Here is a 72,089-nt window from a genome sequence, read left to right as displayed (position 1 = left end):
TGATGCCCTTCCTTGGTTGTGTTATAGTTTACTTGATCATGAAACCTTTTGTCCATAATGAAAATCTTTTTGATTACTACTCTCGAATCAACACCTTTAATCATGCCATGATTTATGCAATGCAAGCAGAAAAAATTAATATAAATGAATTAAAACCAAAATAAAGTGTATATACATAATAGATAAAAAAAATCCTATCTATATATACATCCTATGCTCATGCTTTCTAGTTTCATACTTTGTTTGGAAAAATAACCTAACCACATGATTTCTAGTTCGCATGCCTTTATTCAGAAAATAAGATAATACTAAATAAATCAAAAGACTCAACATGTTTTTCCTTGTGTGCTTAATCTTATGAGACTTAAGGTGGCTAAGTTCCACCTGGACTCCAGTTCTAGGTTTTATTATATGCTGGGTTTTGGCTCTAGAGTAAGAAGGGTCAACGAATTGTCCTTTGTTGGTGTCCCATTGGACTACCAAACCCTTAATCCTAGTACATTATAGACTTTCGGATTAAGTTCAATTAGAATGAACATACTTCCTTAAGTCCATACGGAGGTGAAAAACCACACGAGGAACATAAGGTGTGAGCTCAAAGAATGGTTCCCTATCCCATACGGAGGTCAAAACCACACGAGGGAATAGTTTCTCATTCACTTAAACTGGATAAGAGCGGTATTTTAGCTCATGTCATGAATATGGTGCACAGTGGGTGAAGAAAAGCATAAAATAAAAATAATATACGACCTATTATTCTATTTTATTGACCCAAAATTAAATATGTATACATAAAAACAAAAGGTTAGTAAAATAATAAAAAGTATTTTAAAAAACATTAAAATAAATTTATTATTTACCGCAAAGATGAATAATTAATAAATTGATGGCTAGACTCTCATTTTTTTATAAAAAAAAAATTCCCCAGCGGAGTCGCTAAGCTATCGAGACGTTTCTCTCCCCTGGCAACAGAGAGTGTAAATAGTACACCCCAGACGGTATAACTAGTCTCGAAAAAGTAAGTGTTTATCCTCCATGAATCAGATAAAACACTAAATTGTTGAGTCACTACCAATCTTTTTATATGGTGAGATTGGTCACCAAAATGTCATATTATTTTAATAAAAATTCCTAAGAATAATATTAAAATAATATAAATCGGGTCTATTTACCAGAAAAATGAGTTCGGGAGTCAGTTACGTATGGGAAAGAATTAACATCCCCACAACGCCCAAAATTGGTACCGGTATTTATTAATTAATGTCTTTGCAGTAAATGATAGATTTGTATTTAATCTTAATATAAATAATTACTAAATATTTAACATAAATATTACTAGTTTTATTAATTTATAAAATATTACAATTATATAGATTAGATTAATCTAATAAAAATATTATAATTAATCCTATAATTAATAAATAATGATTAAAATAAAAAATTAAAATTTGTTACCCTAATTCAAAATACTATTAGAATTATATATTAAATTATGTAATTTATCCTAATTATTAATACATGATTAAAATATAAACTTGTTAATATTTAAGGACTAAATGCATAATTAACCCAAATATATGTATATACATAATAGTGACTAAAATATAAATATTAAAAATACAATAAAAAATTAAAATATACAAAAAACCTGATTTTAGGACTAAAGTAGAATGTTTACAAAGCTGGAGGGACCGCAGGTGTGATTTACCCATTGCTTAATTACCCAGAAGCCCCTCCCCAAAACTTCATACCAGTATGTAGTTTTGGGGAGAGTATAAATATACTCTAACCGGCCCTTTAAGGCCATCTTTCTCCTATTTCTTCATTCCATTTCTCTCTCTAATAGAGAAAATAAAATTTCTCTCCTCCTCTCTATAAACCTTCATCGGAGGTCAGCCGCCTAGCACCGCCACTACCGGCCACCATGAGTGGTGGCCGAAATTTTACAAACTCTCCCAAAACGTAGATCGTAGCACCCCTACCCGAATCCAAGCCTCTTCTTTGCTAAAAGTTGGTAAATCAACCTAGATCTATAATTTTACCTTCGATTTTTCAACTTTCCGGCGACTTTGAGGACTCCTCGATAAGTTCTTCTTTTTTTCTTTTTTTGGTTTGTTGCTATTGTTGTGTTGGGTTCCTCTTTCTTTCCATCTGTCTTTGTTGCTTGCAGGAACGATCCTATTTATAGGACCTATCGAACCACCCTTCAGACTGGTTAAAGAGGAGTACCCCCGTGAGTCACCAAGGCTATAGCGGTGACTCACCTAGGGATGGTGAGGTGTACGTCTCTCGTTGATCTTCTAGAGTCTTCCATCATAGGCGGCAGCCTCGGATTGGAGACGTTGGAGGCTGCGGCCAAACATTGGCCCTAGGGTTATGATACCCTAGGGTTTTTGGAATCATATGAATCAACTTTGGCTGTTGGATCTATTATATATCCAACGACGATGGCTACTGATGGCTGATGGAGAAGATGCTGGAAACCCTAGCTGTTGATGGGCTCCTCGGGACGAACAGGTTCTGGGCCGAGTCATAGATCGGGCTCGGGTTTGGTTGTATTCCCGGGTCTGGATCAATCTGGGCCTCCGGGTTGCATTATTTGTAATATTAGGCCCCGACTTATTAATTTGGGCTTGTAATTATTATTAATAATAATATTAGTAGTAATAGTATTAATAATATAATAATAGTATAATATATATAATTATATATAATAATAATATATTAATAATAATAAGTAAGACCGGGCGAAAATGATTATTGACATTGTTGTTGTTATTTTGGGATTTTATTGTGTTTAGGTGCTGATTTTCAGTGTTCCTGATCAACTTTAGTCAAGGGGAAATTGTGCCATTGATTTAAGAGGATTAGATTATGGCAACAGTAAGATTTGTCGATCTTTCTGTTGATTTTCATAATGTTTTAGAAGCAGAATTTCCTTCTCTATTTTAGATGTTTTTGTGACATGTTAAATTACTTTTTAAGGTCCTAAGATGTTTATTATTGAGGGAAAATGGTGCATCAATTGTTGGTAGTCATTTGGTTAGCGTTTGGAGTCGAATCGTGTGGTTGCGCCATCGTCGTGAGTGAATGTCCGTTCACTTGTGATAAATGTGTTCAATGTTGAATGAAGTGTTAATTGTGTGTGAACTCTAAATATTATATACTAAAATAATGATACTTGTAGTTGATAATTGATCATGTTAGTTTATGATATTTGGATTAAATGATGTTGACAAAGTGAGCATATATCTTATGATAGAAGTTGTGGAACATTGGAATTGAATGATCATTGACAGCATGAGTAGGGAATTATGATGAATATAAGTTAATGTATTTTAAAATAATATGATTAATAGACATGTGAATCTTGATATGGCAACTATGATTTGTGATACATTAGAAACAAGTGATATTGCAAGCATGAGTATTTCAGTATGTTGTATGAGTTATGATGTAATGAAAGTATGTGATCATTGTTAGTTCATTTATGACATGGCATGGTGACTAAGGTTTATAATGTGTTGAAAGATTATGCTTCAAGGAATGTTAATTGGAAATGTGCAATTGATATGAAATATGATACGAGTTGTGGATGTGTTATGTGAATTATGCTAGCGTTGCAAATGATGCATAGTGATTTCAAAAGTATATTGAAAGTGAATATGTATATAAGTGAAAGTGTATATGGACGAGTTGACCATCTCGTTGTCCATAAAAGTGAACATGGATGAGTCGACCTTCTCGTTGTCCATATAAGTATAGTTGATTGTTGAAAACATTTTGATGTTTTGATATAACAAATTAAGTGTTATAGAATTTTAAGATTTTATTCAACTTTGAATTAGATATTCGAGTAAATTATTTGAAATATCAAAATATTACTCCAAGTTTTTCAAAGGTCAATTTTAATCCTTACTTAAGTGTAAAATTGTGTATGGTCTTAAAATATTTTTGAAACAATTTTTACAAAGTATTTTGAACCTTAATCGAGCCAAAAATGATTTTTACATAGGGAGTATCGATACACTGTTTAATGTATCGATACACACCAAACATCGAATGCATTTTGTGTGCCGATACACAGCTAATGCATCGATACACTCCTGGCTCTATAGAAACATCGAATGTAATTAGTGTACTGATACACATGGTGGGTACCGATACACTCCGTCTAATAACGGTCGAAATATTTGAATTTTACACGTAGTGTACCGATGCACCCTTGAGAGTGTACCGATACACCTACGCTCCCAACATATTTTTAAATGATAATTACACAATAACGACTCTATTGACTTCACCAATGATCCCCAATTAGAATCAATTGAAGGTATATTTAAATAAGCTCAGGATCCATTGATCAAAAACAAGAAACAAGAATTGAGAGAGAATCAAAGAGAAAGCCTTGAACTTATCGTTTGAGCATTTTCAAGCCTATTTTCATTCAATATTCATTTTGCTTTCAAGAACACCATTTGTGCTCAATTGTATTCATTCTTGAGTGTTCTTTCTTTGTTCTAAAATTGTGCAAACATCTTGACTTGTAAGGTTTTCTGTAAGTTTACGAAATTTGTAATTTTCTCTTTGTGAGAGAGTGTTCTCAAGAATTTGGGGTATAATTCTTGAGGGAGTTGTAAGGTTACTCTTTGTCCTCGGAAGAAACACAAATTAGTGAATTTGTGGAAAATCCTTAGTGTGGATAGCTAAGGTAGTGGATGTAGACTTTGGTTGAGAAAGTCGAACCACTCTAAATCGTTGTACAAATATTTTCAATTTTCTGCAAAAGCTTCCACCGAAATTTTTATTGCCAATTCAGCCCCCTATTGGCCTATTCGTAGATCAATTAACAAAATAATTGGTATCATATCTAAACTCATTTGAAGGTTTAACCACCTTTTGAGTAGATTCGGGAAGATTTATATTGATATTCAAGTCATCAATGGCCTCCACTTCAAATTTCGACTTCGGTCTTGATTCAATGCCCTTCAACAAGCCTCCTTTCTTCAATATAGCTAATTATGCTTATTGGAATAATATAATGAGGTGCTTCATTCAAGCAAGTGATATGAGAGCATGGAATATCGTGGAAGACGGATACACCATACCTTCCACTCATTAAAGATTGTGGAGTGAAGAAGAGACAAGAATGTTCCAGCTCAACTCAAAGGCTATCCATATTATTTTTGTTCTCTTGGACCAGATGAATATGGAAGAGTTTCATCTTGTCAAGGATATGCTCAAAAAGTTTGGATTGGAAGATGGAAAACCCCAAGCCACTCCAATGAGCTCATCTACAAAGCTTGACAAAGATGAAGGAGGTAAGAATGTAGATGTTAAACTTTATAGGTCTATGATTGGCTCTTTGCTTTATCTAACCGCAAGTAGACCGGACATTATGTTTAGTGTTTTCTTATGTGCTAGATTTCAATCGTGTCCTAAAGAATCACATCTAAAAGCCATTAAGAGAATCTTTAGATACCTTAAGGACACTCCTAGTTTAGGAATTTGGAATCCTAGAGACTCTAGCTTTAGCTTGCATGCTTTCTTCGATGCGGAATATGGAGGATGCAAAATAGATAGGAAAAGCACCTCCAGTACTTGTCAATTCCTACGAAATATGTTAATTTCTTGGTTTTCAAAGAAACAAAATTGTGTTGCATTATCTACCACTAAAGCGAAATACATTTCAGCCGGTAGTTGTTGTGCACAAGTTTTATGGATGAAACAACAACTTTTAGATTATGGAATTGAAGTAGGTATCATACCTATCAAGTGTGATGATACTACTGTTATTTGTCTCACTAAAAATCTCATCCAACACTCTAGAACTAAGCACATTGAAATTAGACATCATTTCATTAGAGATCATGTCATAAATAGTTCTAGAATATGTTGATACTTTGCACCAATTAGCGGATATTTTTACAAAACCTTTAGATAAAGAAAGATTTTGGACACTTAGGAGAGAATTAGGTTTAACAAACCTACCCTGACTTAGTGTTTAAAATGATTTTTAGCACTTTTAATTAGTTTTGAAAAATACTTATAAAAATAATATTTTTGATTGTATTCTTTGCTAATAGTTAGGGGGAGTTTATGATCTTTAGTGAAAATTAATAATATGTTCAAATAATTTTTAAGGATAGATTTGATTGATTGAACATTGTTAATTTTCGATATATGAGTTGCCAATACCACTAGAGTTAATTAATTTAGCATTTTGAGTGTTTAAATACAGATTTTAACATTTTTGTGCACTGAGTATCGATACAGCCTCACTATGTATCGATACACTATGATAGTATATTGATGCATTCCTTGAATGTGTATCGATACACTCGAGAGTGTACCGATACACTCATTGGGTTTTAGGTTTTAATTCCCAAATATCATCTTTATTTCAAAACCTAAAACAAAGCCTTTCACGTCGTGCGCTCCTATCTCTGTCACCCTAATCTCTCTTTTGCTTCAAATCAACGATTACAAGTCGGAATCTATTCGTTCTTCAATATATATTCCTGCTAGCAATCATTAAATCGTGCAAATAACATCCAATCTCTCTAAATCCGAATTTTCAAGGTAAATTTTTCTAAAACCACTATTTTATTGATTTTAAACTTAGGACTAATTTTAATTAGTTCTTAGATGAATTATATGTCAGACAATACTTACATTATGTTTCTAAACTAGATTCTACAACTAATTTCATCAAAAACACACAATTTTGTTAAAATCTTTTTAAATTTTGAAATTTAAAAAAAAAATATGTTTTGATTTTAAAATTACTGTTTTTGATTTAATTATGTTGTTTTCATAAAAACTATATCTATAATAATTTTTCAAACATTGTTTACAAAATTGTTTTCAAAAATTGTCCATTAGGATTCGGTTTAGAGAACCTTGAATATTGCAGACTCTTAATGAGTTTTGCGATTGATTATATTGCATACATGTGTTTCAAATTTGCAGGTAACCTTACCCATTCTGATCTTTAACCATGTCTAATCCAAAACACCCTAGGTCATCCTCGATTCCGTCGTCAAACTAACCTCAAAATCGGCATCCTATTTCTCATCCCAATCCAAATCCAAACCCGAACAAACCAAAAATGACCATTCTAAACTCCTGTTTTAATGAGCCTGGTCGTAGACAAGATCTCTACCATATGTTCCATAATCTATTTGAGTCATATAAAATATGGGAAGAGCGAATTCCCTCTATCCAAGCAATGGTTGATATGAAATTTGAATATGTTCCTACTCTTCGTTTTTGGAAATTTGATAAACTCTTTCACCTCAAACCTATTGTCAACACACCTTTTCGTTCTACTAGGATTCAAACTCCTAAAAATATGATAGAATTTTGCTAGGATTCAAACTCCTAAAAATAGGATAGAGTTCTACTATTATTTGAACTCCTAAAGATAGGATCCACAAGCATTATAAATAGTCATTGTAACTCACAATTATAACACATTCGGAGGAGGATATACGAAATACCAAGCAAAAAATTACAAGCAACTCGTATCCATTTTTCGAAGCATTTATATTTTGAAAGGTAAAGTTCATACCTTCGCATGTTATTTTTCCTTACCTTTGCTGTGTTTTGATTTCGAAAGAAAACAAAAAGAAGTGTTTTTGGCCGATGAACGGGGGCATTTTCGAGATCTATTTTTGTATATCTAGTCCCCGAGGCTTGTGTTTTTGAAAAACTATTCGGATTTTTATAAACGGGTCACGTGGATCCGCGTGTTTTATCGTTTTTTCTTCGATTGGCTTTTAATTTTGACCTCTAATTCATTTTTTATTTTAATTTAACCCTTATTATATATATATATATATATATATATATATATATATATATATATATATATATTTAATTATATTTTATTTATTTATTTATTATAAATTTTTTTCATTTTTGTTTGCGTTATATTATATTATTTTACTATTATTATATATATATATTATATTATTATTATTTTATCTATGTTTACTTATTTACTATGTTTTGTTACTATATTTTCCTAACGTTATATATATATATTCTTACTTTATTTTATTTTATATTTCTATGATTACTATTTTTTAGTTAATATTATATGTATATTTATTTTTCATTTATTTATTATTATTATTGCTATTTAGTATTTTATTATATTATACATACATTTTCATATTTTTATATATATTTTTTATTATTTTATTTATACTATTTATTTATTTTCATTATATTTTTAATTTCTTTGCTCTTATTATTATTTTTCTTTTTAAAAAAAACACTTTACCTTTTTTATTCTTTTTGTATATATATTTTATCCTCATTTATTTTATTTTATTCAATTTCATTTTTTTCATCCAATTATTTTATGTTTATTATTTTTTGTTTCATTTATTTCCTTGGTTTACTCTTTAGTTTTGTTACTTTCTTTTATTATTATTATTTTCTTTTAAAATCTTATTTTTAAGGGTATTTCCATAAACTCATTAAGGGTAAGTAATTCAGATCAAATTTTACCTTTTAATTTAACTTGCAATTTTCTTAATCAAAGACAACTGGAAATTACGTAGTACCGAAAGAACGGTTCAAGGGTGCTAATCCTTCCTTGACCGTAACCGACTCCTGAACCCGACACATCTTTGGAAAGACGCAGATCAGGTAAGAAATAGGGTATCCGATCAACCCATTTTTTTAAAATAAATGATCGGTGGCGACTCCAATCCACATTTTTCAAGACGAAGCCCAATTTCGGGGCCTAACCAAAAGACGGTTGCGACAGCTTGGCGACTCTGCTGGGGAGACAGGTAAGTGAGTCAGGCTAAGGTAATTTTCAGTTGTCTTTTTAATGAAAAGGGTAAGTTTAAATTTTAAGGTAACATTTCGATCCTTATTACTTACTTTTGATTATATTTTCGAGTAAATAGTTGTACTGACCATTTTTTAATGATTTTAGCCCTTAAAGATTTTTCATCTAAGGCTCTAAACCCGAGCTCCAAACCCTGCTTTAAGTAGGGGTGAAAGCGATGCCTTCGTGTGAATTTATTCACCATGCGGGCCTAGCAAGTAGCCTTTGGGATTTATATACCTTATGTCTTCGTGTGAATTTATTCACCGTGCGGGCATAAGGGAATATGTCCCCTCGAGTTTAACTTAGTCCACACAAGTCTGTGATGGGTTTAGAACTAAGGGTCTAGCAAGCCCAAGGGGGCACCATCAAGCCCAATGGGGCACCGGCAAGGAGAACTCGGGTACCGTTTTTAGAACCTAAACTAGGAGACCATGGAGAATTAGAGCCTACCCCAAAACCACATTTCCAAAACCTAGGATATTTTTACCTTAACCATGTCTTTTTTTTCCTTTCGTCATTTATTTATTTATTTATTTATTTATTTATTTTACTAACATTTTTACCTTTGTGTTTGTTTTTTTAGCATTTGCATCATAACAAGAGGCTAATGATCCTTAAAAAGCGTTTGTTACACACAAAATAATCTGAATTAATGGACAAAGGTGTTGTAATACAAGAGATTAAGAACGTCGAGGCACGACTATGGTCCGAGATGACTCAGAAAGAGAAGGGAGACAGTCTTCAGGGGAATTACGTGTCAGAGCTGGTTAGCTATGCCTCTGTCAGCCTGAAACAGAATGATGTCTAAGAGTTGCGAAATATTTGGGACAGTTGGAAGAATGACAGAAAGCAGAAGTTCAGCCAACGATATGGTGATATTGCCCTCTTACTTCATGTCAAGACTGATGAGCCCCTGCTCCGAGCACTGATTCAATTCTGGAACCCGAGATATAGTTGCTTCACCTTTAACCAGGAGGACATGGTGCCCACTATCGAAGAGTATACCACACTACTGCACTGAGAAAGCATCAGACTAGTGAAGGCATATATCAAACATATCAAGGGTCATCCTTTTAAGAACGAACTGGCCAAGATTACAGGGGTAGATGAAAAGTGGTGACTAATCGACTCCGACACAAAGGTAGCGGGGAAGGAATCGAGTGGATCCATATAAAGCAACTAATAAAGAACCATCCTGATGAATGGAAGACTATAGATCTTTTTGCACTGGGTTTGTACGGTTTGATTATCTTTCCGAAGACCTTGGGGTGCATCGACGCAGCCGTAGTAGAACTATTTGAACAACTTCCAAGGCGAGTCAACCCAGCACCGACCATCTTAGCCGAGACCTTTCGATCTCTTAATCATTACAGAAGAACTAGTGGAGGAAGGTTCATTGGATGTGTTCAGCTCCTTCAAGTCTGGATTCACAGCCATTTCTGGAAGACTAACGGGGTTGCCTACCGCCGATTCATCACTATCTATTCACCATTGGGAGAGTTCATCACTATGAAATGGCATGAAGGCACTTCGAAGGAAGAATGGATGAAGGTCTTCACTCATCTTCAGGACAGGGATATTACTTGGAGAGCCCCCTGGTTGTTTCTCAGTGAAGTTTTTTTTCGATTTGGGTATTCTGACACTATGACCTTACTTGGACTTTGAGGTGCAGCTGGGTATGCTCCGTTGTTGGCACTTAGACAGTATGGGGCACGTCAGTTTATCCCAACAACATACGTATTATCTACATCAGAGTTTGTGTATCACGGTGACAGTTATAAGAAGAGGATCAACGGGATGGATGTCGTGGTTGCCAGAGATATGCTTACTTCGGATTATATGGAGTGGCGAAGATTGAGAAAGAATGATAGCATCTCGAAGCCAGACTGTGAAGACACCCGGACCATGGAGGAACATCTCAGGCCTGTCCATTCTGAACTTTAGATAGTCAAGGCAGAGTTTGAAGCTGTGAATAATGAGCTGAAACAGAGAGTTAAGGAACTTGATGCTAAACGTTATCAATGGAAACTAGATGCCAATTGTCAGAAAGATAGAGCAGACAAACTGGAAAGGGAGCAGGAAAGAGTTTATTTTGATCTTGAATACTTGAGAAATGGGTACCAAGATAAAGTCAAGGATAACTCCTGAGAATCCAACGCCTGAGAATCCAAATGGCTGATCTGGAGAAACAATATGAGAAAGATGGTAAAACAATATCTTCAAAAAGCAAGCGAGTGAGCTTCAGATAGTGCCCTTCGACAGGGGTTTACAGTGGCGTTTCCATTGGGAGCAAGCACAACAAAGGGTGAAGGCCAGAGACGCAGTCATCCGAGATTTCCTGGATCAAGTACAGAAGGCAGCTCGCCATCTACACGGCCTGGCAAGGGAAGCTGGAGTGGTCCAACAATGCATACAACCAGTGACATATGAAAACAGAAGACTTGTCAACCTGTTGGAAGCTGTTCGGGGTCTAGAGGATTTAGTCCGAATGTACCTTTGATTGTTTTTATGTCTCTTACAAGATAAAACATTTTTGTCGAAATAATGATTATTTATAATAATGGGCACTTTTCTGGATCAATGCCTAGAACATTTCATGCATTTTTTTCATTTTGCGTTGTGCATCTACATTTCATTTTTAAGCATTTTCATAAACATGAAATTTCTTCATGGAGGATTCGATGAAGTGGTTTTAACCACTTGACACCACATGGAAGCAAGATTGTAACATCAAAAGAAAAAAACTAAAAATAATACAGTGGGAGCCTGATCAGCTGATTGTAGGACAAAGCCTGCCAGGATGATCTAAGAAAAGAATCCCCATATCCTAAGGGCTACGATGTTGAAGCTGTTAGCTGTTACCACATAAGAAGCCCCAAACATTCCTCTGAAAACTGTAAGGCGCTTACCGAAGAAGGGGTCATGGCATATACCATTTGCACTTAAAGGATTGTTTTGTTTGAACACGTCTTTGATCTTTCATGTTTGCTTAATCTTTTAAATGATTGAATTTATGCTGCTTTCTAAGGTGGAGCAATTGAACAAATTTTAATCTTTACTTCTTCGAATATTAAATGAATTAATGATTCTTTTAATTCTTCAAGAATTATAGATTTTTGACATATGGAAAGATTAGACCTTTCTTACCCTGTCTCAAACCCCAGAATAAAATACCTTGATTCTTTGCCCAAAATAACTCGTGGTCATTACCAAAAGACGAAATTTTGACACTACCTCCTTTTGAAATTCTTGAACATTGCCTTTATCTTTTTGATACACTCATACCTTTCTTTGAGTCAATAAGATCACACCACTATCTTTTATAGACTCAAAAATAACCTTTCTTACCATTAAAACCCAAGGCATTGAGTTGTTCATTTTAACATGAGCATTCTTCTAAAGAACCAACTTGGGGCATCTCGCGGGGAGCCCGAACTTTGAGACATCTGGGAAAAAAGAAGAAGAATTCATTCGAAATAATTCTATCATACATTAATTACACTGTTTTCATGTGAATAGAATTAATCTCGAAAATTTATCCCCCTGGGGATACCTCTTCTGTGAAGATTAACATGTATGAAATGATGAACGGCTTTCTTTCTTTATCCCTTCACAACAAGAGAAAAAATATATCCCTTGTGTCCCCTTTTGAGCATGTAGTATTTTTCTTCTGATTCAACCCTAATCAAGGATCACCCTCCACACTGGGGGGCAAGGTGGAAGAAATATGCTCACATGAGCGAAGACATTGATTCAGATGAGATACCAAAAGGTGAACCAAATGCCAAGTGCAAAGATTCAATTAGAACAAAAAGGGCAAAAACAAAAAAGAAAAGAAGCAAAAAAGAAGAAAACAAAAATCAAAAAGAAAAAGGGACAAAAAAGCACATGCAAAGATTCCCTAAAGACAAATGGTACATCAAGCTTCAAACTATGAGATTGATCAAGCACAATCATTCCTGAATCACTGAATCACTTCACTCGAAAGTCATAGAGCATCAAGAGAGAGAAACATTTTGAGCAAGATTGAAGGCATCAGAATGAATTGATCCTTGGTTCAACACCCTGAAACACTTGTTTGGGCCTATTTATCCTTTTCTTTCATAACCATGAACCCTGGCATACATTACGTGCCTTAAAAGTCCCTTCTAATCATACATGGATTTCTAAACAAAAGAGAATATCTTCAGATTTCATCCCGCCCATCAGGGTTAATCTTTGTTTGCAAAAAACAATGTAATTAATGCATGGTAGAGAAAAATAACAAAGGGGGGTTCAAGACGTAAATCCTGAATAACGTCTTGAAACCAAAGGAGGATTCGAGTTGAAAACCTGAAAAGGCAGCTCGAATATAAAATTTGTGCAACTGAGGTGATCACACAAATTCCTTGATAAGGCATCGCACAATCCAAATATGACTATGAAAGCTGGGAGTCGGAGAACACTTCCAGTAGAGGAGCATGCAAGCTACCCCATCAAACCTTTGAGCATCAAATGCCAAACCTTTGAGCATCAAATGCCAAACCTTTGACCAAACACAATAACCTGAGACCTTTTTATCCTTTCCTTACTTAACCATTTCCAAAAGATAGCTTTGATCTTGGCACGTGTCAAATAGATATAATTTATTGAAGGATTAACATTGTAATTAAACATTTGATATCCAATGAACTCTAGTTTTATGATTCGTCTCAATTGTAAAACCGTGAAAGAGACAATATTTTCAAAACTTTTGATTAAACATTTTTCGAAACTCTTTATTGATATTTTCAGAACTTTGAAAATAAAAGAGAAAGAAAAACATTTTTTTCAAACAAGACAGTCTCTCTAGAGTGGATCTTGGTAAATGACATGTGACTCTTAGACACAAAACTCATGCTCAGAATCAATGCTGAAGCAAGAAATGAGGAACATTTGGGGCATCTTTGGAGATTTAACATCAAATATTGGGGTATTTTTGGATATTGGGGCATCATTTGGGGATTCAACATCCTAATACAAATTATCAGACCTTTTTCAGGAGATAAAATATAACCAATTCATGTTACATGCATCTTATGCATACATTTTAGAGCATCATATTTATTATTTTCCACATACATAATTTTTTGCAGATTTTAGAGTCAAGTTTCAACTTCAAGACGAAGGATACTCGATTCAAAAGCACCTTTAAAGATTCATATTGGTTGCTTAACTCAGCAGCAAGAAGCTACACTTCGACCAACTCGACAGATTAAAAGTTTCTCTCGAAACAAGACAATTTGCTCGAGAGTGGATTTCAACTTCACGACGAAGGATATCTAGCTCGAAGCCAAACTTCACAATAAAGGGGTCTACACGGTTTTAACTTCACGGCGAAGGGAATTGTGTCCACCCGCAACATACAATACTTGGATTTCAACTTCACGATGAAGGATATTCAAGTCAAGGATCAACCTCACCACGATTTCAACTCCACGACGAAGGATATCGTGCCACTCGAGACAACACAAGTTCAACTTCACAACGAATGGACGATTGGTTGTCAACAAACAACTTCCCAAATTCAGAGCCAATTTCAACTTCACAGCGAAGGATATTGGACTCCAGATAACACAAGTTCAACTTCACGACGAAGGGACCGCTGGTTGTCAACAAACAACTTCTTAATTTCAGAGCCAATTTCAACTTCACAACGAATGATATTGGACTCCAGACAACGCAAGTTTAACTTCACGACGAAGGGACCGTTGGTTGTCAAAAAACAATTTCCCAATTTTAGAGCCAATTTCAACTTCACAACGAAATATATTGGACTCCAGATAACGCAAGTTCAATTTCACGACAAAGGGACCGCTGGTTGTCAACAAATAATTTCCCAATTTCGGAGCCAATTTCAACTTCACAGGGAAGGATATTGTACTCCAGACAACGCAAGTTCAACTTCACGACGAAGGGACCGCTGGTTGTCAACAAACAACTTCTCAATTTCAGAGCCAATTTCAACTTCACAACGAAGGATATTGGACTCCAGACAACGCAAGTTCAACTTCACGACGAAGGGACCGCTGGTTGTCAACAAACAACTTCCCAATTTCAGAGCCAATTTCAATTTCACAACGAAGGATATTGGGCTCCAGACAACGCAAGTTCAACTTCACGACGAAGGGACCGCTGGTTGTCAACAAACAACTTCCCAATTTCATAGCCAATTTCAACTTCACAGCGAAGGATATTGGACTCGAGACAATGCAAGTTCAACTTCGCGACGAAGGGACCGCTGGTTGTCAACTAACAATTTCCCAATTTCAGAGCCAATTTCAACTTCACAGCGAAAGATATTGGACTCCAGACAACGCAAGTTCAACTTCACGACGAAGGGACCGCTGGTTGTCAACAAACAATTTCCCAATGTCAGAGCCAATTTCAACTTCACTGTGAAGGATATTGGACTCCAGACAACGCATGTTCAACTTCACGACGAAGGGACCGCTGGTTGTCAACAAACAATTTCTCAATTTCAGAGCCAATTTCAACTTCACAATGAAGGATATTGGACTTCGGAAAACGCAAGTTTAACTTCACGACGAAGGGACCGCTGGTTGTCAACAAACAACTTCCCAATTTCAGAGCCAATTTCAACTTCACAATGAAGGATATTGGACTCGAGACAACGCAAGTTCAACTTCATGACGAAGGGACCGCTGGTTGTCAACAAACAATTTCCCAATTTCGGAGCCAATTTCAACTTCACAACAAAGGATATTGGACTCGAGACAACACAAGTTCAACTTCATAACGAAGGGACGGCTGGTTGTCAACAAACAATTTCTCGATTCCAGAGCCAATTTCAACTTCACGACGGAGGATATTGGACTCGGAACAATGCTACTTACTTGGATTTCAACTTCACGACGAAGGATATCCAATTCCAGGCTCAACTTCACGACGAAGGGGCCACCCGCGGTTTCAACTTCACGAAGAAGAGAATTGTGCACACAAGCATCATCCATCTTTAGATTGGATTTCAACTTCACGACGAAGGATATCCAACTCAAAGAAGGATTATCTGTCAATAAAGACCTTCGAGTTCGACTACACTCAGCTCCAAGACACATCATTTACAGCATAACTCAAGGCTAGAAGGGTTATCTGCCATCAAAATTGTCGAGTTCGATTCCATTCAGCTCGATGACACATCAATCGTACTATTTTCTGGTTGCAGTTGAGGTTTTCAAGTCGAGAAGAGGACCTGGGTTAGCCGCGCCTGTGTGACAAGCAACCATTTTCAAGCAGCATAGCTTAAGTCAAGAAAAAGCTATCTGTCAATGAAGATTTTTGAGTTCGATTCCGATCCAAGGTCTTTAAACCGAGAAGAAGACCGAAGGGCAACGGGAAGCCACATGCTGATTCAAATTCCGAACTACGGCTTCAATTTCATATCATTTCAAGATGAACTCGACTTCACGATGGAGGAGTCATCCGTAACTCAATTCGACAGGGAGATATTGAAACATCAGAGTCAATTTTCAACTTCACTGAACGAAAAGTGTGTCTTTTAATCTTTGCCCTATCCCCGTTACACGACTATGGGCAAAGAGGGGCAGTTGTCAACACACTTTTTCGTCCTACTAGGATTCAAACTCCTAAAAATAGGATAGAATTTTGCTAGGATTCAAACTCCTAAAAATAGGATAGAGTTCTACTATTATTTAAACTCCTAAAGATAGGATCCACAAGCATTATAAATAGTCATTGTAACTCACAATTGTAACACATTCGGAGGAGGATATACGAAATACCAAGCAAAAAATTACAAGCAAATCGTAGCCATTTTTCGAAGCATTTATATTTTGAAAGGTAAAGTTCATACCTTCGCATGTTATTTTTCCTTACCTTTGCTGTGTTTTGATTTCGAAAGAAAACTGAGAGAAGTGTTTTTGGTAGATGAACGGGGGCGTTTTCGAGATCTATTTTTGTAGATCTAGTCCCCGAGGCTTGTGTTTTTGAAAAACTATTCGGATTTTTATAAACGGGCCGCGTGGATCCGCTTGTTTTATCATTTTTTCTTCGATTGGCTTTTAATTTTGACCTCTAATTCATTTTTTATTTTAATTTAACCCTTATTATTTATATATATATATATATATGTATATATTTAATTATATTTTATTTATTTATTTATTATAATTTTTTTTCATTTTTCTTTGCGTTATATTATATTATTTTACTATTATTATATATATATATATATATATATATATATATATTATTATTTTTTTATCTATGTTTACTTATTTACTATGTTTTTTTACTATATTTTCCTAACGTTATATATATATATTCTTACTTTATTTTATTTTATATTTCTATGATTACTATTTTTTAGTTAATATTATATGTATATTTATTTTTCATTTATTTATTATTATTATTGCTATTTAGTATTTTATTATATTATACATACATTTTTATATTTTTATATATTTTTTTTATTATTTTATTTATACTATTTATTTATTTTCATTATATTTTTAGTTTCTTTGCTCTTATTATTATTTTTCTTTTTAAAAAAAACACTTTACCTTTTTTATTCTTTTTGTATATATATTTTATCTTCATTTATTTTATTTTATTCAATTTCATTTTTTTTCATCCAACTATTTTATGTTTATTATTTTTGGTTTCATTTATTTCCTTGGTTTACTCTTTAGTTTTGTTACTTTCTTTTATTATTATTATTTTCTTTTAAAATCTTAATTTTAAGGGTATTTCCGTTAACTCATTAAGGGTAAGTAATTCGGATCAAATTTTACCTTTTAATTTAACTTGCAATTTTCTTAATCAAAGACAACTGGAAATTACGTAGTACCGAAAGGACGGTTCAAGGGTGCTAATCCTTTCTTGACTGTAACCGACTCCCGAACCCGACACATCTTTGGAAAGACGCAGATCAGGTAAGAAATAGGGAATTCGATCAACCCATTTTTTTAAAATAAATGATCGGTGGTGACTCCAATCCACATTTTTCAAGTCGAAGCCCAATTTCGGGGCCCAACCGAAAGACGGTTGCGACACCTATCGTTTATCACCAACTAGTCCGCATTTTCTATTACAATGCATTTTGTGTCCAAAACGAGTCTCGTACCGAAACTATAGGAATTCAATCCTATCTTCTAGGTCAATTTGCTTTTATTGACTCTGACATTATCGCTAACACCTTTGGACTAAATAACGTAGGTTTAGATAATGAAAAAGAGATTGTGGTAACACCTTATAAAGCTAAGGCTAGTGCAAGTACCTTACGTACCTTTCACGAGTGTTTTCTTCACTTGTTCATCTCTTGGTGGTTTAGACCATTCGAAGGTAGATTTTCTACGATTAGAGTACTATATATTTGGTGGATACATTGTATCCAAAATAAAAAGAAAATAAATTTGCCACAAATCATTTTTGGTGAACTAGTAGAAACCGTGAACAATGTACCGTCTAAATATGTCGAAACTTTAGTTTACGATTGCCTCATTAGTAATCTGTTTATCAAAACCAATCTTATGGTCATGCTTGATGTTCCATCCTTCTCAAGAACACAATAAATTTCACATCCTTGAAGAAATCGGGATGGTCCGAGGACAAGGATCATTGGGTTTGATCCTCCGAGAAAACACTGGGAGCTAGCTCTTCACAAGCTCCACAACAACCGACAGTAGACGATGATCTAGAGTTTGAACAACTAATACGCGACATTGATGATCACGTACCCGAGGACGAGCTGGCATAGCAAGAGAGTCAGATGCTTCCATACTTTCGATCGTTTATGGAGAATCTTAACTTAAGGTTTGCATCCATCGAGTCCCATTTAACTTCTAACACCGAAGTGATGAATCATCGATTCGATGCTATGGACGAAAGGGTTGATGCACTTACACGTGATATGGCCAATATATGGGCATATTTACCACCTCCTGCTCTACCGATGGACGATTAAACATTGTCTTGCTTTGTTTTCTTAGGTTGAATTGAACTTAATTGTTAAAATATTTTGGATGTTTTTAATTGATTTGTTTTGGATGTTTGAACTTAAGTGTTTATTTATATATACTTGGTTTTGATAGTTTGAATTTGGTTTGATCAGTTTATATTGTTTTTATTAATTTTTGCATCATTAGTTAAATTTGACCAATTTACAATTTCACATTGATTATGAATATTATTTATGAACTAATGGGTAATCTTTCTCTTGATTGTGATCTTAGCAGCTTAAGCTTTTTCTAAATATCAATTCGCTAAATTATCAAAATCTTGTTTAAAAACGTTTTATAGAGTCTTTTTATTTAACAAAAAGGGGGAGAATAAAGTAATGGGAAGTAATTTTCATAATTTTCAAAATTGATTTCAAATATGATTTTCAAAGAAAATCTTAAAATTAGTTAAATGTTTTGTTATATCAAAAAGTTGGAGATTCTTGAAAACATTTTGATGTTTCGATATAACAAATTAAGTGTTATTGAATTTTAAGATTTTATTCAACTTTGAATTAGATATTCGAGTAAATTATTTGAAATATCAAAATATTACTCCAAGTTTTTCAAAGGTCAATTTTAATCCTTACTAAAGTGTAAAATTGTGTATGGGTCTTAAAATATTTTTGAAACAATTTTTACAAAGTATTTCGAACCTTAATCGAGCCAAAAATGATTTTTACATAGGGATGTACCGATACAATATTTAATGTATCGATACACACCAAACATCGAATGCATTTTATGTACCGATACATAGCTAATGCATCAATACACTCCTGGCTCTATAGAAATATCGAATGTAATTAATATACCGATAAACATGGTGTGTACCGATAAACATGGTGTGTACCGATACACTCCGTCTTATAACGGTTGAAATATATGAATTTTACATGCAGTGTACCGATGCACCCTTGAGAGTGTATCGATACATCTACGCTCCCAACAGATTTTTAAATGATAATTACACCATAACGGCTCTGTTGACTTTGCAAATGATCCCCAACGTTCAGAATCAATTGAAGGTATATTTTCAAAAACAAGAAATAAGAATTGAGAGAGAACCAAAGAGAAAGCCTTGAACTTATCGTTTGAGCATTTTTCAAGCCTATTTTCATTCAATATTCATTTTTCTTTCACGAACACCATTTGTGCTCAATTGTATTCATTCTTGAGTGTTCTTTCTTTGTTCTAGAATTCTGCAAACATCTTGCCTTGTGATGTTTTCTGTAAGTTTGCGAAATTTGTAATTTTCTCTTTGGGAGAGAGTGTTCTCAAGAATTTAGGGTATAATTCTTGAGGGAGTTGTAAGGTTACTCTTTGTCATCAAAAGAAAGACAAATTAGTGAATTTATAGAAAATCCTTAGTGTGTATAGCTAAGGTAGTGGACATAGAATTTGGTTGAGAAAGTCGAACCACTCTAAATCGCTGTGCAAATATTTTCCATTTTCTGTAAAAGCTTCCACCGAAATTTTTATTGCCAATTCACCCCCTCTTGGTCGATTCGTCGATCGATTAACTCAACATTGATCATGACAACCAAAAGTTATTGTGTTTCAAAATGAGTTTGAAAGTGTATAAGTGAAACTATGCACATTGACAACCACTCTTCATAAGCTTGGATTAATTGCCTATTTGCTCTTAATAGGACCTTTGGATATGAAAGGCATGCCTAAGAAAGAGTGCTCTAAGTGTTTTTTATAAATGTAAGTAATATCAGGATTATACGGGGTAAGGTTGGTGCGTCGAGCTTTACTCCGAGAACAATACAGGGTAAGGTTGGTTCGTTGAGCTTTGCTCCGAAAGTCGTGGGTTTTGGACCTGAGTGATTCTGCAAACAAAATGAGAGTTGTATGGAGTCTGTTTATCCAATGAGTGACTTGTGTTTTGAACAAAAGGTTGTTGATCTTTAAATGAAGTATTGTTTGCATTATATGTGAATTGTTGAATATATGATGATGCACAAGAATGTTTATAATCTAAAGTTTGTGTGCATTTATGATGCATTAAGTCAACATCGAATCATGACATTGTGTTATGACCATTAAGGTAAAAACAAGTAGGTTTCATGGCATTTAGGTATGCTTTCTTTAGCCTTGGCATGTACATCATATTTGAATGTTTAGTCATTCACTGGGCTTTGTAGCTCACGCTCGTTGTTTAATATTTTTTAGATCTTTACTTGTCATTTCGAGAGCTTGAGTGTAATACCCCAAAAATTTAGATAATGACCAAAATGTAAATTTTGAAAGTTTGATGGTCAAAGTACAAAATTGGGAAAAGCTAAAGGAATTAAGTGTTAATTTTCCCAAAAATAATTTTATTCCATAAATGGATTTATTTAGTGACCAAATTATAAATTTGGTAACGTTTGGTGACCAAAATATAAACTTTGAAAAGTTTAGGGACCAAAATGTAATTTTGGAAAATTACAAATATGTCACAAAAATAACAAAATAAAAATATTATATTCACATTTTTAAAATGTTGGAAAATAATATTTAATGGTTTAATTCCATGTTTAATTTGGACCGTTGGATTATGGTGACTGAATTGTAATTTTTGGAAATTGCAAAGGCAAAACGGTAAAGTGCAAAACTATTTTGTTCATCTTTGACTATTGAAAGATGATAAGGCTGATATTTCTCTAATTTGGATGATGATAAGGATAAGTATTTAGGTTTTATGGTAATTATGAAGTTTCATTAAGGGTATATTGGTATTTTCCAAGTTATTGAATTAAATATATTTTAAAGGATGATAAGCATGATATCAATCAAAAATATTATGCCAAGATGTTCATCTTCTCCATCAAAGGGCGTGAGATAGCTTCCAAGGTAAGAAAATATTTGTTTTTCATTTTTGAGCTAATTCCTTTGGAATTGGAGTTATGCCGTGAAATAAGAAAGTGATCTATGCGAAAAATGCTATCATTTGGTACCAATATTTCTTTCTAATCTTGTTGGATTTCAAATATCCCAAATCTAAGGGTTTATGTTCATGATAGGGTTCATGAAATTGATGATGAATCTTGATGTTTTTGAAGTTGTAGATTCATTTTCAAGCTTGATTTATGGTTATAACATGTTCAATCTTCCTATAAATAATTCTTTAAAATTCGGTCAAAATAAGAAATTGTAGAACTTTGTGTTCTGATGAGAGTTGATTAGATATTTGTTTTTAAAGATATTATAAGGTTGATTGAAAGTTGATTTCAAGCTTGAATAGAATCAAAATCGAGCAAAATCACGAAAAACCTAGTTTTGGAATTTTAAACCATTAGGCCTTTGGTCTTAAAGGATGAGAAAAATTAAGGAAAAATATATAAGGTCTGGAAATGATGTAGAAAGTATTCTACAAGCCTTTTAAAAATTTAGGGACCATTTTGTAATTTTTTAAAAGTTGGGGGACTATTTTGGCAAATTTAGAAAAGTTGTGAATGGTTGTATAATTGTTTAATAGTTGATGTACTACACTGGAAAATGTTGTTTTGCAATTGAAATCAGTGTTAGATGTGAATTATGACTATTTTGGAAGTTTAAAAAGACTTGTGATTTAAGTACAACATTTGCATAGTTGGGGTACTTAAATGTAATTATGCTTTTGTAAAAGAATTTGAATGGTAATAATTTCAATGCTGGAATTATTGGTATTAAGAATCTAAGTGATAAAATGGTGAAGGATCATATTGTGTAAATTGTAAAAGTTAGTTCTAATGTTAAAATGAATTAATAAGTATTAAAGTATTTGGTGGTAAATAGTTTCAAGTATGATTATGGAATTTATTTTGGAAACGAATTTATGTTAGTACAATACTAACATATATATATATATATATGAATCTATATTTTGTATAGATCGTGATTTACTCGGTGTTCAAAGTAAGTCAAGTATAAAAAGGGTTTATTGTGGAATATAGTGAGGCATAAATTTTGAAAGATATAAAGTGTCAAGGTGAGTGCAATACATGCATGACATTATACATGGATGTTTTATACATCATCAGGAAGACTTGTGATAAGTCGACCTTGTTTATATCAGCGTGATATTATGTCATATTTTTATAAATTGACATGGCATTGATATGTCATAGTGTGAAATTATAATGCATTGATCATGAATAATGTGATAATTTACAATGAATATTATTTCAGGTATGAATTGCCCAATGTTAAATGATATTGATATACTTTTCCATGGATGGATCAAATAAAAATAAACTACATACCCAAGTAGGTTATTGAGGATCAGTGGTATTAATGGCATGCCATAGAGTCTAGCAGTTGCATATTAGGTAGCACTAGAGTGTCTAGAGAAGGCACATAGTGCAAGCCTCAAACTATCTAGTGAAGACTCGGTACAAAACACTATGGTGTACAAGGTGGGTAAAACCCGACCTCAGCACTACGGTGCTTTATTAGGTGAGCAAAGCTCGACCTTATCACTTCGGTGCAATATTTGACTCCTATATTGGGTTCCTCATACTGTTATACTTTGGGTTATGGTTTATTGGTTAATAAATGATAAACATGAAAATAAGCTTACGAGCTTATGAAATAATGGCAAGTATATTGGTAAAATAAGCTTACGAGCTTATGGAGTAAATGGTAAATATATTGGTAAAATAAGCTAACGAGCTTATGGAATAATGGAAAGTATATTGGTAAAATAAGCTTACGAGCTTATGGAGTAAATGGTAAGTATATTGGTAAAATAAGCTTACGAGCTTATGGAGTAAATGGTAAGTATATTAGTAATATAAGCTTACGAGCTTATAGAGTAAATGGTAAGTATATTGGTAAAATAAGCTTACGAGCTGATGGAGTAAATGGTAAGTATATTGGTAAAATAAGATTATGAGCTTATGGAATAAATGGTAAGTATATTGATAGAATAAGCTTGCGAGCTTATAGGATAAATGATACGAAATTTTATATCATTTTTTATCATTGTAAAATATTGGATATGTTTGTAACATGATTTTATGGCATTTTGAAATTGACATTGAAATTCATGCATGAATTGTATTACACTGTTTATTGTTTTAATTGCCTCACTAAGTATATACTTAGCGTGTGATGATTTTCACACGTAGGTAAAAAGCCAGTAGTGGAATAAAGAGTTCAAAGTGGCATCAAGCATCGGGGAGTATATTTCAATATCAGTAAGACATCCTATGATGTAATGTTGACTTTGTTAGTGACACGTACTTATTAATTGTTTATTTGTTTTGTTGAACAAATTTGGAATCAAAATGAAAATTTTATAGTGAATAAAGGTTAAGTTTTTATGAGTTTTATATATATTTTGCTGAAATTACTGTAGCAATTACCGTAGTAGTGAACAATACCAATGCTTAAAAATTTCCAGAATGCTACAGGGGTATCGATACCCTGCTACAGGTACCGATACCATCATTGTTCACTGTTCACGGTATTATTCATAAAAAATCTTTTGAATTAAATTTGTTATAACGAAATATAATTCATATGATATGATATTTTTATAATATCAGTTACCATTTTAAGAAAATAAATTTAAATCAATTTTGAATTGGAAAATGGTTTTAGAAATTCGGGTGAAATCTATAATCTGTATAGGTATAATTGTACAGGTTATGGGTGTTATAATTTATTAGCATCAGAGCTACAGGTTTAGCCAATTCTAGGACTAAACCGAGTTTGTTTTGAGTTAAAAAGTGTATACATGCCACTATGATGTCAAAAGTTACTGATAGTTGTATATATATTGTGATGATGCTTATTGAGAGTAAAGTTACTCTTTAATAATGTATGATGATTCTGACTATGTTCAGATGTTGGAATTAAAGACAAAGGTAAGAAAGTCGAAAATGTTGAAAAGAATGTGGAAATTGAAATCGACAAAAAGGGACCCAACACGACTTATGTAAAACACTTTAGAAGTGGATGTTGTAAGGGAGTTTTCTCCATTTTATGGAAGAAATGGCCCAGTTTTTAATGAAGTTTCTGAATGGGAAGAATCAATTACAAAGTTTGAACAGCTTACAATAAAAGTTGAATCGGATGAGGTTCCAGAGGAGATTTCTGAATCTATTGATGATTATGAAGTTCTCCAGGTAAGCTTAAATAATTGAGAAATATTTAAGCTAAGCATTAAATTTGTTTAAATCATTATTGATTCGAGTAAGAGAAAATAAAAGAGCGGTAATGAGTTATTCGTTAAAAGTTTACAGAAAATTGAGTTAATGGTGAATCAAATGGTTATGAGTTAGATTGAGAATAGATATCAAATCCATAAAACTAGATAGAGTTACCTTGTGAAGGTAAATATACGAAAATGGATTGTCTAACATTCCATGCTATAATGAATTATTGTTTAGATTGAGATGGATTATCAAGAACTTGAAAAGTGTCAGGTTCGTAGTTAGAGAAAAAAATAGTAAATTTGCTTGATAGTGTGATTTTAGCATTAACTTCTATGAAGTTATTGCTATAAATTTATCAAGTTTTCTTATTGAACGATGTGAACATTGAGACTTTCATTTGAGATTGAAAATGTTTCAACTGTTCGAAAATATTATCTTTGGATATGGAAAAGTTATACAGATTTCCTTAAGAATGAATTAAGGGATTCTAAAGTGGAGATATTCAATTCTACTTGATATCAAGTGATATTATAATGGAAGACCTATGGGTCATGATATAAGTTTTAGATGGACAAATAGTAAATGTTCGATAAAGATTCAGGAGCTTATGTTCCTGATGAATCCGATAGGATTATCATTAACGAGTTTTAGATCATTTTGATCATGAGTTGGTTGTCTCTGCATTAAGGTTAGGTTAATGGTCACAAGAAGCGATTAATTTAGAAAAATGCAGAGAAATTAAAAATTTTAATGATTGATAAAAAGTGAGACCATCAATAAGTGATATCAGCAATGGTTATGATTAAGATGATGTAAATAGAATGCATAGCTTTTCTAGCTAAGGGGATAGATACTTAAGTATCTGAAGTAAGATCATATGATATTTACATAACTCGGGAATTTTTATATGTCGTTTTAGATTTATGATTTGGGTTACCTCCAGATTGAGAGGTGGAATTCAATATTAATGGTTATCAAGGCATTAATACTGTATCTATGGGTTCATATCGAATGGTTGCAATTGAGTTAAGAGAATAAAGAACAAATTGCAAGAACTGCTAGATTGAGGATATATTAGACCGAATATTTTACCTTGGGGTGAACCGGTGTTGTTTATGAAAAAAAGGGATCTATGCGATTATGCATAGATTATTGATAGTTAAACAAAGTAACTATCAAGAACAAATATCTTATTTTGAAGATTGATAACTTGTTAGATCAGCTTAAAGGGAGCATCAATTTTCTCTAAAATCAATCTTCGAATGGGATATCATCATTTAAATATTAAAGAGGAAGATGTTCCAAAGATAATTTTCAGAAAACGGTATGAACACTACAAGTTCGTAGTAATGTCGTTTGGTTTGACCAATGCTCAGGCAGCATTCATGGATTTGATGAATTGGGTATTTCAATTTTACTTGGATTAATTTGAGGTGGTCTGTATTGATGACATTCTGGTATACTTGAATACAAAGATAGAGCATGATGTTTATCTTCGTATTGTGCTCGAGATACTTAAGGATAAAAAGTTATATGTCAAACTATCAAAGTGTAAGTTTTGGCTGTCAAAAGTTGTTTTTCTTGGTCATGTTGTCTCGGTAGATGGCATAAGAGCAAAAAAATAGAAAAAGAAAAGAAAAAAAGAAAAAGAATAAAATAGAAAGAAAAAAATAGAAAGAATAAAAAGACAAAGAAAAAGAAGAAGAAGAAAAATAAAAAGGAAAAAAAAAATGAGAGATGCTTAAAAAATATTTCACTTATGAAAAATGCGAGACTAAAAACTTTGAAAACAAGTCTGATGGGTGTCTATTTTATCGAGGAAGAATTTGTATTCCTCATGATGATGAGTTGAAGAAATATATTCTTTCTCAGGCACATTATAGTCCACTGACTATGCATCCAGGTGGAAACAAAATGTATCAGGATGTAAAGAGTTATTTTGGTAACCAAGTATAAAAAGAAACATTACTGAGTTTGTTGCTATATATCTGACGTGTCAACGAGTGAAAGTTGAACATCAAGTGTCTTCGAGATTATTACAACCAATTTCTATTCCAAAATGGAAGTGGGAGAGAGTTACTATGGATTTCGTTACAGGGCTACCATTGACATCAAATAAAAAGGATTCTATTTGGGTGATAGTGACAGTTAACTAAATCGACATATTTCACTCCGATGTGAATGGATTATGCATTGGATAAATAGGCAGAGTTGTATATCAAGGAGATAGTTTGATTACAAGGAGTATCAATATCTATTATATCTGATAGGGATCCAAAGTTCACTTTAAGATTTTGAAAATATTTGCATAAAGTTTTGGGTACTTGATTGAATTTTAGAACGATCTTTTATCCATAGATGAATGGTAAGTCAAAAACGACTATTCAGATATTAGAAGATATGCTGAGTGCATGTGTGATTGATTCAAAGGAATCATGGGAAAAGAAAAGTATTTTCTTTTAGTAGAATTTTCCTACAATAACAGTTATTAATTGAGTAATAAGAGGGCTCAGTATGAAACTTTATATGGAAGAAAATGTCGAACACCATTAAATTGGTTCGAGTTAAAAGATCGGAATCTTGTTGGCCCAGATTTATTGAAAGAGATTGAGGATAAAGTAAAGATAATTCAAGATAATCTTAAGAATGCATTTGATCGGCAAAAGTCTTATGCAGACTTGAAACGAAAAGAAAAATTAAGTCTAAGATTCATTAGACCTTATGAGATATTAAAAAGAGTTAGACTGATGGCTTAACAGTTAGCATTAACTCTAGAGGTAATTTTGATCCAGAGTTGAACAAAGTGCAAAATGTTTTTCATGTATTGATGCTTATAAAGTATCGATCATATCCTTCACATGTCATTACATCAAAGGAAATTAAGATCCGGCCAGATTTGATTTATAAAGAAGAACCAGTTCAGATCTTAGCTCGAGAAATCAAAAAATGGCGTAACAAGACGATTCCTCTATATCAAAGTACTTTGGAAAAATCAAAATGTTAAGGATGTTACTTGGGAAAGAGATGATGATATGAAGAAATAATATCTACACATTGCCATATCAGGTTGAAGATTTGGATTAAATAGTTTCAAAATCTAATGATTAGCATGACCATCACAAAATCCCCAAATAAAAGAGAAAAAAAATCAGAATTTAAGAAGTTGGCAAGACCAGAAGAGGTTTTTTCATAAGGCATAGGCATGGCTTATTCATCTTGAGCTATCGTAGAAGAAGTCTATAGTTAAGGCGTGGGCACATCTTACCATATAGTACAACCCTAAAATTTGGGTTACAAATTTACAATGAAAAGTGTAATCCTTATAAAATGGGAGTTAGGGTTTTCATAGAAAGTTTTAAAATTCGAGGATGAATTTTCTTAAGGAGGGGAGAATTGTAATACCCCAAAAATTTAGATAATGACCAAAATGCAAATTTTGAAAGTTTGATGATCAAAGTTGAAAATTGGGAAAAGTTAAAGGAATTAAGTGTTGATTTTCCCAAAAATAATATTATTCCATAAATGGATTTATTTAGTGACCAAATTATATATTTGGTAAAGTTTGGTGACTAAAGTATAAACTTTGAAAAGTTTAGGAACCAAAATGTAATTTTGGAAAAATTACAAATATGTCACGAAAATAAGAAAATAAAAATATTATTTTCACATTTTTACAATGTTGGAAAATAATATTTAATGGTTTAATTCCATGTTTAATTTGGACCATTGGATTACGGTGACTGAATTATAATTTTTGGAATTTGTAAGGGCAAAACGATAAAGTGGAAAAATATTTTGTTCATCTTTGACTATTGAAAGATGATAAGGCTGATATTTCTCTGATTTGGATGATGATAAGGATAAGTATTTAGGTTTTATGGTAATTATGAAGTTTCATTAAGGGTATATTGGTATTTTCCCAAGTTATTGAATTAAATATATTTTTAAAGGATGATAAGCATGATATCAATCAAAAATATCATGCCAAGATATTCATCTTCTCCAGCAAAGGACGTGAGATACCTTCCAAGGTAAGAAAATATTTGTTTTTCATTTTTGAGCTAATTCCTTTGGAATTGGAGTTATGTCGTGAACTAGGAAAGTGATCTATGCGAAAAACGCTATCATTTGTACCAATATTTCTTTTTAATCTTGATGGATTTCAAATATCCCAAATCTAAGGGTTTATGTTCATGATAGGGTTCTTGAAATTGATGATGAATCTTGATGTTTTTGAAGTTGTAGACTCATTTTCAAGCTTGATTTATGGTTATAACATGTTCAATCTTCCTATAAATAATTCTTTAAAATTCAGTCAAAAGAGGAAATTGTAGAACTTTGTGTTCTGATGAGAGTTGATTAGATATTTGATTTTAAAGATGTTATAAGGTTGATTGAAAGTTGATTTCAAGGTTGAATCAAATCAAAATCGAGCAAAATCATGAAAAACCTAGTTTTGGAATTTTAAACCATTAGGCCTTGGTCTTAAAGGATGAGAAAAATTATGGAAAATTATATAAGGTCTGGAAATGATGTAGGAAAGTATTCTACAAGCCTTGTAAAAATTTGGGGACCATTTTGTAATTTTTGAAAAGTTGGGGGACCAATTTGGCAACTTTGGAAAAGTTGTGAATGGTTGTATAATTGTTTAATAGTTGGTGTACTACACTGGAAAATGTTGTTTTGGAATTGAAATGAGTGTTAGATGTGAATTATGACTATTTTGGAAGTTTAAAAAGATTTGTGATTTAAGTACAATATTTGCATAGTTGGGGTACTTAAATGGAATTATGCTTTTGTAAAAGCATTTGAATGGTAATAATTTCAATGCTGGAATTATTGGTATTAAGAATCTAAGTGATAAAATAGTGAAGGACCATTTTGTGTAAATTGGAAAAGTTGGTTCCAACGTTAAAAGGAATTAATAAGTGTTAAAGTATTTGGTGGTAAATAGTTTCAAGTATGATTATGGAATTTATTTTGGAAATGTATTTATGTTAGTACAATACTAACATATATATAGATATGAATCTATATTTTTTATAGATCGTGATTTACTCGGTGTTCAAAGAAAGTCAAGTATAAAAAGGGTTTATTGTGAAACATAGTGAGGCATATATTTTGAAAGATATAAAGTGTCAAGGTGAGTGCAATACATGCATGACATTATACATGGATGTTTTATACATCATCAGGAAGACTTGTGATAAGTCGACCTTGTTTATATCAGCATGTTATTATGTCATATTTTTATAAATTGACATGACATTGATATGTCATAGTGTGAAATTATAATGCATTGATCATGAATAATGTGATAATTTACCATGAATATTATTTCGGGTGTGAACTGTCCAATGTTAAATGATATTGATATACTTTGCCATGGATGGATCAAATAAAAATAAACTACATACCCAAGTAGGTTATTGAGGATCAGTGGTATTAATGGCATGCCATAGAGTCTAGCAGCTGCATATTAGGTAGCACTAAAGTGTCTAGAGAAGGCACATAGTGCAAGTCTCAAACTGTCTAGTGAAGACACGGTACAAAACACTACGGTGTACAAGGTGGGTAAAACCCGACATCAGCACTACGGTGCATTATTAGGTGAGCAAAGCTCGACCTCATCATTTCGGTGCAATATTTGACTCTTATATCGGGTTATTCACACTGTTATACTTTGAGTTATGGTTTATTGGTTAATAAATGGTAAACATGAAAATAATGCTTACAAGCTTATGGAATAATGGCAAGTATATTGGTAAAATAAGCTTACGAGCTTATGGAATAATGGCAAGTATATTGGTAAAATAAGCTTACGAGCTTATCGAGTAAATGGTAAGTATATTGGTAAAATAAGCTTACGAGCTTATCGAGTAAATGGTAAGTATATTGGCAAAATAAGCTTACTAGCTTATGGAATAAATGGTAAGTATATTAGTAGAATAAGCTTATGAGCTTATAGGATAAATTATATGAAATTTTATAACATTTTTTATCATTGTAGAATATTGGATATGTTAGTAACATGATTTTATGGCATTTTGAAATTGACATTGAAATTCATGCATGAATTGTATTACATTGTTTATTGTTTTAATTGCCTCACTAAATATATACTTAGCGTGTGATGATTTTCACGTGTAGGTAAAAAGCTAGTAGTGGAATAAAGAGTTCAAAGTGACATCAAGCATCAGAGAGTATATTTCAATATCAGTAAAACATCCTATGATGTAATGTTGACTTTGTTAGTGGCACGTACTTATTAATGTTTTATTTGTTTTGTTGAACAAATTTGGAAACAAAATGGAAATTTTATAGTGAAGAAAGGTTAAGTTTTTATGAGTTTTATATATTTTTTGCTGAAATTACTGTAGCAATTATGTAGTAGTGAACAGTACCAACGCTTAAAAATTTCCAGAATGATACAGGGGTATCGATACCCTGCTACAGGTACTGATACCATCACTATTCACTGTTCACGATACTATTCATAAAAAATCTTTTGAATTAAATTTGTTATAACGAAACATAATTCATATGATATGATATTTTTATAATATCAGTTACCATTTTAAGAAAATAAATTTAAATCGATTTTGAATTGGAAAATGGTTTTAGAAATTCGGGTGACATTTATAATCTGTATAGGTATAATTGTACAGGTTATGGGTGTTACATTGAGGGGCAAGGCACTTGGTGGTGATCAAAGAAAGAGAGCTTTTGTAAAGTTATTTTGAATCTTGATTTTTATTGTGAGGAAATATGGGATCCTTAATTGAGCTTTAAGTGGATATGTTCTTGTGACACATGCTAGTGCATAAATAACCTATAATGACTTGTATTATGCTTTGATTCATGGATGAATAATAAAATGATGAGTGTTGATGTTAGATTATATGTTATGCAATATATTCAAGTATGCCTTGAGTGACCAAAAGATGGTTTATGCCCTTACCAAGTATTTAGACCATTTAGACAAGTGGCAATAAGTGAACATAACATGTTAGGCCTTTAGGACGCATGAAATGACCAATAATGCACGAAATGGTTAGGTGACTTATGTTTAAGTTGACTTTATATGCAATATTTTACTTTGGATGCTAAATACTTGTATGTTATGTTAAATGATGTTATGAAGCATGCCACATATGTATCATGATAAGTTCTAAGTTGTTCAAGTGTGTCCAAGCATGTTCATAGACCATAGGATTGATTGCATGGAAGTTTGGTGGTTTGTTCTTGCATGTTCATATGAAATGCATTTTCCAAAAAAAAAGATCGGTCCCTTTTGAGAAAGGATCGATCCTTTTGAAAAGGGATACATCCCTTTTGGAAGTTTAGTTACTATTGTGCAAAGGATCGATCCCTCGTGAAAAAGAATCAATACCTTCATTGTTTGCTCTATAAAAATAGGTAAAATTTCATTCATTAAAGACATAAAGTGTTCCTTAAGTCCTTGGATGGTCCCTAAACTTTAGATTGTATTCAGTTTGGTTCAAAAACTTGATTTTACAATTAAAGCTTTGTTTTAAGTTGGATTTTATTGAAATTTGTTATAGAACTCTATAATAACAATAATTTCATAATGGAACCTTAAATTTCATATTTTTGGTTTATTTTCATATTTTTAAAAGTTTACCATTTTGGTCTCTAGATTGATTATGTTCAATTAGGACCCTATATGGTGTCTGATTAACCTAAAAAATTTCATGTCACTAATTAGTAACTAATTTGGACTAATGGTAATCTCAATTCGGTATTTATTTGTTTGATTGTTAGGATGATGTGAAATGTTCGTTTTACCGATGTTTGAATTACAACATTGTTTGGTAATGTATTGACGCTTGTTAATTGCTAAACTATAATTAGTGCTATGCTACCACACGTTATTAATGTGCAATTTTAAATTGTATGCTTCTGTATAGTGCGTATGTTTAGGATTTTGTTTGTCCGACATGATCGAAACCTAATGTACGCTTAAGTATCCAAGTCTATCTTCTAGACCGAGTATGGGCATTACAAATTCTAGTATCTATAATTGGTATCAATACTCAAGGAGTATTGATACAGATTAGAGAAGAAGTATCGATACTTCACATAGAGGTATTAATATTGTAAGACTTTCTTAAAGTCTTGTAGCCAAATTTGATACTGGTACCAAGGGTGAGTATCGATACTGAAAAGTCAGTACTAATATTGAAGGGTTTAGTATCGATACCATCGTACTGATTTGGAAAAGAAGCCTAACTTTGAGTTAAAGACTCGAGAAAGGGTTTAAGGCCTCTGAAACCTCTCACTAAAGTTTACAAGTGAAAATATCGATTAAATAATGTGATAATAATAAGAACCTTATGAAGTAAGATTTTATAAGACTTATACCTTTATTTGATACTCGGGATAGTGGATATACCTTAAATAGATGGTTTAGTAGTAGACTAAGGGAAACATGAGACTCGGACTCTCATGATAGTGGATATACCTTGAATAGATGGCTTAGTAACATTGATGGCATAGTAGTATTGCTTCTCTAACTGCACTTATTAGCGTGTTTATTTTATGAATGCATGTAGTATGATAAAGGTATTGTGTGGCGCATGGCTTGCAAGCTCAATGTTGGGAATGTGTTTCCATTTTTAGGTTTTCAGGTTTCCTGAAGTGTAATGGGACATTGATATTATCGAATGAGTCTCAGTAGAGTACCTAAGTAAAATGATGATGACTTAGTGGGCATATAGAGGTCATGATTTGAAATGAGTCAATTTATAATATTTTATTTATTTATTTATTTATTTTATCGAGATTTTAAATTGGGGTCACGCTTTTTTAAATTGTTACAGTTTCATACCTTGTGTAAATATTTTAAAAATGTATATGGTTTTAACGAAAAATGATTAGTCACTTCGGTGATTTCGTGGCATTCGAATAGTGGGATTTGGGTGTTACAATGGTATTACATAACTTAACAATGACATCTCATCACTTCAAACGTGCCAAATCATATTTTTGTGATTGGGATAACAATACTTAACACCCGAATGATTGATTCTTTATAAATAGATAACGTTGATGATTGTTTTATCATTTTTTAAATTTCAATACTAAAAAAAGAAACTTAATAATACTTTAGTGACCATTTATATAATGTACTCTTATCTTTAAAAGACGAAACACTTTAAAAATATATTTTAATTTCTATCTTTTGGTATAATTATTTGTATCAGATCTATTGATTGATTAATATGGGTCGGATATTACATTGGTAAGGATAACATTCTCAATTCAATTTGCTACATTTATAAACGTCAGGATTCAAACATTTAATATTACTCTAAAATATATTTCGAACCCAGTTTACTCTGTCTTTAGTAGTGTTGTAGATGATATAGATGAAGACAGAAAACTTTAAAAATATAATTCAATTTATAATTTTATTATTGAATCAAAATAAAAATTAATCAAAATAAAAATTTAAACTTTAATTAATTTAAAAATCATAATTAAAAGTTATTTAATTCAACTTAAATTTTCATATATATTTCAGTTCGATCAAATGTTGATAATTTTAAAAAATTCAATTAATGACTATTTGTTTAGTTTATTAACCAAACCTCTGTCGTTTGAACGTTTGCTTTGCTTACCTCACTGTCGGTACTTGCGACCAAAACCAGTAGATCCATTCTTCATTCGCTATTATTATTACCCACAAAAATATACAAAGACTAAGATACCTCTTCAATTTTTTATCGTTTCTGAGAAGACTAAAACCACTAGCAAACACTTCTTTTATGCATCGAAATATGTGAATATTTTGGGTCACCTGAACCAAGAAAATTACTAGTTGTTGGAGGAGGGAAAGCCCTTCACCCATGGATATGCAGTCTCTTTGTAGACTAATCTTGCTACCAGCTCTGTTTTCAGTTGTCTTTCATCCATGTTCTGTCACTGCCGGTGATATTGTACACGACGACAATTTGGCTCCCAAGAAGCCCGGTTGCGAGAACGATTTCGTTCTGGTAATCATTAAAAAATTGCTCTTCAATATTGTTTTCTTTTTACCCAGATATCGTTTCTTTGTTTCCCAACTGGGTTTCCTTTAATTTTTTGTTTTTCTTGTTAAATTTGTTTGTGTTATGCTCTTCAATATTGTTTCCTTTTTCCCCCCTCCTACTTCAAGGACCAGAAGAAATGGAATCTTGAAAGCCTTGCAGTTGGTGTTTTGGTTTAATTTATGTTTATTTGTTTAATTTTTCTTGAATGCTCATATTTGGACTCTGTTGTATTATGGGGAGCTTTACCCTTGTTTTAGTTTGGTCTATTAATTGTCAATTTATGACGACTTTGTTAGGTCAAAGTTCAAACTTGGTTTAATGGCATAGAGGATGCTGAGTTTGTGGGTGTAGGTGCCAGATTTGGCACTACTATAGTGTCAAAGGAGAAAAACGCAGACCAGAGACGCCTTGTTCTTTCTGACCCTCGTGATTGTTGTAGCCCTCCAAAGAATAAGGTTTGTTTATTTGATATTGATGTACCCATACATTCATGTATTGTCATCATAACCCGAGAGTACGACAAATTTTTTAGAGATCATTAACCATTGCATAACTTTGATTTTGTTAGCTTGCTAATGATGTTATTATGGTGGATCGAGGCCACTGCAAATTCACAACCAAGGCAAATAATGCACAGGCAGCTCATGCTTCAGCTGTCCTTGTTATAAATAATCAAAAAGGTAATTAATGTTTTTGGTTGTCACTTGATGTGAGTTCAGGTTTCGAAATGCATTATTGAAAAATAACCAGGGTGATATTATTATTTTAACTGGAAACAATGATCATTTGTCATTACTCTGAATTTAACCCTTTTGGATTGCCGTGAATAAGCATGAGACTAGAAGTAATCATATTTTAGAATATTTTTTGGATAAATAGTTTGATATAAAAGGACATATTGGAGAACTTGTACATAGCTAAGGGTCAAGCCTGCTACTGCAGAACTCTACAAGATGGTTTGTGAGCCTGATGAAACTGATCTAGATATACATATACCTACTGTCATGCTCCCACAAGATGCTGGTGCAAGCTTGGAGAAAATGCTGACAAGTAACTTAACAGGTAAGTTTTCACTAAAATATTTGTTTTACTTAATTTTTATTTTCATCCAAATATACATTATCAATAACTTTCTGAATTCGCTGAGATTTTGCAGTGTTTGTACAGCTTTACTCTCCAAAGAGACCACTAGTAGACGTAGCCGAAATCTTTCTATGGTTGATGGCTGTTAGTACCATCTTGTGTGCGTCATATTGGTCTGCATGGAGTGCAAGAGAAACTGCTATTGAACGGGAAAAACTATTAAAGGTCACTTGCAGTTAATTTTACATTCTGCCCAATACAGCAAGTCTAGATCTGTCTCTGTATGCTTACAGCTATATTTTTATGCTTATTAATTTGTGGAGCTTATCTTGTCGATGCAGGATGCTTTGGATGAGATTCCAGATTCCAGACATGTAGGCTCCGGTGGTATTGTGGAAATTAGCACCACGTCAGCAATTTTATTTGTTGTTATTGCTTCTTGCTTATTGGTTATGCTTTACAAACTTATGTCTTACTTGTTTGTGGAGCTCTTGGTGGTTCTATTCTGCATAGGTGGTGTGGAGGTAGAACTTCCTTTCATGTCTGATTCCCAGCTATTTATTCATCTATGCATGCGTGCATATTCTATTTCTCTTAATTCATGTCCGAGTTTTGTTTTCACGAAATGTTTCTATGAACATTACCAATTTTTTCCTCACTTGTTCCAGATACTTATGCCTGCGATTTATGAGCATATAACTCTGACATTTCATGTATATGCAGGGCCTTCAAGCTTGCTTGGTTGCTTTATTGTCAAGGTATTCTTATGTTTCTTAGTATCAGTTCAGTATGTTGTGAGAAATTCGCATTCATGCTCATTCTGCATGTCCACATGTGGGTTATTGTTGATTGATTCTTGTATTGTTATTTTATTCTTGAAATAACTTGATACTGTCAGATATTACGAGAAGCTGAATAAAAGGATTAAATTTGAGAACTGTTTTGTTTATAATGTTGTTAACTTTAATTAATAAAAGGAGAAAAATGGTTGCAGTTCTGGGTATTTGATTTCTTGTCTGACTATGTAGCCTTCATTATTTAAGGCATTTGACTTGTTTTTTCAAGGCTGTGAATAAAATTTGCTCTCTGACAGGTGGTTCAAGTGTGCTGGAGAATCATACATTAAAGTGCCTTTCTTTGGAGCTGTCTCATACCTTACATTGGCTGTTTCACCTATCTGCATAACACTTGCTGTTGTTTGGGCTGTTTACCGCAATGTTTCCTTTGCTTGGATAGGTCAAGATATACTAGTAAGGATGTACTTTCGTGTTAAATGTCCTAACATATTTCAAAACTCTTTTCTTGCCCTAAATGTTCTTCCCTTTCACTTGGCAACACAATAAATTGTGGGTTCTGGGTGAAAGATAAAGGCTGGCTGGCAACCATGTTAACAACAGACAAGGAAATTTGATCGATGAGTCATATCATACTAAAGCTATGTGCTTCAGTATTTAAATTTGCCCATCTTAGTGTACCCTTGACACTTTATCTTGTTCACCTTCTTTCCCATAAATGCAGAAGATAGTTTAAATCAAGTTTATGTTTCAATTGATGGACGACAAGATTATCAAGTCATTGCTTGGCTAGAATATTAACTCCAAATAGCAGATTTAGAATGCTCTAATTTTTCATTGACAGAACTAGTATTACCTAATTTGCGGTTCACGTTGGTTCGCGGAACGGGCACTGGATTGCAATTTGCTATTTTCACCATTGGGGGTTTTGTTTGGAACAGATACTGGGATCATGATTCGTTGGGTGAGATAACTCGGTGATGACTTATTCAATATATAGATTAGAAATGGACTTTTCTCCTTCCATTGCTTAATTGAAAGAAGAGTTGTGCAACACTGCAACTAAATTTATCTTCTTCCCGATGCTAGCACATAGATTGTGGTGCTAGAATCTAGATGCTTCTTTCTCTTCCCCTGACCCTCATTATTGACTTCGTTTGCTTTTTCTGTGCTGGGTTTTCGGTGCGCCAATTTGAACGTTCCAGCTCGTGTTCCTTAACGAATTGAAACACGAATGAAACCTGAATTGGAACGAACAAATTCAAATGAGATTCGTGGGGGTGGGGGCGAATTAGGTAACACAGGACAGAACTATCTTATGCTTTACGCACTACAATATCAAATTAATGATAAATGCATACAGCCACCTTTAGGTATATGGATATTAGACATGGTTTTTCATAGCTCCTATATTCTCTTCCCCTTTCTTTTTCATTTTCTTATTTATTTATTTGTTTGTTTTTACAATATTTTGATGCAAGATTTGCATTGCAGAGTTCAAACTTGTACTATTTTGTCTTCTCAGGGTATTGTTTTTACAATATTTTGATGCAAGATTTGCATTGCAGAGTTCAAACTTGTACTATTTTGTCTTCTCAGGGTATTGCGCTAATAATCACAGTTCTGCAAATTGTCCACGTTCCTAATCTCAAGGTTCCATTTGCTTCATCTCATTTGTATTTTAGACTTTTATGAATTTCTACTCTCTTTGGAATGTCCAAAGTAATTGAATATGTACGTTTTCAGAGATACTATATATTGGAAATGAGTTTGTTATTATATTATAATTCTGGCTGGTTTGTGAATCAGGTGGGAACAATTCTACTCAGTTGTGCCTTCTTATATGACATATTTTGGGTGTTTCTTTCAAAGGAGTTGTTCCATGAAAGTGTGATGATTGTGGTAAGTAATCTACCTTATTCAACGTTAGCCCATATGCTCCATCAGAATTAGAAGTTTTAGTCTTTAGACTATTCTGGATATTCAAAATCCGAAAGTGACATCGATTGCTTGTGTCTATTTCATAGGTAGCTCGTGGTGATAAAAGCGGAGAAGATGGCATTCCAATGCTACTGAAGATCCCACGCATGTTCGATCCATGGGGTGGTTATAGCATAATAGGATTTGGTGATATCCTTTTACCTGGATTGCTGATAGCATTTTCACTCAGGTTTGAATTTTGCTTTGCAGTCTTCACTTGCAAAATATTTCATTCCTGTTAATGTTTGTTCATCCAAACCTGTTCCTTAAATTTGTACCTTTTGTTTTAATGCTTCTTCGAACTATGTGTTTGCCTTCCGCTCTGGATAGTTTTTCTTTAGGGTATTCAGCTGGCTCAAAAAGTGTTTTCTTTGGGACAGTGGTGCTTGAAGAGTTTTCTTCGAACTATATTTTAATTATTTACGTTATAAAACGGTATTTCAGAATACATTTATGCCCAATGTAGTTTTGAAATAGTTCTATGATAAATCACATCAAGAAAACTGGTGTCCAGCGATTATTATCGTATTCATATTTGGTGTCTTTCAAGCTGCAAATTGAGTCTAACTGGTAGTAATTAATGCAAATTTCGGATAATCTTCCCTGCCAAAGGATTACCCAAAAATTCTCTTATCCCTTCCTCTCATGGAGCTGAAACAAATGGCGACCTTATCTTTTTGTGCTAGTTTTCAAATGTTGTAAGAATACTGTCTTGGTTACAGGTACGATTGGCTTGCAAACAAAACTCTTCGATCGGGATACTTCTTGTGGGCAGTCGTTGCGTATGGTTTAGGTAAGAGATGATAAAAAAAAGCATATAGTTTTACTTTTGGTTTTGGCACATGAGAAATTTCTATTCCTTTTTCACCTGTGGCAGGTCTACTCATTACATACGCGGCACTAAATTTGATTTTATTCCGTAGGTCGCCCTTACTGTGAGCTGACAAATTTTCATGTCTTGTTGCAGGAACCTTTTTGACCCTAGGAAGAAAGAGGGGTGATCTAAGAGTACTGTGGACAAGAGGAGTACCTGATAGACCCTGTCCCCATATCCGACTCGAAAACCAACACAGTGACGAGATGAACGGCGAACATTAAGACCTTTTCTGTAGTTACAGAGTTGGTTGGGGCTGTGGCTGTGGCGGAGGCTGATGTTCATAACTTCTGCTATTGCATGAATCTTGACTTCTTTTAAAGCTATCGATTAGCATTTGTGTTTAAATAATATAATAATATGCTTATCAGAGTTGCTTCCTAAATAATTCACATGTTTCAGCCCACCAGCTGCTTCATTTTGCTGCAAGTATTCTGGGTGTGTAAATTTTTTAGAAACCTACATGTTCAGTAGTGGAATTTCAAGAGCTTTGAACAGTTTCTAAATTCTTTTTACTTTTATTTAATCTGTAGAAGCAAATATGAGCATGTTTGATACGACTATGAGAGGGTTAAATTATTTATTCTAGACAAAAATTCTGGTGTTCTAGTCTTGTAAAAGATTAGGATGAATAATTTGACCCCTCTCGTACTCGTATTAGTGTTAGAAATCTGTAGGTGGAAAAGCAAATAAAATAAAATATGTGCAAGAACAAGAATTAACATGGTTCGGTTCTGCCTAGCTCTATTAATGGGAACAACAAATAATCCACTATAAAATTTGAGATCTCAAAGGATACAAATATATGATATTTCATATCAAAACTCAAACTATTATATAAAATTAATGTGTACCATAAACGTCGAAAGTTATAAACACTTCAAAATGATTATATTTATTCAAAATAATTCATTTTCATAATTGTAAAAGTTAAGACTCTCTCTGGTAATAGAATCAAATATTTGATCATCAAAAATTATTATTTATTAAAAAAGTTTATAATATAAATTTAATTATCAAATAATTTGTTACTAGTAAAATTATAATAAATTTAGCTTAATTTTTTAACAATGATGATTGGATTTCATTAATAAAAACAATAGAAAGAATCAGAATTACAACGCACTCAAAAATAAAGAGAAAATTGGAGAAAATAGTAAACAAAAACTCATACAAAAATAAAAAATATTGAACCCAAATATATGAAGAGAAACATAATATTTCATTGAAAATGACGACAAACATTAAAAGAACACTGTAACCTTCATAAAAATTGATTATGTCAAATGAGAAGCTTTACGAAGTGATAAATGAGTAATGAGTGAACCAAGCTCTCCGGAAGACTGCTTTGATACACAATTCTGATTATATCGACACAACCTTTTACTAAAGAGGGGATTTGACTATACATAAACAGCGACAAATCATTCAGAAAATAAATATCGTGATGATTTTTGTGTAAACACCAAAATGAATAAAACGTACAAGAAGATTATACCAAAAACTACAAGGATAAGAGTAAAGAAATTACGTTTCTAAAGAGCAAAGTAAAACGAGTCACAAGTACATAGATTATTATTTAAAATTAACAAAATTCTAGAAAAAGAAACAAAAGGTATAATATAACAAAATAAGAGAACCAATAATCATATGTGGTTGACAATCAATATTAAAATAAATGACAAAATTTTAGGAAAAAAATTAGGTTAAAGAAAGAGGAAACGATTAACCCTCGGTTTTTTATATTATATTTTATAAATACATATAATATTTTAATATTTATATAAGTGAATGAGAAAATAAAAAAAATTAATTAAATTCAATTTAGCGTAAATTACACGTTTAGTACCTAAATTATGAGTTTTGTTTCATTTTAATACCTAAAGTTTCATTTGAAAATCATATCTAACATTTACTTTTTGTTTCATTTTAGTAACCGTCGTTAAAAATTTAACGACATTGCATTTTATAGGTAAATTACATCATTCATCACTCAACTATCTTTCCACTCCTATTTTGGTCACTAAAGTTTAAACATTTCAATTTAATTACTCAATTTTCAAATTGCTGAAGTTTGAATCACTCTAATTTATTTTATTAATAACTTGTATGACATGGAATTTTTTATTATTAATTTATTAGTATACAAGTAAAATATAAAAAGTAAATATGAAAGTTAGAGTGATTAAATTAAGAGTAATCTGAAAGTTAAATAATTAAATTTAAAAACATTTAAACTTAAGTAACCAAAATAGGAGTGAGAAAATAATTTAGTAATGAATGTTGCAATTTACTCATAAAAATGCCACGTTCAACAGTTCCGTAAAATTTTTATGGTGAGGTATCAAAACGAAACAGAAAGTAAATATTAGGTATGATTTTGATACAAATGAAAGTTTATGTACTAAACTGAAACAAAATTAATAATTTAGATACTAAATATGTTGTTTATGCTATTTTTAATCTATAATATAAGCGTAATTATATTTGTAAGTATTAATAATATAAATTTTAAATAACTATTATTAAAACTAAGTGTAACTACACATTAATATCTAAACTATCAGTTTTGTTTTGTTTTAGTACCTAAACATTCTCATTTGTTTCAAAATCATACAATGTTTTTTTTTTTGTTTTATTTTGGTGCCTTTCCGTTAAAATCTTAACGAAATTGTTGAACATGGTACATTTTTCGGATAAATTGCATTATATATCATTTGATTATCTTCTTACTCCTATATTGGTCACTGAAAGTTTTAAGAGTGAGAAAATAATTGAATTATAAATTATATAATTTAATCAAAAAATACAGTATTGTTAAGTTTTTAACGACGACATATTAAAATGAAACAAAAGATAAACATTAAATATGATTTTAAAACAAATAAAATTTTATATACCGAAATGAAATATTGATAATTTAAGTACTTAATTAATGTATAGTGTGCCCTTTAATTTAATATCTAACATAATAACATGTTCTGTAAAATCTTGCAAGGATAACGACAGCTCAAGTTTAACGATTCCGGAGAATTATTTCTGTGGTTTAAAGAAGAATGATTAACATGAATGCTTCAATAATGTCCACATGCTGAAATTATTGAATGAAGAAGAAAGGATGTTTGTTGGTTGTTCATGAGAGCTCTGGACCAAAATAACTTTTGTGAAGAGTCAAACGGACCATTAGGCAGTTGCCAAGTGTCAAGCTGACATCCACTTGTTTACCAAAGAAACACAAGTTAAAGACCAAACTGTCTTGTACCAAAGAAATTTTAAAGAAGTGGTGGTTAGGTGTGTAATAGTAATAATAATACTAGAAAGCTCCGGAATAAATTAGGTTTTGAAGTAATCCATGTTGGCAAGGAACTAAAACTAGAAGGATGCACAACCATAAACCATCATAAAATATTTAGGATACGTTTAGTTCAAGGAATGTAAAATTACTAATAGAAATAAAAGATTATCGGGGAATATGATTACTAGGAATATTGTATTTTGTGTTTGGTTCATTTAGCATGAATGTAAGATTACAGTGTTTAGTTAAAGGAATAAAAGATTATCGAAATGTATATTTGACCAAATTATCCTTATTATACATTTGATTTTTAATAAGTTGAAAAATATTTATATATTTTCTTTAAAAAATTTAAATTCATAAAATTTATATAATTTTTTTACAAAATTAAAAATATAAAAAGGTTTAATGAAAGGGTAAAATTTTATTTTAACCACTGAACTTCATATAAAATTTTAATTATAGATTTTTTTTGTAAATCTAAAATAGTTTAAGGATAAATTTGTAATTTAACCTTCGTAGAATTTTTATTATTCAATGACAGAATAATGATATTTTTGAAAAAAAAAATTAAGGGCATTTTAGTCCAAAACGCCTGTAATCCAACAATACTTAAGGAAAGGAATGTAATGACATTCCCAGTAATATATCCCAAAAAATCCATTATTGGTAATAAAATATTACCGGGAATGACATTCCCGGCCAACCAAACAGGGGAATGTGGATTCTATTCCCATGGAAATCTCACATTCCTCGAACCAAACAACCCCTTAAGGTAAATTAACAATCAACTTTGATCTATTTTAACAATTAAATTTTTTAAAAACATATTTAAATTTTTATTTTTATTTTATTTTTGTATTTCTATTCAAAATTTAACTTTAAGTTTTGAAAGGAAAAAAAATAAAGTTTAAGTATTAAAACATATCAAAATTGATAGTTTAAGTACACTATTAAGTTTTTAATGCAACATATTAAAATTTTACTTTTTAATATCGACCACATTGATATCTAACGTTTACTTTTGGTTTTATTTTAGCAACCGCCCTTAAAAATTTAACGACATTGCATTTTATGGGTAAATTACATTATTCATCACTCAACTATCTTCTCACTCCTATTTGGGCACTAAAGTTTAAACATTTCAATGTAATTACTCAATTTTCAAATTGCTCAAGTTTGAATCACTCTAATTTATTTTATTAATAACTTTTATGACATGGATTTTTTTATTATTAATTTTTTATTATATAATTAAAATATAAAAAAAATATGAAGGTTAGAGTGATTAAATTAAGACAATCTAAAAGTTAAATAATTAAATTTAAAAACATTTAAACTTAAGTAACCAAAATAGAAGTGAGAAAATAGTTTAGTAATAAGTGAAGCAATTTACTCATTAAAAAGATGCTACATACAACAGTTCCGTAAAGTTTTTATGGTGAGGTATCAAAACGAAACAGAAAGTAAATATTATGTATGATTTTTATACAAATGAAAGTTTAGGTATTAAAATGAATCAAAATTAATAATTTAGATAATAAATATGTTGTTTACGCTAATTTAATCTATAATATAAGCGTAATTATATTTGTAAGTATTAATAATATAAATTTAAATGACTATAAACTAAGGGTAAACTACACATTTGATATCTAAACTATCAATTTTGTTTTGTTTTAGTACCTAAACAATCTCATTTGTTTCAAAATCATACAATGTCTATTTCTTGTTTTATTTTGGTGTCCCTCCGTTAAAATCTTAATGGAATTGTTTAACTTGGTAATTTTTTTTTGGATAAATTGCATCATTTATCACTTACTCCTATTTTGGTCACTGAATTTTTTAAGAGTGAGAAGATAATTGAGTTATGAATGATATAATTTACTCAAAAAAATACAGTATCATTAAGTTTTTAACGACGACATATTAAAATGAAACAAAAGATAAACGTTAAATATGATTTTAAAACAAATAAAATTTTATATACCGAAATGAAATATTGATAATTTAAGTACTTAATTAATGTATAGTGTGCCCTTTAATTTAATATCTAACATAATAACATGTTCTGTAAAATCTTGCAAGGATAACGACAGCTCAAGTTTAACGATTCCGGAGAATTATTTCCTCGTGGTTTAAAGAAGAATGATTAACATGAATGCTTCAATAATGTCCACATGCTGAAATTATTGAATGAAGAAGAAAGGATGTTTGTTGGTTGTTCATGAGAGCTCTGGACCAAAATAACTTTTGTGAAGAGTCAAACGGACCATTAGGCAGTTGCCAAGTGTCAAGCTGACATCCACTTGTTTACCAAAGAAACACAAGTTAAAGACCAAACTGTCTTGTACCAAAGAAATTTTAAAGAAGTGGTGGTTAGGTGTGTAATAGTAATAATAATACTAGAAAGCTCCGGAATAAATTAGGTTTTGAAGTAATCCATGTTGGCAAGGAACTAAAACTAGAAGGATGCACAACCATAAACCATCATAAAATATTTAGGCAGCCCGTTTTTGAATCCATCTTCGACCATAATGTTTCATATGATTACATGTTTTGGTAAAAACAAAATGGAAAGCCACATATATTGACCGAAGAGGAGCGAACATGATAATTTTATGTGCCTACCCTAAACTGCCCGCCGACACAATATCCGCTTACGCAATGTGGTGGTAGAGGCGGAGAAGAATCAAGCCAGAGAAAAAACACACTCCATCCTCTTCATCGGGAACAACACAAACACCTACACAATCAACAATAGAACCTCAACATTGGTGCCACCAACATCATTCACCCACTTGACTCATTTTCCATTTTACCATATAGGGAGTCAATCGTCATTTCAGCATATGAGACCTCTGACAGAAGGTTTTTTCATTGACGTATTTTGTTCCTCTATATTGGTTGTTGTAACACCCCATACTCGGTCACGAGGAAATACCCGAGTACTTGAGCGTACATTAGATTATGATATTATCAAACATAACAAAATCCCTAAATCATGCATACTAAGAGAAAGCATACAAATTTAAATCATACATTATGCAACATGTGGCAACGAATATCAACGAATAATCTAAAGTCTCGAAGCAATCATAACAGTGCATGATAATAACAATCAATCAATTAGGGGTAAATCAACCATTTACATAACCAAATAATTACAAGGTGAATGTAACATCCCAAAATACGGGTTAGTGACCAAAAGTGTAAAATTTCAGAATATGGTGATTAAAGTATAATAGTTTAATAGTTTAATGATTTGTTCGGAAATATTTCCTAAAAGTTTATAGTAATTATCCAAAGAATTAAAGGGCAAAATGGTCATTAGACTTGAAAAATTATAATTAAATGATATATAAATATGGATAAGGATGGGAGATTTCCAAAAAAATCTCTCTCTTTTCTTCTTCATTTTCTCTTCTCCACGTGTGAAGCCAAGCAAAGGTGAGTTTCTCTTGAGATTATGTGCTGAAATTTAAGTTTAGTTTGATTATTAGATGCTAAGTAAGGTTAAGGAAGGATTAATTTGCTTTAAAACAACAAAATGAAGAGTTTATGAGGATTTAAAGATTTGAAGTTTTTGAATGAAATATCGAAATAAAGTTTATATTGAGAATTGGAAGTTGAATTTGACTTGTCATCAAGTCAATTAAGGGATAGGAAGTGTTAGAATAGGAATTTGAACATGTTGCAAAACTAGTATAAATTTTTGCAATTACATAGGAATGACTAGATTTGAAGTTAAAGAAGTGATTAGGGAATAAGAATAAGTTTAAGTATGTGTATTAAAGTTAGGAGTATTAAAGGAAGTGAAATAGGAAGGTTTGAGCTGAAATAAGGTGATTTTCGAGCTCAAAATGAGATTTCTGGGCTAGGGGAATCGGTACCCATTCAAGGGGAATCGATTCCCCCTCAAACGAGTAAGAATTCCAGAATGCTAGAGGGGAATCGATACCCCCAGGGGGGGAACCGATTCCCCCATAATGAAAAAAAAAGAAGAAAGAAGAGAGACTAAACTATTAATCCCTTAAATTGGTAGGATATTAGAGGTTAATTTCAAGACTTGGGCATCTGATAATCATCTTGAAAATTATGCTTATGTAGATATTGAACGTGACTTTGTTTCAAAGTAAACGAAGGGTTAGTTGATTCAATTCAAACAAGGCTAAGGTGAGTGCATGTGCATAACATGATTATGTTAGTATATTCAGTTTTAGAACTGCGATAAGTCTAGATTTAATATCTTGATACATGATTCATTCAAGATTATTAAATATGATATAAATTCATACCATATACATTATGGGATATACTATGCAAATTATGGTAAGTCTATGTTCCAGATTAGAGCTTATATATGAATGAGTTACGAGATATCTATATTAGGTATATGAAGTGTGTGCTGTGTTTGTTATGGTTTATATGTATGAATGAGCATATGTATTGACATGTTACAATATATATATATATTATATATATATGAGTTGTGTAAATATGTAGATAAATGTGTTAAATATGTGAAATAGTTAAAATGATCAATATGATTCATAAGAATATGAAATAAGAAGTATGAAAAGGACATAAGAAAGAATATGAAATATACAGAATATGAATATGAAATCATATGAGGGATGATCATATGAACATGTGATAAAGAGCTATAGAAAAAGAAAAATGTGATATGATGTATGAATATGTAATAAGGTAAAAGACAATGCCATGATATGAGTTATGAGAACTGTAAGTATAGTTGGTATGCCAAGAGTCAAAGAACTACCTATGTCTTTCGAGACATATGGACAGTATACCTATGTTCTAAGGAACATATGGATAGTTTACCTAGGTTCTTCGGGACCTATGGATAGTTACCGAGGATCTTTATGACCTCTGGATAGTTACCGAGGATCTTTATGACCTCTGGATAGGTCCTTCGGAAAATTCATGGAGCTGTGGGGACAGCATACGTGTGCACAATCTCATAATACTCGTATACCTTGGGTTCTCAATAGTGTATATGGACTTAAATAAGACATAACGAGGATGTATATAGTTGTATCTTAATAGGGTATTATTACGATTTGTATTGGCTCATATGTGGTATAATAAATGATGGTATGATAGTATAATTGTGTTTGGATAGTAGACGACATGTTTATATTTTAATAATTCTTTATGATGTAATTATGCCTCACTAAGTCTATGACTTAGCGTGTAAGTGTTTTTACACGTAGGTTTCGAAGAGCAGGAGAATCAAGAATAGGAATTTGCAGATCAACCTATCTTTACTCAGCGATCAGATCAGAAGTAAAGTCACAGTAGGTATTTTGTTGTATGTAGTGTGTTGGCATGTAAGAACAGTGTTAGTTCAAATGCTCTGATTAGTTTTGTCTTATTTTGGTTAACTCGTGTACAGTGACAATGTTATTTTAATCAAAGTTTTAAATTTCATTGGTTTTCGTTAAAAGATTAAAGTTTGAAAAGTCAATGTGACACCTCAGACTTGTATCCGGATCGGATACGGGTTGAGGGTGTTACAGTGAATCACCAAATTAAGATTGTCAATACTCATTATTAATCATTAATTAACGACATTCATATTTCCAGATTAATCGAACATCAAAAACATAAATAACTCAAAAGTCACATACAAGCAACAAACATGTAATTGACACATTCATTATATAATTAAGTATATTTAAGAGTGACAACTTAAGTCTCATCAAATTTCAAGATAAGGTCTAATCTTAATTAGCAAATCAATTTTTGGACCATTTTGAACTTGTATAAACATCTTATGGTAAAACTAAGACTTAGGGATACTTAAGGCCTTTAATGAATGCAATTTTATCATTTATAAAACAATGATCGATCCTTTTCCACGAGGGATAGATCCTTTGTAAAATAGCGAGTTTGGGATTGATCCTTCTCGCCAAGGGATCAATCCTTTTTTAAAAGAGATCGATCCTTTTTTTTTTTGAAAAAATGCAGAATTCTCAAGAACATACATAAATGAGTTATCAAACTTTCATATAATCAATCCTAGGGACTAGATACATGTTTGGACACTCTCATACCACATCATACATGTCAAAATACATTTGTAACATGATTCATAATACAAATCACAACATCATACAAGAATCTAGCATCAAAAGTCAAACATTGCATAATGGTTCTTTTTAACATAAAGTCACCTAGTCCAATTATGCATTTTGGGTCATTTATGCATCCTAAGAGTCTACATACATATAATACACTTAGTGTCACTTACCTAACACACCAACTACTTTTTTAAGCCACCAATCAATATTTGGCAAATTTGATATTCAATTTAACCAACAACATGAGTTCGATATTCCAAATCAATAAATAAAACCAATTAACAAAATCCAACAAAAAATCAATAGTCCATATATCATGTCACACTTATTACAACTCAACATATCAATAATAGGCTAAGTCCCAAAATGATTCCCACATTGACACTATATGAATTCAACCACATGCACTTTATTTAGTGATGCCTTGCTTGACCCCTCCGGATGCTTTCTCCTCTTCTCCGACTCAACTACTAATCCTATGAAAAGTGTTAAACATGAGTGTGGGTTGAAAAGCCTAGTGAACAACTAACATTTTAAGCAATGCACATTCCAAAGTTAAAGGAATACATACAATCACTCATCACTTGTTTTTACCTCAACATTCTTACCATCATGTCATGCTTTTATGTTCACACATTGCCTCCTAAATGCACACAAAATCTAGAATATACATATGTCGTTTATCATCATATGTCTAATAGAAAACACATACACTCATGCACAATTACCTCTTGGCAGGTCACACTCAATGCACACATTATTTCAATTAAAGATCAACGACCTTTTATTTGAAACACAATTCACTCATTAGATAAAAAAACTCTATACAACTCCCTTTTATTTATGGACTCACTTAGGTCTAAAACCATGACTTTTGAAGTAAACTCAACGAACCAACCTTACCCCGTGATCTTTTTGGAGCATTACTCAATGCACCAACCTTACCCCGTATATTCCCTTGTTCACACATAGAAAACCATAGAATACTCTTTCCTAGGCATGCCTTTCATATCCAAATGTCCCATTAAGAACAAATAGCAAATTAATCCAAGTTCATCAAGAGTGATTATTAAATGATGCATAACTTACACATATACACTTTCAAAATACACTTTGAAACACTTATCGAAAATGATTGTCATGATCAACCTTATATGGACAACGAGACATTCACTCATCCATGCACATTTTCACTTATATATACACCAATTACTTTTAAAACCACTACGCATTAACTACAACACATATACAATTCACAATACATATCCACAGTTCATATCACGTTTCATGTTAACCATGTGCATCGATAAAGATTCATTTATACCATAGTTCAAGCGAAGAGAACATCGTAAAATACACATTCTTTTACCCTTGAACATATTCATTCACAAAAGAATGAAAGTCACCCACCTTTGTTGTCCGCTAACCGAAATAACTTTCAAACACTTAGAAAATGCTCACCAAAACACGATGCACCAATTTCCCTCAATAATCAACACATCAAAAGAAAATAACACATCAAGGATAAATCCAAAACATAGCATATTTTTTTGTTTCTAAAACAGAGCAAAAAAATCAAAATTACCGAAAACCTTATTGAAACGACTCTCCAAACCTCTGATCCAATGGAAACTACTCATCCTTAATAAGATTTGATCAAGAACATCTAATATCAGCAACTAAACTCAAGTAAAACCTCATAACTAACCTCAATTAATACAAATTCTTGGATTTTAAAAAAACTGAAATCAAGCTTGTTTTAAAGAAATCGATATCAAATCAAGTGAGATTGCAAAACTGATTTAGTATGATAATAATATCATAAAAAAATCTTAATCAACTCAAGAAAACCTTGAAAATGATCAAGAAAATAACACAATAAATACTTATAAAAATCAAGTTTAATGCACAAACTTCTCTTTAAAAGAATTACTTAATAAAAATCATCAATCACATTGGATCATTAATCATTGAAGCACAAAAGGAATGAAGGAAAAGAGAATTACCTTGATGGAAAAAGAATATGAAGATCAACAATGACAACACTAAAGAGATCAAAGAAAGCGAAAAAGAGAAAATGAGAAGAAAAATCTTGATTAAAGAGAGAAAATCAATAAGAAAGGAACAAAAATAAAGAACAAAGGAATAGAAAATGAAGAAGAAGAGTTTCAGTCATGAGAGAGCTTAAGAGAATTTTGTGAGAGAAAATGATTCAATAGTGTTTGGATAAGAGAAAATGAAATAAACACTTAAAGAGAATTAGGAATGAAAATGAGAAATGATTACGAGAATGAATCTAGATGAAAAATTAGCAAAAAGGAGATTAACGATATGGTTAAACTTGGAGGGAAAAACACTAAGCACAAACCTTGGTAAAACTAGCTTCATAGATTTTGATTTGTGATCTCTTTACAAATTAGTCACTAAAATCACAAATTTCAATTCATTCAGTTTAGTCACTTTGTAAAATCAATTATAAATTCCCAAAAAATATAATTTAATAATTTAAAAATATTTAAATCATTTTAGAAAAATTTATCAAAAAAAAAATTCCAATATTAATATTTTTACCGAAAATCCAAAAACCAACTTGACTACCGACCCGAAACTATCGACTGGACTTTGGGACGTTACAATTGTCCCTTCGTATTGTCTTCCTATACCAATTCAACCACATTATTTGTAATTTCCGTATGTATCTGTTCCACCACTGGTATTTTAAATTTCCACCATTGGCAATAGACTTCAGATTCGATAATATTGAGTAGACGCCGCCACAGAACATATTCTACACCAGTCTCGATCCCAATGCCAATTGCGGTACTACACATATAAATGGTGATGGCGATGATGATGATGATGATGATGATGATAGTGATGATGATGATGATGATGGTAATTATGATGGTGATGATGATGAAGATAGATTGATTCGCAATAATCCGCATCGGGCTCGTCGTCCACCACCGTGCGGTATGGGTGGACATAAGCATCTTTAATTGTTTTTTACTTGAAATGAAAAATCATGTAATATTTTAAAAACTTTATTGTAATTTTTTTGAGTTAATCAAACTCCAATTCCATATTTAGTTAATCGAACTTGTAAAAATATATTTAGTTAATGAAAAATTATGTAATGTATATGTGGAAAATTGTGGTTTCAAATTTTATTTTTCGATCTTTCGACTCCGACTCTAATGATTTGGATTTCTTCTTCAGATGAGGAGTGGGTAAAGGAGGCAATACAGTCGATAATTGATGATCATAAGAGTAAACTTGAAGAACATAATAAGATGGAAGTGAAAAAGAAGAAGTATGAAAATTTACCAATCTGACGAAGCAAACGAATTTGAAAGAAGAATTAAAGAATATGAAAAAATGGAAAAATATAATAATGTAGTATGCGATTGTAGTAAAAAAATAAAATAGTATATGAAAAAAAATGTAGCTTTATGTTTCAAAATTTATGTTAAAAATTTCTTCAACGGTCATATATTTAAGTAGAGTTTCGAAATTTATATTAAAAATTTCAAAACTTTTAGCTCCAGAATGTATTTTTATGCTCGAGAAAAGGTCTCTAAATGACTATAATTCATATCTAACGGCTATAAACGTTTACAAACCTATTCCTCATATTTTAAGCACCTCAAAGACACTTGAAGAAGTAGATAACACCTATCCATGTAATATATAGGCATATTATCAACAATTATAAAAAATATTCTTATTAGATTAATTGAGACTTGAAAAATTTAAATTAATTGAAACTTACAAATTTTGGATAAGTAGAAATTTACTATGTCTTCTAATTATATTTTATGTCTAAACTTATTATATAATTATCTTTTAAACTAGTCGAGATTTAAAAGAAATAATTAAAAAACATAATAAGTTTTGAATAATTCAAAAATTATAAGTCTCGACTAATTTAAATTTTGTAACGCTCGTTTAATCTAGTAAAAATACATTTTATAAATGTTGATAATACACGTGTTACATGTATATGTTATGTATAATATATCATTTTAAAATATTTTTAATTTTTAAATAATTTATAAGTAATTATTTTATAACCTACTATATATATTTATTTTTTAAATTTTTATACATATTTTAGTATTTTTAATATGTATATTTATTTTTTAGTAATTTAATTTTTATTTTTAGTATTTTTATATTTTCAGTTTTTTGAATAATTAAATAATTTTATATTTACAATTTAAAATAATATTTATTTTTTTCTTAAAAATAAATAAGCCCTTGAATTTTTAAAATTAATTTGACTCTCAAACAAAATAAAAAAATTAATTTAATTCATCTGTCATATCATCAACTACAATGAACAGTCATGTTAGCATTGTAAACTCCATGTCATCACCGTAAACTGCCACATCAACAACGTAACAATCAACGGTGAAAAACGTTAACCAAAAGACTATATTAAATTTATTTTTTGAGTTAAAAAACTACATCGAGAGAGAAAAAGATACAAGAGTCATTATTTTTTTAAAGATGTAAATTTATGATATCACGTTACCAAAATTCTAAATATATAATATTTCGAATATTTAAAACTACGAGACCTGATTTAAAAAACCCCTAATTTGGATGATTTACTCAGAATGAATTGAGTTTTATTTCCTCTTAAAGTGTTTATGTTGGCACACATTTTTTTTCATCACCATAATTTCCAGGCAATATTGTGCATTATAATTTAAATAATGATATCAAATAAATAATTTAAATAATAAAAAGACAAAAAAAGACAACCCATTTTTCCTCTCCGCTTTGAGCCACCCTTACTGTGACTACATTATCCCATCTATAAAGGCACCTGCTTTTCAGCTTTATCTCATCATCACTAGTTTGGCTTGGGTTTCTTTTTAAGAGAGAGAGAAAAAAAGAAAAGCTTAAATCTTTGCTTGTTGAGTGGGTGAAAGAAGATGGAGGGGAAAGAGGAGGATGTTAAGCTAGGAGCAAACAAGTTCTCAGAGAGACAACCTATTGGGACATCTGCCCAGTCCGACAAGGACTACAAGGAGCCACCACCAGCACCTTTGTTTGAGCCTGGTGAACTTAAGTCATGGTCTTTCTACCGAGCTGGAATCGCAGAGTTCATGGCCACCTTCTTGTTCCTTTACATCACCATCTTGACTGTAATGGGCGTGTCCCAGTCTAAGACCAAGTGTACCACCGTTGGTATTCAAGGCATTGCTTGGGCTTTTGGGGGCATGATCTTTGCTCTTGTCTACTGCACTGCTGGCATTTCAGGTCACCTTCCTTTTAACTTTTTAAAGGAAAGATTCTGGCTTTGTTTCTTTGGTTTAAGCTCAAAATTTGAATTTTTCTTGCATGTTATGATGTTGAATAACCAGATCTGTGTGTTTTTTGTGTAACTTCAGGTGGGCACATAAACCCTGCTGTGACATTTGGGCTGTTGCTAGCCAGGAAACTGTCCCTTACAAGGGCAGTGTTCTACATGGTCATGCAGTGCCTTGGTGCCATATGCGGAGCCGGTGTGGTGAAGGGATTCCAAGGGGACAGTCGGTATCAGATGTTGGGTGGTGGAGCTAACGTTGTGGCCCATGGCTACACCAAGGGGTCAGGTCTTGGTGCTGAGATCATTGGCACTTTTGTTCTTGTCTACACTGTTTTCTCGGCCACTGATGCCAAGAGAAACGCCAGAGACTCTCATGTTCCTGTATGTTTTGTTTTCTTGCCCTTTTATAGTATATACTTTTTACCATTCTTTTCTCATAACTTGATTTTTATCTATCTCTGTCCATTCTGGAGATATCAAGGGATATTTTAGTGTTTAAGCACCACATAACATATAATTTGGTTCCTAAATTAAATAATATTTAGGTTTCTGAAGGTTTTAGCTAGGTTCAACACCAAGTCATGTTATTAACAGGCTTCCTAAGGGGGAGGAAATAGAAATGAAAGTGTTAAAAGACTCAAGCCTAGCCCCTCTACAGTTCCAATGGAGATACATGGTGGTTTTGGCTAGAGACAGACCCAATTTGTTTGTGATTTCATATGATCTTTGATTCTCAAGCCTTAAATTTGACCAACAATCTAGGGATGGACCGAGTCCCTAAAAATTCAAATTCCTATATATGTTAGTTATTTTATTTGTATTTTCTATTGAAAATATGTTTCTACCCCTAAAATTTAATTAGTTTGTTCCCCTTAAAACTTTATAAGTTCGTCTTCTAACATAAAATCCTGTGTACGTCCCTGCAACAATCCATCCTTCTTCCTTTAAGAGAGATGTCAAGGGATTAATCAGATATTGCACTAGGACCAAGAGCCAAGTCGGTAAATTTTGCATCCTAATCTTTGAATTAGCAAACAATGTTACATCTCTGATTGCTAAGAGCTTGCTTTCATTGCATAATTTACAGCCTCAATCTGCCATATCTTGTGATACCCTACAAAAGTATGCTAGATTGGTTCCTGGTCAATAAGTTCATTATAATTGATAGTGGTAGTGTAGATCTTCAAAGTCTAGATGGAGTTCTGCATTAGTAATGAATTTGTTGGTACTGCAATTGCAGATTTTGGCTCCCCTTCCGATTGGGTTTGCGGTGTTCTTGGTTCATTTAGCCACCATTCCCATCACTGGGACTGGTATCAACCCAGCCAGGAGTCTTGGAGCTGCCATCATATACAACAGAGACCATGCATGGGATGACCATGTTAGTATCATTCCCCAATCTTTTCTAGTTTCATCGTTCGAGATCAATTAAAATTCTTGTGTTTTGGTTGCAGTGGATCTTCTGGGTTGGACCCTTCATTGGAGCTGCTCTTGCTGCAATTTACCACCAGATAATTATTAGAGCTATTCCTTTCAAGACCAGAGCTTGAAATGAGAAGTGCTGCTTGTATATTGGATCTTCTACTCCTTTTTTAGTTACCTACTTTGCTTTTTTATCTCTCACTTGGTTTGCATTTTGAGTTGTGTTAATGTGTGTAAATTATGCTAGAGTTGTGTTGTTTTCAGTTTTTTTTTTAATCAATGTAGGATTCCCCCCTTCTTTATATACTCTCCTCTTCCTATTCTATCTGATATTGATGCGATAAAAATCCCTCAAGACTATTCCTGCTATACACCCCTAGGGCTGTAATGACATATTGTGACTTATTCTAGATTAATTTGGTCAAAATTTGATCGACTCTCGAAGTATGAGACTTGAGCTCAAATTCGAAAAAATAAAAATAAACATTAGTATTTTTTAATATATATATATATATATATATATATATATAATTTGATATATTAATAAAATCATTCATTATTTACTGATTTAATGTACTTACTAATTAATCTAATTTAAAAAATTAATTTCATTTATTATAAATATATAGTAAAAGAAAATGGTCAAAGTATATTTAAATCAAATTAAAGGTTTGAAATTGAAAATTAAAGGTTTGAAATTGAAAATTAAATGGTTGAAGTTCATACGAAAATGAGTACATAGATTCCCCTTTTTACCCATTAACGTAGAAATACGAATAGTGCAAAGATAAAAAAGATAATGAATTTTCGTTTGACTCGTCTTTTTTTTTTGAAATCAAATGTATCAAGCCAGTTTACTTCCTCTCTTTGCTCATTGTGGCAACCAGTCCTTAAGAGAGAGTCGATTAGTTGTAACAATAGAGTTTTTATTTTGAAAAGATTTTTGATTAAATGTTGGGAATCGACACGAATTATTTTTAAGGTGCAATTGGAAAATGATATTGGTTTATTAAGACCAATCAAATTTAGTAAAACATTTTATTTTATCAAAAATATCAAATTTTAGTCTATGAAATTCAAAAATCGGATTTGGGAGTCAGTTACATGTGGGGAAAGATTAACATCCCACAATGCCCAGAAATTGGTACCTATTCGATTACCCTATATTTAAAAATTGAAAAGTTTGAGCTTGATGTTTTATTTAATTTAAAAATCATTATGGATGCAAATTTTGGAAAATGATGTTGGTTTACCAATGTAATACTCCAAATATCATGTAAGTGACTTTAGTGAAAAATTTTAAAATTTGAGGATTCATTTGAGTAAATGGAAAAAGATGAGAAAATGATTTGGAATACCGTTTTAGACTAATTTGTAAAAAAAATGACTGTCCCTTTTCCCATATATATGGGGTAAGAGGGAGGTAAGATAGTAGGCTACCCCCAACACCAGGTTGAGGGCAGCTTCCGTAAGAGACCTCCGAATTATGAAATGCCCTCCGTGGGACTCGATCCCACGACCTCAAGGTTAAGAACCTTGTGACAATAGATGAATTAAGAGGGCATTTTTGGTCCGGAGGATGAATTTTAAATACATTTCCTTATTAGGGATTTTAATAGGGAAAAGAGGAAAGTTAAGTTATTTGCTTATTTTCTTCTTCTCCCCGTGGGTTGTGCTCTCCTCCATAGCAAAAAGGTAAATTTCATTTAACTAGTTCTTTCTTCTGATTCTGGTTTGCTCTTGTAACATTAAGTAATGTGTAAGCTTAAGGAATGATTAAAGAAGATTAAAACTAAGAGGTGGATGTTTTATATGAGATTTAAAGAAATGAGTTTTTGAATGATATGTTGATATATGAGTTTTTATTGAGGTTTATTAGTAGAATTGACTTGTCAAAGGAATGAATAAGAGATTAGAAGCATGAAATATGCTTAAAACATGTAAGAAAAAGTGATACGATTCTTAAGTTGAGATGTTCTATGGAGATTTTAGATGTTATAAGAGGATAAATGAAGGAAAGTTAGTTAAGTAAAGAAGAGTTTAATAACATTGTTGGAGGTAAAAGTAAGAGATTAGAGGGGAAAATTTAGTAAAAATCGGGCTGAAAAATGGTAAATATGGGTAAGGGTATCGGTACTGATAGAACAATATCGATACTATAGGTTTAAATTGGTAAAAATGTAACGAACAATATCGATACCGATGCAAGTAGTATCGATACTGATGGGGTATCGATACTAAAAGGGAAATTATCGATACCATGGGTAACTGAATGCCAAGATCATATCGATACCGAAAGGGAGTATCGATATAATAGTGTAGTAGTATCAATACTGAGAGAAAGGTATCAGTACCATGGTATCAGGTACCACAGTATAGAAGTATCGATACCATGGTAGTGGTACCGATATCGATACTATTAAGACAAAAATTATAAGATAAGCTGAAATTGTTATAGAAATTTAAATAATAGTACTTGTGAATATTATTAAAGTATAAATGTTAGGGAATATAGTAACATTTAGTATGATATATGTCTTTAATGAATGTTTATGTAGATCGTAATCAAACTCCTGAGTCCAACAAAACGAAAGGCAAAGATAAAGTAGCTGAGTAGTCAGATTTGCTTTTTGAATATAATAGCGAGGCAAGCCAGGTGAGTGCATTTATTATGTACCTATATGTGATGATAGTCATAGATATATGATTTCTTAATATATGTATGGTGATTACCAAATGGCACCGTGTGTTCAAAACTAAGAAATTCATAATGATTTTATGAATTTTCGTATGGGCACTATGTGTGCAACTCTCGGAATTCATCATATGTTGATGAACAACCGTTCGACACTATGTGTGTAACTCACGGAATTCATCATATTTTGATGAACAACCGTTTCAGCACTATGTGTGCAACTCACATAATTTATCATATGTTGATGAACAACCGTTTCGACACTATGTGTGCAACTCATGGAATTCATCACATGTTGATGAACAACCGTTTTGGCACTATGTGTGCCACTCAAGGAATTCGTCATATGTTGATGAACAACCGTTTCAGCATTGTGTGCAACTCACAGAATTCATCATATGTTGATGAGCAACCGTTTCGGCATTGTGTGTGTAACTCACATAATTCATCATATGTTGATGAACAACTGTTTCGGCACTTTGTGTGTAACTCAAAAAATTCATCATATGTTGATGAACAATCGTTTTGGCACTATGTGTGCAACTCACACAAATTATAATAAGTCTGTGAATTACCGTATTGGCACTACTTGTTCAAACTATAGAATTTATAATGAATTGAAAGAGTTAATTGATATTATGAATAATTATTAGAGTAGAAACTGTTCTAAAATAAAAGACTAATGGCCTAGTTGTGCATTTGGCAGAAATGTGTGTATTATACCAGTTAGATGAAAGGTTAAATACCTTTGAGTAAAAGATTAATGGCCTAGCTGTGTCTTTGGCAGAAATGTGTCAATTATGCCAGGTAGATGAAAGGTTAAATACCTTTGAGTAAAAGATTATTGGTCTAGCTGTGCAATTGGTAGAAAGGTGTCAATTATGCCAATTAGATGAAAGGTTAAATACATTTTAGTAAAAGATTATTGGTCTAGCTGTGTATTTGGCAGAAATGTGTCAATCATGCAAGTTAGATGAAAGGCTAAATGCCTTTGGGTAAAAGACTAAATGCTTAACAGTGCATTTGATATAAACGGTTTCATTCATTTATTTGACAAAAAGGATTGTAAAGGAATCTCATAAAGTAGAAATTTATCATGGTTTTAATAGTCAGGACATACTTATGAATAAATTGTAATTCTTTTACAAGGTTATGCATCACTAAGTAAATACTTAACGTGTGTTGATTTCACGCGTAGGTAACAGCAAAGACTAGTCGGGTACTGGGAGCAAGAGCAACTATCATCAATTTAAGGTTGACTCTCATCAGTAACAATAGGACAATCATGTTATTTTGAAAAATTACTGGCATGCAATTGAACTTAAGAAAAATTGCTCTAGAATGTATTTAAAGTGATAACTTGATAATAGGTTTCAACGACTGCTTTAGTGTTGTACTAAAAATATTTTTGGTTTTAAATTTCAAACAAAATTTTATGGGTTTTCAAATGACAAAATGTTTTAAAAAGTGATGTGACATCTATATCTCGTGTACGGAAAGGTATACAGAAGATGGGTGTTACAACCAAGATCAATAATGACCACCCTAGGGCATTTAATGCGAAAGCTTCGTTATTAATCCTAGTAAATAAATATTTCCTTAAAGATTAAGAAATTATAATTTGGTGTTTTAAAAAGGATGTTGATTTACTTCGAGAATTACTAGTTGTTACGCACTGAGCATAAAGCAGATGATACACTATCAATTCCTTGATAAATGAACTTGGCTCATTATTTTTTAAATTGAAATGCAATCAAACAATTATTTATGAACCTAATTATACTAGGTGGGTTAATTAAAGCAATTCTCTAACTTAGAGTGTCAAATTATGAAATTAAAAGAATCGAGAAAACTAAACCTAAAAAGTGGAGCCTTTAATATTAACCCTAATTGATTTTAACCATTTATTGATTTAAATAATAAAAATGGACCCCGGACATTTTATGCGAGGGCCAGATCAAATTATTCCATAAATTAAGGGACTAAAGTGAAATTAAGCTAAAGTGAAGGCCCTAATTATTAAATCTAATTGATTCTAAGCATTTATCGATTCAAATGATTGAAATGGATTCGGGCATTAAGGCGAGGGCCAAATCGAATATTCCTTAATGTTAAAAAGTTCATGGACTAAATCTTAAAGAAGTCTAAATTTAAGGACCAAAATTAATTATTAATAAATCAAATTAGTGACTAAAAAACTCAATAACGAGTAAATCTAATGAACAGATAAAAACTAAATTAAAAGGAAATAAAGTTAGGAATATATGAAACAAAATAAGGAAAACGAAACATGAATTAAGCAATTTTCAATGGAAGCCAAATAAAAAGAGAATCAAGTCAAATGAATTCAACAAAATTTAGGGAAATAAAGAAAATAATTTAAAGCTAAATCAATGCAAGATAAATATATACATATTTTTATAGTATGCAATATAACAACGAAGCGGCATGCATATATGTACAAGGTAAGTACATCAAGGCGTGAAGTAAATTCCATGTATAAGATTACTTGTAATATTACAAAATGCGAATATAACATAAAAATGCTTGTGACGTAGATATACCGTGGATTTCATATATTTATTTATACTATGCAATTAATGTTATATTTTATAATATAATGTAAATATGAAGAGAATAACTTCTAATGACAAATGAATATATACTAAGGAAAATTAATGCAAATATCATCATAATCTTAAAATGCATGGAAAGTAAATTCATTTAGTAATTACATGAAATTAAAAGGAAACTAAAATAAAAGTTGGAATTAAATTAACATAACTTGAACGTGGGAATAAAAAAGGTAACTTTGTTTTTTTTTCGGACAAATTGTTTATTTCATCCAAAAAGCACCATCAATACAAATAGTCCACACAAACAACTACCACAAAAAATCACAAACAAATAAAAAAATTCAAAGAATAACTAATAGGACCCTGCTATAAGCTCCATTCTGTAAGCAAAGAAGAATCCGCAAAAAAAAAGAAGAAGAAGTAACTTTGACTTAGAATCATATTAAATAAATAAACAAAAATAAAGATTAAAGTCAAATTGCAGGAGATTAAGGTATGAAAATAAAAAATAAGGTAAGAAAATATAATAAAAAAAGTAGAGGACTTAAATGATAAAATTGGAAGAAAATAAAAATAAAATACACGGATAATAAATGCAGAAATTTAAAGGGCTGAAAAATAAATAACAAAAATGAAAGGACAAAAGTGTAAATGCTTAAAAGTAAAAGACTGAAATATAAATAAAAAAGATAAAGGACATAAATTTAAAGTGCATAAAGGATAAATTTGAAAGAAGATGAAATGTTATGAGATTAGGGTTAATGGGTGCTTTAGTTTTGTGTTTGGGTTGGGTTTGTGTATGTAAATAAATATATTTAATAATACTATTTTTATTTATAATAATAATAATAATAATTATTATTATTATTAAAAGGTGTCGGGTAAAACTATGGTGATTATAGTTTCCCCTCCTTGCTTAGTGTTGTGGAACATGTATGAAGCAAAGATATAAAACACCATTTTATCCGACCTGAACTGCTGAGATTCTTGAGCTACAAGTTCGTCCCATTATGAACTCTTCAATCTCCTTGGATGAGTTCTTCTCATTATGAACTCTCCATTGGGAACGCTGACCCACCTCCCTCTATGATGGAATCAAGCAAAGGTGATGTTGATCCAACTCCTTATGTGATGGATGAGCCAAGGTTTGAACAAGTTCTTGTCATTATGAACATCTTCAATGGAAATGCTGATCCACCTCCTTATATGATGGAATCAAGCAAAGGTTGAACAAGTTCTTCTCATTATTAACTTCATCTCCCTCATCGAATGTGTTCTTCTCATTATGAACTCTCCACTGGTAATGTTGATCCACCTTCTTCTGCGATGGAATGAATCGGTAAAAGAGTTATCTGATGTCAGTGACAAATATATTTAAAGTACCGAAGGTCTTGAAAAGATCAACTTTTCGAAAAGATGAAGACATGAATTAATTATTTGCTGAGATATTTCTCTTCATCCTAAAATTATGAATTGAAATCTTTGTTGATCTTTTTGAGTTCCTACCAAATATTTAGAACTTGATGAAAATGAATGATATGTATGCTCCTATTTTGCAAATGCCTAAGTATGCATGCATGATGTCATTTTAGTGTTACGAGTTCCATCGTCTTGTTGGCCTCGTCTTCTTCTCTTTGATGAGTCTTCGTCATTGTTTCTTAAAAACTTTGTTTCACTGAGGTTTAACCCACTTTTGTATTTCCTTCATGTTTTTGCCTTAGATAACATCTTAATGAAAAGTTGCTTTGGTGCAGATTGAACTGTCGTCATTTCCTTGACCCTGACGATCTAAGTTTTATTTTTATTGTAATAGATTTCATTGTCCTCTATGTTTACTTGATTCGAATCTTGTTGCCTCAGTAACACCATAACGTGGGTATGCTTTTTATGGTTCATATTTACTCGAGTGCCAAAATTTTTCAACTTCGAATGATCTCTTCCTTGTACTATTTATCAAATAAGCCCATGCTCTGAATCTTGGATAAAAAAATGCCATCATAAGTCTTTCTTTTTATTTCTCTGACTTGATAATATAACTATAACACCCCCAACCCATACCCGACCCGGATACGAGCCTGAGGCGTCACATTGACTTTTCAAAACATTTTCTTTACCAATCAATAAAAAAATTGGTTTCTATAATTCAGGAAAATAATTAATTTTCATTAATTAAAGACATTTAGTTTTACAAAAACCTATCAGAGCATATTCAATACAGTTATCTTAGTACATGCCAACTAAATATAACAAAGTACACATGATTCAAAATTCTTTCTTGATCTGAACTTCGTAAAGGAGTGGCTGACCTGTCTTTGCAACTGCACACGATATGGTGGTCACAAACTCCTTCTTTAACAAGAGAGATGTGAACTTGATTACGTTCCATAGCGGTGGACATTGTACCCAAATCGACTACATCCTGGTTCAAAATCGGGATCGATGGGCTTGCACTGACTGTAAGGTGTTCCCTGAAGAGGCATGCGTATCACAACACAGATTGTTGGTTTTGGTGTTCCGCGTTGGCCATGGGCAGAGCACTCATAGGAGGGCTAAGCTTGGTAAACCTAGGATCCTTTGGAAGAACTTACATGGAGCCACAACTGATGACTTTAGGAGTAAGGTTTTGTCTAATACAAGTTTTGAAACTTCAAACTCAAAAAATACAGATTTGTTATGGAAAAATATGGCAGATTCCATCAGAGAGGTAGGCAAAAACACCCTTGGGTTGTCGACAGGGAAGGTCAAGGAACATAAAGAATCGTGGTGGTGGAACGACGAAGTCCAAACTAAGGTGAAGACAAAGCAAACTTGCTTCAAGGAGTTGTTACAATGCACTGACGACGAAGAAAGATCGAAAGCTAAACAAAGATACAAGGAGGCAAAGCGGGAAGCCAAGAAAATGGTGGCTAAAGCAAAGGATAAGGCATACGAGGAAATGTACAAGAGATTAGACACTAAGGAAGGTCAAAACGGCATCTTCAGGCTTGCAAAATCCAGGGAAAATAGGAAAAAGGATCTAGGTAGCATTAGGTTTATTAAGGACAATAATGGTATCCTCTTAGTGAAAGATCATGATATTAAGAGGGTTTGGGGTAGTTACTTCTTTGGCTTATTTAATGACGGTGCCTCTCCCTGTAGAGATAGTACCGTTGATGGGTCAGCCGACCATCATACAACAGTCATTGACTGCCCTACAAGTAAGATTGGGTTTGAGGAAGTCAAAATGGCTCTTAGAAAGATGGGAAGGGACAAAGCTGTCGGTCCAGATCAAATTCCTATCACTGTGTGGTTGGCCCTAGGAGAAGAGGGAGTTAAGTGGTTGACCAATATCTTTAATATTATTCTAGTGACTTCCAAGATGCCAGAGGAGTGGAGAGAGTCTACGGTGATACCAATCTATAAGAATAAAGGCAATCCCCAACGTTGTGGCAACTACATAGGTATTAAACTACTCAGCCATACCATGAAGCTATGGGAAAGGGTGATAGAGGCTAGGTTGAGACATGTTACTAGGGTTTCAGAAAACCAATTTGGCTTTATGCCAGGCAGGTCTACTACGGAGGCGATTCATCTACTTTGACGACTTATGGAGAAATATAGGGAAAAAATAGAGATCTTCACATGGCGTTCATTGACCTTGAGAAGGCGTATGATAGCGTTCCCCGCGATACGATCTGGAAGACAATGGAAATGAGACGGATCCCAACTGCTTATATCTGCGCGATTCGTGATATGTACTGTAGATCTACTACCTATGTCAGGACTACAGTTGGTGACATCGAGGCATTACCGGTGGAAATCGGACTCCACCAAGGGTCGGCTCTTAGCCCTTACATCTTCGCTTTGATTATGGACGACATCTATTGTGCGACACCAGACGGTGTGCCATGGTGTATGCTTTTCGCTGACGACATTGTCTTAGTGGCTGAAACTAAAACTGAGTTGAATAGTAGACTGTCTACTTGGAAAACAGCTTTGGAAGAAAAAGGTCTAAGGATCAATATTGAAAAGACAGAGTATTTATGTTCAAACTTCAGTGGGAACCAAAACGATGAAGATGTAGAAATATGCATAGAAGGACACGTTCTCCCCTCAAAGGATTGTTTCAAGTACCTAGGGTCTATGATACGTAAAGATGGTGGTGTAGATGAAGACGTTTCTCACCGTATAAAGGCGGGATGGCTAAAGTGGAGGGATGCTACTGGAGTTTTGTGTGACAAGAAGGTACCTCTAAAACTTAAGGGAAAATTTTATAGAATGGAAATAAGACCAGCGCTGCTGTATGGATCAGAATGTTGGGCTATCAAGAAGGATCACGTAAGGAAGATGGAGGCCGCAGAAATGAGAATGCTTTGATGGGTATGTGGTAGGACACTATGGGACATGACACCAAACTCTGCTATTAGGATGTCCTTGGGGGTGGTGCCTGTATCCAAAAAATTGAGGAAGGGAAGACTACGGTGGTTTGGGCATGTCCAAAGACGACAACCATCGGATGCGGTTAGGAGGGTAGAGTCGATTACAGTCGACGGTACTAGAAGGAGAGGTAGACCAAGGCGGAAATGGGAAGACTGCTTGAGATCTGATTTGAAGGATTTAGCCCTTACCGAGGACATGACCTCTGATAGGAAATTATGGCGACTTAAGACCAGGGTAGCCGAGTAGGGCGAGTCACATCCGTGTATCATCTTTGTCTTCTTTTAATGCCTTTGTAGTAATTTCATTACCTATACTTTTTATACGTTTCTGTCATTGGAATTTATGAAGGCCTAGAACTAAGGTAGCGGAGTAGTGTTGCCTTAGTTTAGGTTCTAACCCATTTGACTTTATCCCTTCTCGAAGCCTGCTATCATTGAATTTTGTGTATACTGCTCAACATGTTTCCTCTTTATAATTTTGGCCGGGTCTTACGTTTCTGTCTATATACAGATATTTTTATGCAGGGATTTATTTGTAGGGATTACTTACCATTACAGACGTGCATATGAGGACTGCATATGAAGATTGTTCAACTACGTATTTTATTTATTTATTTAAGTATGCATGGTATTTTATCTTTATTTTTAATTTTTTGACTGCCGGAGGTCCTCCACGGAAGCTGCTCTCAACCTGGCGTTGGGGGACAGCCTACTACCCTACCTCCCCCTTACCCCATTACATATGGGAATAGGGTTTTGTTGTTGTTGTTGTTGTCTTGTAACTAACATTTTTAACCAACATATGACTCATTTAACTAAACAATACCTATATCATCATATAAATCATGTAATACAATTCATATCATAAAAGCATATACATCACATGTAATATGTTTATTGTTATCTCTTTGTTAGCCCATGTACACATGTGAGAACTATAGATACGTTAGTACATAGAGGTTGTGCATATATGCTGTCACCACAGCTCGTATGGGGTCCCACTAGGGGTATGTGAAATTTGTCCCGAAGGACCTATGTATACGTCCCGAAGGACTACTATCCATATGTTCTGAAGAACATAGGTAACTATCCATATGTTCCGAAGGACATAGGTAACCCTCGACTCTTGGCATACCAACTATACCTCTAGCTCTCATTACACATAACATGGGTATTATTTTTATCCTTATCACATAGTCACTTGTTTATATCACATGATACTTTCACATAACTCTTTATCCCATTCTCATATGATCACATAATCATGTTGTTCACTTCCATATATTTCACATATCACATATTCATATCATTCATTATGTCAATATCATATAACTTTTGTAAACATATATATATCATTTATATCGGTTCTTATGTCTTATTACACTATCATATATTCATACAAATCATGTCACACACATACAATAACATATCACTCAGACACTCATAACAAACACATGCTCATATTCATGAATTCATGCATAATACTATAGGAAATAGACTTATCGCAAGTCTTATTTCTATTAAATTATACCTATATTATGAACTCACCTGGCCTCACTAGTTAATTCGAGCACTTATAACGCTTTGTCTTTCCCTCGATCGATCTTACTTGCCAATTGTTCCGGAACTCGTTTAGGCTTAGTATCTACATAAATATAATATCCAAGAAAATCATCAGAAGCCTAAAAATTATAACTCGATTCTAGTAACTTAAGCTAATTGATGAACATAATTCACATTTTTCCATTAAGAGGTATCAGTACACTACTGGGGTATCGGTACCCAAATTAAATTCGACATTCACATGTATTGTTACATGCCTGTGGGTATCGATACACAAGTATCGATACCACCCCTTTAGGTATCGATACACCATGAAGATGTTCTTCAAAATTGGTCTTAGGATATCAGTACCATTCATTAGGTATCGATACCCCCTTCCTAGAACATATTGTTTCACCCAAAAATTATCAGCTCTTTACTCAATTCTTCTATTTTTAACTCCCTTATTGCCATAAAACCCAACTACAAACACCTTAACTAACTTCTATCATTCAAACATCTTATTATCTTTCATATCTCATTCAAATTCTTAAAAATAAGAATCTTACTAAATTTTCCATATAATCCAAACTTAGTTTTAACATTTATAACTTTTTATTAACACTTATGACAAGTCAAATTCAACTTATAAATTCATTTACTCATTCTTTTCCAATAATTCACTTAAAAACTCATTTTCTTAATTTCTCTTAACTTATTAATCTTTGAGTTTTAAGCCATCTAAAGCTTTCCTTAATATTCTTAACATCCCAAGAATAAAACTAATTCAAAACTTATAAGAATTAATCAACTAAAAGCATTCTCACCTTTATAAATGAGCTCACGGTGGAGAGGAGGAAGAAGAAGCTCTCATCTCCATACTTTTCCTTTTTCCTTTCCCATTCCACGTGTTTCCTCTCCTTAAAAAGGGAAAATAAAAATATTTTCTCATAAAAGACCATAATACCCTTATTACTTTCCAATTTTACTATTAAATCCTTCATAAAATATTTCCCAATTTAGTCCTTGAACTTTTCAATCTTTCAAAATCATTCCTCATAGTTTCAAAAATTCCATTTTAGTCACTAACCCTGATTTTGGGATATTACAATAACAATAAGGGCTTCTTTTAATGAGATCTTATACCCAAATAGTCACTAGCCTTGAGTCACTTATAAAGCTTTTGAACACCATTGCCAAGTGCAAATGCAAACGTTCTTTCTCATTTCTAAGCTTGCTCAAAAGAGTTATCAATATTTGACATATGAATGCTTCGAGTCTCTTCAATGGTTTGAAATACCAGAACATCCCAAATTAACCCACACCACTTCTTATTAATGCAACCATTTGCTTCATGATCTATCATTAATGTTGATGGCGTCACAAAGAAAGGTGATATGTTTTCATTCTTGAGCCTTTTTGATCTTTTAGATTATATCGTTTTTAGAAATATGATGATGTCTTCATTACTTCAACATCACTCTTTTTTCTTTCTCTAACTCTTACTCATTGCCCCACTTCTTCACTTTTTGGGTTTTTGAGGCAAAATATGTCATGTCAGCTTCAAGGATCTCTTTTATTCTTGAGAGGTTATCTTGTTTGTATCCCAGATGATAACATATTGAAAAAAAATCTTTTGAGATAGATTGAACTGTCATCCTCACATAGCCCATTTTCATGACTTCAGCTCATGGATATATTTCCATTTTATGTTTTACTATACTCTTCAACAATGAACTCGACTGTTAAGGTTATGGCCTACTTTGGATTCCATGTATTTCAAAGATTAGTTCAAAGTATTGCCAAGAAATCTTTTATTTTCTTTTGAACTATGCTAATGTACTTATAAGATGCTTGTAAATGAATGAAATTGAGGCTCAAAATGAGAAAACTGAAATTTGTGGATGGAAAATTTAGAAATTTTTACAAAGTTATGGCAATCATAGAAAGAATAAAAATCAAGAAATAAAGTCATATGCCCCAATTATCACTAGAATAAACGTTTCTGAACTAATCATTTTGATATAATTTGGAGCACTGAGGTGAGCTTCTATATAGAAGATCTCAAATTTTGCCAAAATGTTTGGAGATGTGAAGATCCTCTCAAAATACCTGGCTCTTTAAGTTAATCAACTAGATATAGTCCCGAAGCGTAGATGGAAGCTTTTTTCTAAAAACATTCAAAGTTGCCAGAATGCTTGAAGAGGTGAAACTCATCTCGATGTAGCAAGTTCTTGAGAGGGTTTTTTTCTTGTCGGAAGCATAATATCAAAATGCATTTGAGCATTCCTTTCAGGTTTTCGACTTAAATCCTTCATTTGATTTCAAGATGTTCATCATGTATCTTCATCTTGAACCCATTTTTAATTTTATTTTTCTTCTTTTTCTTTTTTCCTTTTTTTCCTTTTTTCCTTTTTTCCTTTTTTCCTTTTTTCCTTTTTTCCTTTTTTCCTTTTTCTATTTTTCTTTTTATATTTCTTTATTTCTTTTTTATTGTTTTTATTTTCTTCAAGTGTAGTACTCCTTGGCTTGAATATGAATTTATTGGATCACTCAATTCATCTTTATTTATCTTTTTCAAAATTAACACTACTTCAGAATTCGTATCACCCTCTTGAAATTTTCTCATAAGAACCTTATTTTCATGAATTCGTATCATTTGCTTCTAACGCATCTGTCCATGAAAGATGGACTTTCACATTCTTTCTTCAATGAGGTTGAGCTAATAATATTGAGCTTCAGCCCATTCAACTTTGTCCCATCTATATTCGACCAAGAATTGAAGTGATGAAATCTCGTCATTGATAAGTAAGGCTACTTTTTTTCTTTCACCACGGAAAAAAGGTGCCGCCCTCGTTGAAGTACATTTTGAAGCGCAATATGCATACAAGATGTAAGGAATTTCTTATGACAATTCCCAATACACTCATAGTTGTTAGAATATTAATGAGGAAACACTTTAACTTTGAATTTCATGACTGCTCTTATTCCCATAGCGGAAGACTCAAATTATGTCACATTGTCAGTGCAAAAGAACTCTAGTGTGCTTGTGAAATGGGAGCATACATTTGTTCAGAGAAATTAACATTAACACAATTTTTTACTACAAAGCATTGGATGTACCATCAATATAAAACTTCCAAGATTCATCTTTTGGGATATTTTCTTTGATTGAAATACACATTAAATCTTCATAAATTTCAAGGACTAATAGTCACCCGAGGCACGACTTGCAAGAAAGTCTACTATGCCACTTCATTTCCAAAGAGATCTCAAACTTGTTTTTGTGTATAAAAGGTGGAAGATACTAAATTGCATTCATTTTGTCTGGATCAATCTCAATGCCTCTTTGAATGACCACAAAACCTATGAGGCTTCTTGATGTTGGCCAAAAAATGATTTTAGATGGACTGAGCCTCAATTGATTCTTTCTCAATATTTGGAAAAGTTTTATCAAGTTCTAAATGTGTTTCTCTTTAGTTCAGGACTTGGCAATCATATCTTCCACATACACTTAAATTTCTTTGTGCATTATGTCAAGGAAAAACGCCACCATACCCATTTGATAAATTACTCTTTGACTTTTCAACCTGAATGATATCACCTTATAACAAAACGTGCCCCACATGGTTACAAATGATTTTGTCTCCATGTATTATGGATTCATTTTTATCTAATTATATCCCGAAAAACCATTCATGAAAACAAATCATGAGTGTTCCGCTGTGTTATCCACCGAAGTGTTTATATGAGGCGGAGGAAAATTATCCTTTGGGCTAGCTCTGTTGAGATCTCTATAATCTATGCACATGCAAACTATCCCATCTTTATTTGGCACAAGGACTATGTTGGCCACCCATTCTAGATATTTTTCTACCTAAAAAAATTCTACGTTATTTTGTTTCATCACCCCTTCTTTAACTTTTAACAACATTTTTGGCCTTGTTCTTACGAGCTTTTGTTGAACTAGCTTACACCAAGGTCTGATAGGAAGCTTGTGCACTATATGTACTCAACCCTAACATATCTTAGTAAGACCAAGCAAAGATGTACTTGAACTCTCGAAATAGATCTATCGAATCTTGTCTTGTCCTAGATGATAACTAATCTTTATCTTTTTTCTTTCTTCATCGGTCCTCAAATTCAAAACCCCAATCTCTTATTTGCGAGGTAGAATATATTTATCCTCTTTTTCCACCAGCCTTAATAATTTGTTAGAAACATCACATTCTTTCTCATTCTTGTAGTCATAGATCTCTACTAAATACATGAGCTGCTAAAAATTTATCTCATGATTAAATTCATAAACATTTATGCTATTAACACTTGAGACATCTGAAAAGAAAATTTTGAATGAACATATACATTTGGGAAGAGAAAAAATATTTTTAGGGAATGAAAAAATAATAAAATGTAAAAAAATAAAAAGATAAAGAATGTAAAAATGTATAGAATGATTGCCACTTGAGAAATGAAAGAAAACATCTTCAATTGCATAAAAAGTATAATTAACATAGTAGCCATCACAAAAGATTCCTTAATGCTTACGGGCAAAAGCATAAAGGTTGGTTCTGAGTATTACTCTAAATTTAGTCTAAGAACTACTTGAAGATCCTTTGTAGTCCAATTGTTCAGTTCTTCTCCAAGGAAAACATAGTCAGACTTTAGCCACAAATTCTCCAACTTTTTCATCTTTAGACATCACGCTGATGTGCAACTCTTGATCATTCATCTTCTTTTCTTCATGAGTTGCTTTTACCGATTGGGGTTCAACGTTGATCTTTCCAAATTGGAAATTATTCTTCATTTTTTTTATAAAAGATTATCCTCTCTTTTCAAATTGGCCTCTATTGCTTCTTCTTATTTCTTCATCCTTCATTTTATTGTTGAAAATTAGGCCCAAATATGGGTCCAAAACGATTTTCCTTGGAGATATAGTCTTGGT

General features: G+C 32.4%; 2 protein-coding genes and 1 long non-coding RNA gene across 4 annotated transcripts; 2 read left to right on the top strand and 1 right to left on the bottom strand.

Moving 5' to 3' along the window:
- The first annotated feature begins 34,722 nt into the window (after positions 1-34,722).
- Positions 34,723-39,152, top strand: LOC120198801 (signal peptide peptidase-like 2). 2 transcript variants are annotated; one of them, XM_039200070.1, is made up of 11 exons: positions 34,727-35,002; positions 35,335-35,493; positions 35,607-35,718; positions 35,981-36,100; positions 36,195-36,346; positions 36,463-36,645; positions 36,845-36,879; positions 37,215-37,371; positions 38,515-38,568; positions 38,725-38,817; positions 38,943-39,152. In XM_039200070.1, the coding sequence occupies exons 1-11, from the start codon at positions 34,856-34,858 to the stop codon at positions 39,135-39,137; spliced, it is 1,407 nt and encodes a 468-aa protein (XP_039056001.1). In that variant the 5' UTR covers positions 34,727-34,855; the 3' UTR covers positions 39,138-39,152. The 2 variants fall into 2 exon arrangements, 1 of the variants encoding a protein (XP_039056001.1); XR_005523397.1 differs by lacking the exons at positions 38,515-38,568; positions 38,725-38,817; positions 38,943-39,152 and adding exons at positions 37,760-37,879; positions 38,121-38,258 and having other exon boundaries at positions 34,723-35,002.
- Positions 37,288-52,228, bottom strand: LOC120198802. Its single transcript, XR_005523398.1, has 4 exons — positions 52,215-52,228; positions 50,648-50,655; positions 38,493-38,497; positions 37,288-37,415 (listed from the first exon to the last, which is right to left on the bottom strand). It is a non-coding gene; the product is annotated as an uncharacterized LOC120198802 (long non-coding RNA).
- Positions 52,229-54,014: 1,786 nt separating this feature from the next.
- On the top strand, positions 54,015-56,107 carry LOC120198800 (aquaporin PIP1-3-like). Its single transcript, XM_039200069.1, has 4 exons — positions 54,015-54,442; positions 54,574-54,872; positions 55,732-55,872; positions 55,946-56,107. The coding sequence occupies exons 1-4, from the start codon at positions 54,115-54,117 to the stop codon at positions 56,039-56,041; spliced, it is 864 nt and encodes a 287-aa protein (XP_039056000.1). The 5' UTR covers positions 54,015-54,114; the 3' UTR covers positions 56,042-56,107.
- The last annotated feature ends 15,982 nt before the right edge of the window (positions 56,108-72,089 follow it).

The sequence above is a fragment of the Hibiscus syriacus genome, unplaced genomic scaffold (genome assembly GCF_006381635.1).
Source record: "Hibiscus syriacus cultivar Baekdansim isolate YM2019G1 unplaced genomic scaffold, ASM638163v2 tig00004797_pilon, whole genome shotgun sequence".
NCBI classification, from domain to species: Eukaryota; Viridiplantae; Streptophyta; class Magnoliopsida; order Malvales; family Malvaceae; genus Hibiscus; species Hibiscus syriacus.
Note: the sequence above shows the minus strand (reverse complement) of the source record. Positions and strands in the feature narration are given on the sequence as shown.

What these genes read in the sequence shown, in the direction of transcription:
- LOC120198800 (XM_039200069.1), top strand. Translation starts at nt 54,115, where the DNA reads ATGGAGGGGAAAGAGGAGGATGTTAAGCTAGGAGCAAACAAGTTCTCA. An exon ending in CTGCACTGCTGGCATTTCAG is followed by an intron (nt 54,443 to 54,573) that starts GTCACCTTCCTT and finishes GTGTAACTTCAG; the next exon opens with GTGGGCACATAAACCCTGCT. An exon ending in ACCATGCATGGGATGACCAT is followed by an intron (nt 55,873 to 55,945) that starts GTTAGTATCATT and finishes TTTTGGTTGCAG; the next exon opens with TGGATCTTCTGGGTTGGACC.
- LOC120198801 (XM_039200070.1), top strand. Translation starts at nt 34,856, where the DNA reads ATGGATATGCAGTCTCTTTGTAGACTAATCTTGCTACCAGCTCTGTTT. An exon ending in AACGGGAAAAACTATTAAAG is followed by an intron (nt 36,347 to 36,462) that starts GTCACTTGCAGT and finishes TTGTCGATGCAG; the next exon opens with GATGCTTTGGATGAGATTCC. An exon ending in GGATAGGTCAAGATATACTA is followed by an intron (nt 37,372 to 38,514) that starts GTAAGGATGTAC and finishes TTGTCTTCTCAG; the next exon opens with GGTATTGCGCTAATAATCAC.